Consider the following 51102-nt stretch of genomic DNA (forward strand, 5'->3'; position numbering starts at 1 on the left):
TCCTCTCCTCCCCCTCCATCTCCTCCATTTTCCTCCTCCATCTCCTCCCCCATCTCCTCCTCCATCTCCTCCATCTCCTCCTCTTCCATCTCCATCTTCTCCTCCATCTCCTCCCCATCTCCTCCCCATCTCCTCCTCCATCTCCTCCATCTTCTCCTCCATCTCCTCCCCCTCCTCCCCATCTCCTCCCCATCTCCTCCCCATCTCCTCCCCATCTCCTCCCCCATCTCCTCCCCATCTCCTCATCCATCTCCTCCATCTTCTCCTCCATCTTCTCCTCCATCTCCTCCCCATCTCCTCCCCCATCTCCTCCCCATCTCCTCCCCATCTCCTCCCCCTCCTCCCCATCTCCTCATCTCCTCCATCTTCTCCTCCATCTCCTCGTCCATCTCCTCCCCATCTCCTCCCCATCTCCTCCCATCTCCTCCCCCATCTCCTCCCCCATCTCCTCCATCTTCTCCTCCATCTCCTCGTCCATCTCCTCCCCATCTCCTCCCCATCTCCTCCTCCATCTCCTCCCCCATCTCCTCGTCCATCTCCTCCCCATCTCCTCCATCTTCTCCTCCATCTCCTCCCCCATCTCCTCCCATCTCCTCCCCCTCCTCCATCTTCTCCTCCATCTCCTCCTCCATCTCCTCCTCCATCTCCTCCCCCATCTTCTCCTCCATCTCCTCCTCCATCTCCTCCTCCATCTCCTCCCATCTCCTCGTCCATCTCCTCCCCATCTCCTCCCCATCTCCTCCCCATCTCCTCCCCATCTCCTCCATCTTCTCCTCCATCTTCTCCTCCATCTCCTCCTCCATCTCCTCCCCATCTCCTCCATCTCCTCCCCATCTCCTCCCCCATCTCCTCCCCATCTCCTCCCCATCTCCTCCCCATCTCCTCCATCTCCTCCCCCATCTCCTCCCCCATCTCCTCCCCCATCTCCTCCCCATCTCCTCCCCCATCTCCTCCCCCATCTCCTCCCCATCTCCTCCCCATCTCCTCCATCTTCTCCTCCATCTTCTCCTCCATCTCCTCCCCATCTCCTCCCCATCTCCTCGTCCATCTCCTCCCCATCTCCTCCATCTCCTCCCCATCTCCTCCATCTTCTCCTCCATCTCCTCCCCCATCTCCTCCCCATCTCCTCCCCATCTCCTCCATCTTCTCCTCCATCTCCTCCTCCATCTCCTCCTCCATCTCCTCCTCCATCTTCTCCTCCATCTCCTCCCCATCTCCTCCCCCATCTCCTCGTCCATCTCCTCCCCATCTCCTCCATCTTCCTCCTCCATCTCCTCGTCCATCTCCTCCCCATCTCCTCCATCTTCCTCCTCCATCTCCTCGTCCATCTCCTCCTCCATCTCAGTGCACTAAAACAGGATTGTGATGCTCTGGTCAAAAATAGTGCACTAAACGGGAATAGGGTGCCATTTGGGACAAGGTACAGGTTCCTTCTGTTATTGTCTTCTTTTATCAACCTGCTTATCCATTGTGTTTCCCTTCAAAGGGTTTGATTGCTGCCTCGCTGGACAGAAACAGAAATCTAACCCCCGACTGTCACCACAGAACTTCCTGTTGTTTTTTGGAACAAGCTATTATCCCTCTCTTTTCTCTGGCTTTTCTTTCTCTCCTTAAATCTCCTCTCTTTCTATATGCTCTCTCTCAGTCAGTGTGTCTGTGGAGCCCTTGTCAAGCCCTGACTGTCACCACTCAGCCTGGCTGAGCTAGGGCCCTGGTCAAACCTCGACTGTCACCACTCAGCCTGGCTGAGCTAGGGCCCTGGTTAACCCCCGACTGTCACCACTCAGCTCGGCTGAGCTAGGGCCCTGGTCAACCTCCGACTGTCACCACTCAGCCTGGCTGAGCTAGGGCCCTGGTTAACCCCCGACTGTCACCACTCAGCATGAGGCTCTCTCCTCCTTAGAAATAAATACTGGCTCTTTTTTTATGGGATGTGGTCCTGCTAAGAATGTGTCTGTGTGCTTACGTCTGTCTGCAGCCATAGTGGACGTGCTGTTGCTGTTCCTGGCCTCAGATCCCTGCCTTCGTCATAATCAGCAGATTGTCAGAGACGAGGATAGACCAACATCTGTCTCTGAGCTCAGATAGATGCATTCACATTCACACGTTTCCCTCACAAGGTACAAGATGAAGGAGTGTATTGACAACCAGCACCAGATCAACCTGCAGCTCCAGCCCAGCGAATCAGACTTCCAGCCCAGCGAATCAGACTTCCAGCTCAGGGAATCAGACTTCCAGCGCAGGAAATCAGACTTCCAGCCCAGGGAATCAGACTTCCAGCTCAGGGAATCAGACTTCCAGCCCAGGGAATCAGACTTCCAGCCCAGGGAATCAGACTTCCAGCCCAGGGAATCAGACTACCAGCTCAGGAAATCAGATTTCCAGCCCAGGGAATCAGACTTCCAGCTCAGGGAATCAGATTTCCAGCCCAGGGAATCAGACTTCCAGCTCAGGGAATCAGACTTCCAGCTCAGGGAATCAGACTTCCAGCTCAGGGAATCAGACTTCCAGACCAGGGAATCAGACTTCAAGCTCAGGGAATCAAACTTCCAGCCCAGCGAATCAGACTTCCAGCTCAGGGAATCAGACTTCCAACACAGGGAATCAGACTTCCAACCCAGGGAATCAGATTTCCAGCCCAGGGAATCAGACTTCCAGCCCAGGGAATCAGACTTCCAGCCCAGGGAATCAGACTTCCAGCTCAGGGAATCAGACTTCCAGCTCAGGGAATCAGATTTCCAGCCCAGGGAATGAGACTTCCAGCCCAGGGAATCAGATTTCCAGCTCAGGGAATCAGACTTCGAGCCCAGGGAATCAGACTTCCAGCCCAGGGAATCAGACTTCCAGCTCAGGGAATCAGATTTCCAGAACACCAGCCGATGGAATCAGATTTCCAGACCACCAGCCCAGGGAATCAGACTTCCAGCCCAGGGAATCAGACTTCCAGCCCAGGGAATCAGACTTCCAGCTCAGGGAATCAGATTTCCAGCTCAGGGAATCAGACTTCCAGCCCAGGGAATCAGACTTCCAGCCCAGGGAATCATATTTCCAGAACACCAGCCCAGGGAATCAGACTTCCAGCCCAGGGAATCAGACTTCTAGCCCAGGGAATCAGACTTCCAGCTCAGCGAATCAGACTTCCAGCCCAGGGAATCAGACTTCCAGCTCAGCGAATCAGACTTCCAGCCCAGGGAATCAGACTTCCAGCTCAGCGAATCAGACTTCCAGCCCAGGGAACCAGACTTCCAGCCCAGGGAATCAGACTTCCAGCCCAGGGAATCAGACTTCCAGCTCAGGGAATCAGATTTCCAGCCCAGGGAATCAGACTTCCAGCTCAGGGAATCAGACTTCCAGCCCAGGGAATCAGAATTCCAGCCCAGGGAATCAGACTTCCAGCCCAGGGAATCAGACTTCCAGCCCAGGGAATCAGATTTCCAGAACACCAGCCCAGGGAATCAGACTTCCAGCCGAGGGAATCAGATTTCCAGACCACCAGCCCAGGGAATCAGACTTCCAGCCCAGGGAATCAGACTTCCAGCCCAGGGAATCAGACTTCCAGCTCAGGGAATCAGACTTCCAGCTCAGGGAATCAGACTTCCAGCCCAGGGAATCAGAATTCCAGCCCAGGGAATCAGACTTCCAGCCCAGGGAATCAGATTTCCAGAACACCAGCCCAGGGAATCAGACTTCCAGCCGAGGGAATCAGATTTCCAGACCACCAGCCCAGGGAATCAGACTTCCAGCCCAGGGAATCAGACTTCCAGCCCAGGGAATCAGACTTCCAGCTCAGGGAATCAGATTTCCAGCTCAGGGAATCAGACTTCCAGCCCAGGGAATCAGACTTCCAGCCCAGGGAATCAGATTTCCAGACCACTAGCCCAGGGAATCAGACTTCCAGCCCAGGGAATCAGACTTCCAGCCCAGGGAATCAGATTTCCAGACCACCAGCCCAGGGAATCAGACTTCAAGCCCAGGGAATCAGACTTCCAGCCCAGGGAATCAGATTTCCAGACCACCAGCCCAGGGAATCAGACTTCCAGCCCAGGGAATCAGATTTCCAGACCACCAGCCCTAGGCAGGGGAAAAACTCTGATGTCACCCTGACCACTGACTCCATATTTATCATCCCAATGAACTGACCTGACATGACCCCAGCAAACAACTTCTATATCCCTCAAACACTAAAGGCAGCTGCCGTAAAGCAAACTGTCTTCCCAGTCCCACATGGGCCCTGGTCAAAATGTTGCCACTATAGTGGGAATAGGGTGCCATTTGGGACACATCCCTGTAGTCAGGCTTGTTAAACAGACATACGTCTTAGTTCACACCGGTTAGGATTCAGTGTCACGACTTCTGTCGAAGTCGATGCCCCTCCTTGTGCGGGTGGTGCTCAGCGGTCGACGTCACCGGTCTTCTAGCCATCATTGATCCATTTTTCATTTTCCATTGGTTTTTTCTTGTCTTCCTACATACCTGGTTCAAATCCCATTAATTACATGCTGTGTATTTAACCCTCTGTTTCCCCTCATGTCCTTGTCAGAGATTGTTTGTGGTTATGTGTTTGTGTATTTGTATAGGTGTGCGACGGGTATGTTTTCCCATGTTTATTTTTATGTACATTGTTTTTTTGGAGTTTGTTTTATAATAACTAAACTACTCCAGTTACACCAAGTTGGTTTCTCCTGCGCCTGACTTCCCTGCCACCTACACACACGACAATGGCAGAATCTCCGACCAAAATATGAAGTCAGCAGGAGAGGATACCCTGGACATGGAGGTGGAGGAGCGCGTCCAAGAGCAAGCGAAGAAGCTTCACCATCTGTGCATCGCCATGGATCGCGTTGTCCAGAATATGGACCGCTGGGAGAGACAGGAAGTTCTTCCAGCGCCTCCACCAGCCCAACCGGGGTCTATACTGAGCGTCCCTTCTTAACCTGAACCCGGTGGAATCCGTATATCCATGCCTCAGGGATACGACCGAAATTCTGCCGGCTGACGGGGTTTCTTCCTCCAATTAGACCATCCAGGATTTTCCCCTGGAGTTCAGGACCCTGGCAGCTGGTGCGGGATGGTTTCACGGGGCCCTGATCGACCATTACCGCTGCAGTCTGCGTGAGGACGTCCGTCGGGAGCTGGCCTGCAGAGACACCACCCTCACCTTCAACCAGCTGGTGGATCTGTCCATCCGGCTGGACAACTTGCTGGCTGCTCGCGGACGTCCAGATCAGGGTCTGCTGATTCCATCCTCCCGCACCGCCTCTCCTATACCCAGGGAACTGGGAGAGGGGGTGCACAGGGAGACCTGTGCACCCCTAACTAAGACCTGTAGGTTTAAACTCTGGGCCCTTCTAGTGTATAACTAAGACCTGTTTTTTTCTTCTTCTTGGTCTGATCACATGGTCAGGACAAACTTCTAGCCCTATTACAGGAGAAACTCCTTGCCCTATGACTGGACGAACAGATTCAAACCATTCCCAACAACTCATAGGTAATTGAACAAGATTCTGTACAATTCTTCTTGGTCTGTACATTTAGCTAGGGCCTAGTGTTCACAGCCTCAGCTCATTGTGGTATAGTAGCTAGCCTAGTACGGCCAACACTCAGTGGGTAGGTCTGTAACTTACTGTTGAGAGGCTAACAGTAGCTAGTAGCGTCAGCACTCAGTGGGTAGGTCTGTAACTTACTGTTGAGAGGCTAACAGTAGCTAGTAGCGTCAGCGCTCAGTGGGTAGGTCTGTAACTTACTGTTGAGAGGCTAACAGTAGCTAGTAGCGTCAGCGCTCAGTGGGTAGGTCTGTAACTTACTGTTGAGAGGCTAACAGTAGCTAGCCTAGTAGCGTCAGCGCTAAGTGGGTAAGTCTGTAACTTACTGTTGCGAGGCTAACAGTAGCTAGTAGCGTCAGCGCTCAGCGGGTAGGTCTGTAACTTACTGTTGAGAGGCTAACAGTAGCTAGTAGCGTCAGTGCTCAGTGGGTAGGTCTGTAACTTACTGTTGAGAGGCTAACAGTAGCTAGCCTAGTAGCGTCAGCGCTCAGTGGGTAGGTCTGTAACTTACTGTTGAGAGGCTAACAGTAGCTAGCCTAGTAGCGTCAGCACTCAGTGGGTAAGTCTGTAACTTACTGTTGAGAGGCTAACAGTAGCTAGTAGCGTCAGCGCTCAGTGGGTAGGTCTGTAACTTACTGTTGAGAGGCTAACAGTAGCTAGCCTAGTAGCATCAGCGCTCAGTGGGTAGGTCTGTAACTTACTGTTGAGAGGCTAACAGTAGCTAGTAGCGTCAGCACTCAGTGGGTAGGTCTGTAACTTATTGTTCATGGGGGGGGGGGGGGGGTTGGGAAGAGAGGGATGGAAACACAAGCGTTAGCTGTCAGAGTCTGAAGTAAGCGTTAAGTCATTGGGACAGAGGGATAAAGAGGCATTGTCTGCTGCCAGTGGCTCTCTATGCCTTCTGTCCCGCAGCTGAGAGTGTAAAAACAAACCTTCAGTTTTTCTCTTCACCTGTCGGCTACAACTGTACAACTGCTACTTAGATGTCCAAATGAGTAGAACAGTCATAACACTGTACTTGTCAAATATGTAACTTCTTTGTAATTACATTGTTATAAGATAGAATTGAATAGAATGTAATATAATATTGTGGCCAACAACAAGTTAATTTCAGTCAGATTTTTATCAACCATGAGATGTTTTTTTTTTCAATCAGGGCGGTCCATTCATAATAACTAGTCTTCTCAGGGAGGGAGGGGAGGGGGTGAGAGATAGAGGGTAGGGAGGGGGTGAGAGAGAGGGGAGGGAGGGGGTGAGAGATAGAGGGGAGGGAGGGGTGTGAGAGAGGGGAGGGAGGGGGTGAGAGATAGAGGGAGGGAGGGGGTGAGAGAGAGGGGAGGGAGGGGGTGAGAGAGAGGGGAGGGAGGGGGTGAGAGATAGAGGGGAGGGAGGGGTGTGAGAGAGGGGAGGGAGGGGGTGAGAGATAGAGGGGAGGGAGGGGGTGAGAGAGAGGGGAGGGAGGGGGTGAGAGAGAGGGGAGGGAGGGGGTGAGAGACAGAGGGGAGGGAGGGAGGGGGTGAGAGACAGAGGGGAGGGGAGGGAGGGGGTGAGAGAGAGGGGAGGGAGGGGGTGAGAGAGAGGGGAGGGAGGGAGGGGGTGAGAGATAGAGGGGAGGGAGGGGGTGAGAGAGAGGGGAGGGAGGGGGTGAGAGAGAGGGGAGGGTGAGAGATAGAGGGGAGGGAGGGTGAGAGATAGAGGGGAGGGAGGGGGTGAGAGAGAGGGGAGGGAGGGTGAGAGATAGAGGGGAGGGAAGAGAGGGGAGGGAGGGTGAGAGACAGAGAGGAGGGAAGAGAGGGAAGGTGGCAGATCTGTTAAAGAGGAACCGGCCGCCTCAATGCGTCATCTGTGTCCACCGATGGCCATTTCCCATTGTCCTTTGTTTCTAATGTCATTATTATAGGCCTATTGCAATCTGAAAGTTATGTATGTGAATGTTTAGAAGGGACAATCTTAGCTAATTGTATTGTTATGGTGTATCCTATCCAATCATGGAATAATAGTCTCTGTGCCAGAGTTTGCCCAAAAAATGTTTCTCGACGCAATTATGCAAATGATGCATTTGGAGATCCCAAGAGACTTCTCCAGTTGCCCCGGAATCCGAACAGGTTGAATTAATGATCAGTCACATATTTTAGGCCATTTTGTGTGCTATTCAAGTGGCCAGAAACATAGAGGGAACACGATGTCCGAATCTGTTCTCCGCTGTGCGCTCCGCTGTGCGCTGCGTCTTTAACTGTTCCTGAACTCCTCCTTTTCCTTCAGTGACATGCCCTCCTGTCTGCCTACTCCCTTTCGGTTCAGTCTGCCTCTCATAACGGTTACTGGAAATGACACACGGGAGGCGGTCGAAAGGCAAATGTCCCAAAAAAATAATGGGCTGTAGTTATGATTCACCTGGAAGCCACATTTTGATCAGATTTATAATAAACCAGACAACACTTAGCCTATAGAGGGATCGTTTCAGTAACGCTAAAAGAAGGCAGTATCAAATGGACTTCGTCGACGGGTATTGAATGAGTCTAGAATAATTTCTACGGTCTGAAAGAAAATATCGTTAATGTGTTGAAGCCTGGTGGTGTGTTGATTCCGTGTACCAGCCCTGGAGAGCCGCGGCTGTATGGTGGGACGACAGTGATTAGAGCGGACAGACGTGGTTCTCTCCATATCCACACGAGTACAACTTTAGCGCCGTGATTTTTTAGATTTTTTTTTTGCCCGTGTGTTAGTGCAAAGAGCCGCATCTATATTTCCCTAATGAAAATTACTCTTTGGAAGGGTTCCCGGGTCGTGACAGAGATGATGGCGAGTAAAAGTGTGGAATGGCTTCAAGAGGAACTTGAGTCCGGGCTCGGGTTGAGCTCACTACTGCTGTTGGACTGCCGATCTCACGAACTCTACGAATCATCACACATTGAGTCGGCCATCAATCTGGCGATTCCCGGTTTGATGCTGCGGAGACTGAAGAAGGGGAATCTACCGATCCGGTCCATCATCCCCAACAACGAGGATAAGGAGAAATTCGTAAAGCGATGTAAGACAGACATGGTTGTTCTCTACGACGAGGCCACTACGGACTGGCAGGAGACCGGGCTGGTGAGCTCTGTCCTCGGCATGCTGCTGCAGAAGCTCCGGGATGACGGGTGCAAGGCTTTTTACCTGGAAGGTGAGTTCGTTTCTTTGGTCTTTCATTGTGATATTTCCGTATTGTATTCTACACTCTTGGGGGGGAAAGGTGCAGTCTGGAAAACAAAATGATTTTTCGGCTTTCCCAAAGGATAACCCTTTAGAGAATCCTTTTGGTTCCAGATAAATCCCATTTGGGGTTCCATGTTGAACCCATTCCAAAGAGGGTTCTACATGGAACGAAAGAGGGTTCTCCTGTAGGGACAGCCAAATAACCCCTTTGGAACCTTTTTTTTCTAAGAGTGTATATTCTATTCTGTTCTAGACTACCTGTTAGCTTACGAATCCACTAGAGCCCAAACTATATTATATTCCTCAGCCTGGTCTCATAGGCCAGACGTAACATACTAAATTCACTGTCTGGATTTTAATGTACTATATGATATATTATGTTTGGTATGGCTACATAAGACAGGAGGTTACTAAGGTTACATAAGACAGGAGGTTACTAAGGTTACATAAGACAGGAGGTTACTAAGGTTACATAAGACAGGAGGTTACTAAGGTTACATAAGACGGGAGGTTACTAAGGTTACATAAGACGGGAGGTTACTAAGGTTACATAAGACAGGAGGTTACTAAGGTTACATAAGACAGGAGGTTACTAAGGTTACATAAGACAGGAGGTTACTAAGGTTACATAAGACAGGAGGTTACTAAGGTTACATAAGACAGGAGGTTACTAAGGTTACATAAGACGGGAGGTTACTAAGGTTACATAAAACGGGAGGTTACTAAGGTTACATAAGACGGGAGGTTACTAAGGTTACATAAGACAGGAGGTTACTAAGGTTACATAAGACAGGAGGTTACTAAGGTTACATAAGACAGGAGGTTACTAAGGTTACATAAGACAGGAGGTTACTAAGGTTACATAAGACAGGAGGTTACTAAGGTTACATAAGACAGGAGGTTACTAAGGTTACATAAGACAGGAGGTTACTAAGGTTACATAAGACAGGAGGTTACTAAGGTTATATAAGACAGGAGGTTACTAAGGTTACATAAGACAGGAGGTTACTAAAGGCAAAAATTGAAAGGAGGGTGGTTGGTCAGGCAGATAACACAAACGTCTAGCAACCCGAAGATTGTGTGTTCGAATCTCATCACATACGATTTTAGCAACTTTGCAACTACTTAGCATGTTAGCTAACCTTTCTCCTAACCTTTCTCCTTTCTCCTAACTCTAACCTAAAGGGTTACCCTTTCAGTTAACCCTAACCATATGCCTTTAACCTAATTCCTACCTTAATCTTAACCAGGGATGAAAACTAGTCACCTTTCAGTGAAATTCGCCATTTTGAATCCAAAATAGGTGAACTACGTAATTTGTGTAGATCCGATGATAAAACTTTGGGGGGGAGCAATACTGGCTGTGTCCAAGGCTCAGCCAATCGTTCACATAACAACAGAATGCAGTGCAGCACGTGACTGAAGAAAGAAGAGACAACTAACTTACTAGCTACAGCATCAGCGTTCACTCTGGAAAGGCAGCTTGTCGGTTACAGCAGCGCGTCCCCTGAAGGATAACGACGAGGTAACGTTAGGCGAGAAACCTGACCACAGAGACCGCGGTTGAGAAGGTGATGATGCATACTTCATGAGCTGTAACCGAAAAACAACTGCCATTTGGAAAGTTTGAGATGAGGGAGAAAGTGTGGTGGAACGAGTATTTTAAGTAACTTGCTAGCTGGATCGAATTCCCCGCTAGCTAGCCAGAGAAATATTGAGCAACATTAGCCAACTTATCTGATCAAATAATTTAGTTTATAGTGTGAAAATTAGCTGGCTAATAAAGTCAGAGAGCTAATGTTAGTTAGCTAACGTTACAATATCAGATGAGCTAACGTTAGTAATCTAACCAATTTGCTGTAGTATTAACTGGTAAAACGACTCCTTGCCGTTCTTCAAGTTATAACACGTTAGTTGCTTACTGGACCCTGGCAATCTGTGTGAAATGTTAGTTAGTTCGTTAGCTAACTATAACTAATTATCTGTGAACTAATGTTTTCCCTCTACAGTATGTGGTTCATTTTCAGAATGAGAGAATTAGGTGAAAATGAGGCGTTGCTTGTTAAACAAGTGGATTCAGGGATGAAGTGTAGCTGGAGTTGGTCCTGGTTTAAACTGGACGCCTCTATAGAGGTGAAGGGAAGACCACACACTTTCCCTCTGTCTCACTTCTTCAATACAGTGGATATAAAGGGTTATGCCAGGTGTACTCTCTGCCTGAAAGAGATCAGTTATACCAACTAAGGGTCTCATGCTCTGCTGGCACATTGTAGAACAGACGTCCTCAGGCAGAAAGTACAATGTAATAATGTGCAGACAAAATATATTGTTTTTGTTGTGTTGAACTTGACAGTAACACCTGTGTGAGTGAGGGGGGGATTCGATTTATTTTTTTTACTCAGTGAATATTATTTTTTGCACACATGTAGCACTTGATCGATGTCTACTATAATGGCTACTATAATAGACCAACAATAGAATGCTTGTTTGTTTTTATTCTATTTCTACTTTAAGATGGGTTTTTTTCTTCCCCAAGTTCAATATTTAGATGTGTGTGGTCACAAGCCTTCTATTATAAAGGCTGTCATGGCTAACTGCAATATTAGTGTATTGTTTTTTCCTCAAGACTTGAGTGTCATTTGGAGTAAATGTAACAGTATAGCTACCGTCCCTCTCTTCGCCCCAACCTGGGCTCGAACCAGGGACCCTTGCACACATCAACAACTGACACCCCACGAAGCATCGTTACCCAAGGGGAAACCCTACTTCAAGTCTCAGAGCGAGTGACGTCACTGATTGAAACGCTATTAGCGCGCACCACCGCTAACTAACTAGCCATTTCACATCGGTTACATAAAGTCTAGGCAACAAATAACATTGGATTGTTTTCTTTACATTTTTTTAGCTCTGAGTTCGGTTCACATTAACCACTTTTTATTTTACACACAGAGACTGATCATATAGATTATATTATTTGTTGTTTAATTAGTTAAATCCTGTATTTTCCCCTAGCAGGGATTTATTGCATGTTTCATTGCAAAAAGAAAGCATCACCATTTTGGGCCCTCAACGTTAGCAACAACAAATTGGATTTCGCAACATATCATACGTTTGGCAAATCCGTAACATTTTGTACGAGTTGCAATTCGTAACATACTGTATCATATAAATTGTAATTGGTAACATATCATACTAAATGGAGTGTTTGAATTTACGTACAGAATAATACGAAATGCTGTGAAACCAGGTTGCAGCCATTGCTAAGGGGCTACTAGGTAGCCTAGTGGTTAGAGCGTTCGAATCCCCGAGCGGACGAGGTACAAAATCTGTTGTTCTGCCATTGAACAAGGCAGTTAACCCACTGTTCCTCGGTAGGCCGTCATTGTAAATAAAAATGCGTTATTAACTGACTTGCCTAGTTAAATAAAGATACTGTAGTTACCACTGGATTATAGCCCAAAGTTATATTGTAGCTAAATCAAGGCAACAGTATCTATTTGTTTCCCTTTCAACAAGTTACACTATTCTTGTCCATTCTAGTCTGTATCATATTAAAGTTGTAAAATAATTGTTGTCTGAATGAAAAGTCAATGGAAAGCTGTCTCGGTTCCGATGTCATAATATACAGCATTAGGATATAAAACATTACAGAAAAAAATACTGCTCTTTATTTTCTCAAGTGCTTCAAGTTAAACCAATTTATATATTTTTTTCAGATTTTTTTTTGTCCCTTTATTGGAATCAATCGTGGAAAGGCAGTCGTGGAAAGGCAGTCGTGGAAAGGCAGTCGTGGAAAGGCAGTCGTGGAAAGGCAGTCGTGGAAATGATAAATTCTTCTTCTATTGTCTAATAGTCGCTTATTTCTTACTCTGTCACAGTAGTAAGAATCACAATGGTTCAAGCCCTTTAACTTTCGACTGTTAGACTAACCTAATCCAGTAAACATGTTATATGAATTATTTAAGGATTTTTGAAAGAATGTGGAATGAACCAAATATGTTTTCAATTAATGTTCTAAAATAGTTCTGCCATGTTGTACTGTGTTCCTTCAGGAAAATACTTTTCTTTCATAAATGCACAGGGCCTCGTCTCCCAGTTGGGATGTAGGTCTAACTTAAAGGATTCTGATGAGCCACACCCATTGCTGACAGGTCTAACAAATCCAGCACCCAGCCATGCAATCTCCATAGACAAACATTGGCAGTAGAATGGCCTTCCTGAAGAGCTCAGTGACTTTCAACGTGGCACCGTCAAAGGATGCCACCTTTCCAACACGCCAGCTCGTAAAATTTATGCCCTGTTAGAGCTTCCCCGGTCAACTGTAAGTGCTGTTATTGTGAAGGGGAAACTTCTAGGAGCAACAACGGCTCAACCGCAAAGTGGTAGGCCATAGAAGCTCACCCCTGAGTGCTGAAGCATGTAAAAATTGTCTGTCCTCTGTTGCAACACTCACTACTGAGTTCCAAACTGCCTCTGGAAGCAACGTCAGTAAACTAACTGTTTGTTGGGAGCTTAATGAAATGGGTTTCCATGGCCGAGCAGTCGCACACAAGCCTAAAATCACCATGGGCAATGCCAAGCGTCGGCTGGAGTGGCGTAAAGCTCGCCACCATTGGACTCTGGAGCAGTGGAAATGGGTTCTTTGGAGTGATGAATCACGCTTCACCATCTGGCAGTCCAACGGACAAATCTGGATTTGGTGGATGCCAGGAGACGCTACCTGCCCCAATGCATAGTGCCAACTGTAAAGTTTGGTGGAGGAAGAATAATTGTTTGGGGTTGTTTTTCATGGTTCGGGCTCACACTATTGCATACAATGACATTGTAGACGATTCTGTGCTTCCAACTTGGTAGCAACAGTTTGGAGAAGGCCCTTACCTGTTTCGGCATGACAATGCCCCCTGTGCACAAAGCGAGGTCCATGCAGAAGTGGTTTGTTGAGATCGGTGTGGAAGAACTTGACTGGCCTGCACAGAGTCCTGACTTCAAACCCATTGTACACCTTTGGGATGAATTGGAAGGCTGACTGCAAGCCAGGCCTAATCGCCCAACATCAGTGCCTGACCTCACTAATGTGCTTGTGGCTGAATGGAAGCAAATCCCTGCAGCAATGTTCCAACATCTAGTGGAAAGCCTTCCCAGAAGACTGGAGGTTGTTATAGCAGTAAAGGGGGGGACCAACTCCATATTAATGCCCATGATTCGATCGGCAGGTGGCCACATACTTTTGGTTATGTAGACAGTAGTAGTTCAAAATCTTGTCCCCGTTTCCCGATGGCGATGGAACTTAGGCTCATGGGTGTTTTTAACAATGCATCTTTTCGTACGACGACCGAAGATGTAACATGCGTTTCTCAAAACACCTTGCAGAAAGAAAATTCGCAAAACTGTATCGTTGAGGCACGTTGTTAATACTGATAGAATTGATAGAAAGACCGCTCTGCTCTCGGATCAGATTTCTCCATGTAAATCTTACCGTAACATTATAATTATTCACCAGTACTGACGACGGATCAGTTCCTAGAGATATTATCACGTATGACTGCAAATATTCAGGCTTTTTTAGTCTAATGCTTACCCTATATAATAGGCTAAACTTCATAAACGATATTGAGACAAATTACAGACAGTAGCCTACAAGTGCTTGCTGTTTGGGGGTTTTAGGCTGGGTTTCTGTACAGCACTTTGATATATCAGCTGATGTACGAAGAGCTATATAAATACATTTGATTTGAAGTAGCAATGTAGCAACTCAATTGATTTAACATGCAATGTAATTCAATATGATTTAAATGAATATGCCTTAAGCCAACTGTATTTACATGTTAATGCTTTCATCTCAGTTCTATTCATTTGATGCATCCTTTTTATACGTCGCTTGTTTGTATCAACTGCAAAGACATGGGCAACTTTGAATTGGTAGTCAACTTTGTTCTAAAGTTATGGCGGTCATAGCGGATAAACCATGTGATTCTACGTTTACCGGAGATGTTCTGTGTATGAAGTGACGCGGGGGGGAAAAGCATCTTTACGATGCATTTAGCTGTTCTACCAGTGGTCTGACGTTAGATTACGAGCGTTTTTCAAGTGCAACGTTAATAACCATGCTTTTTGGGAAACAGCTCGGAGATTTAACGATGCTCCTACGAAGGATCTAACGATGAATTTAACCATAAGATGCTTTTTTTTGGGGAACCGGGCCCAGATTCATTACGCATATCCATAGAAAGATAGGCCTATGAAATGTAATGTCCTTTTATGTTGAAGGAGTGGAAACATGGGATATACAGTAATCCCATTCCCAAAACATCAGTGTTTGAGATGGGTTTATTATTGTGTTATAGGGTTTAATGTGCTAACGTATCAGTATACATTTTATTTTACCATCATGTAGGAAGTAGGCCTATCTCCGTTTCCTGTCTAGCACATATACATAGTATCAGGTTTTTTTTGGAGTTTATTTCAACATTTTGAATTGATATGTGCTGTTCACACCTTTTGTTCAGTATTCTGGTAGATCTCTGTTCATGCTATCATTCATCACACACAGAGACGATATTCCAATTTACACATCGGACAATAAAGCTATAATCTAATCTAATTTCTCTGTACTGTACTTACAGAATAGCTGGAATGACATGTCACAGAATCTTTCTCATATTGTGATTCTGAGCCATCTGTGTTTCTGTTCTTTCCAGCAGTTCTCTTCTGTTTTATTTGATTCTATTCTATTTGATTCTATTCTAAAACATCTCTGTTGTTGTTTACAGCAGTTCTCTTCTGTTTTATTTGATTCTATTCTATTTGATTCTATTCTAAAACATCTCTGTTGTTGTTTACAGCAGTTCTCTTCTGTTTTATTTGATTCTATTCTATTTGATTCTATTCTAAAACGTCTCCGTTGTTGTTTCCAGGTGGTTTCAACAAGTTCCAGACAGACTACCCAGAACACTGTGAGATCAACCTTGACTGTTCTTCCCCCAGCAGCTCCCCGCCTGCGTCTGTCCTGGGGCTAGGGGGGCTGAGGATCAGCCCTGACTGTTCTGATGGGGAGTCATCGGACAGAGAGCCGGGCAGCGCTACCGAGTCCGAGGGTAGCCCTCTCCCAAACAACCAGCCTGCCTTCCCGGTCCAGATCTTACCGTACCTCTACCTGGGCTGTGCCAAAGACTCCACCAACCTGGATATCCTGGGGAAGTATAATATTAAGTATATCCTGAACGTCACGCCCAACCTGCCAAACATGTTTGAACACGACGGAGACTTCAAGTACAAACAGATCCCCATTTCCGATCACTGGAGCCAAAACCTCTCGCAGTTTTTCCCAGAGGCCATTTCTTTCATTGGTGAGTTGTGGCACTAGTCTGCTCATTTGGATGTTGTTCAATCACAGATCAGCTGGAGTTCAAAGTCTTTTCATTCTTGTCTTGTGTTGTAATGTTCGTTTGCGTAATGTTTCATGAACCCAGGTCATAGTTGATTCATTTGAAAACTGTTTCCTCAGCTCATCCCACCGACATGCAGGTTATATAACTATAAAACTAAATTAGGCATTGATAGACTCATTAAGTTGTTGGCTGAGTCAAACAAGCTGTCTTATTGCTTAAAACATAGATTTATAAGTACAATAACAAATCTTATAACTCAAAATATATATAGTATAGATGTATTAGTCAGCAACTTAAACTAACAAGACTCAGATGCTTCACCCTTCACGAAACAACTCTGATTGATCTCTTCTGAGCGGTTTGTGGTATTTCCTGCTGCACGCCTCATTTCACACCATGAACGCTATGAGTCATGACTTGATCTGAGTCGCTCTAGCGTTGGAAGGATTATATCATCAAATCACAGAGTGGGCCTTTTAATTAACTCATCAAAAGTTGGCCTTACAGGTTTCTAGCACACTCGTTATACAACAGAAGGGAATCTGTGAATGAAGTAGGCCAGGTCATTTTGAGTACCACTGTGAATGAAGTAGGCCAGGTCATCTTGAGAACCACTGTGAATGAAGTAGGCCAGGTCATCTTGAGAACCACTGTGAATGAAGTAGTCCAGGTCATCTTGAGAACCACTGTGAATGAAGTAGGCCAGGCCATCTTTAGAACCACTGTGAATGAAGTAGGCCAGGTCATCTTGAGAACCACTGTGAATGAAGTAGGCCAGGTCATCTTGAGAACCACTGTGAATGAAGTAGGCCAGGTCATCTTGAGAACCACTGTGAATGAAGTAGGCAAGGTCATCTTGAGAACCAATGTGAATGAAGTAGGCCAGGTCATCTTGAGAACCACTGTGAACGAAGTAGGCCAGGTCATCTTGAGTACCACTGTGAATGAAGTAGGCCAGGTCATCTTGAGAACCACTGTGAATGAAGTAGGCCAGGTCATCTTGAGAACCACTGTGAATGAAGTAGGCCAGGTCATCTTGAGAACCACTGTGAATGAAGTAGGCCAGGTCATCTTGAGAACCACTGTGAATGAAGTAGGCCAGGTCATCTTGAGAACCAATGTGAATGAAGTAGGCCAGGTCATCTTGAGAACCAATGTGAATGAAGTAGGCCAGGTCATCTTGAGAACCACTGTGAATGAAGTAGTCCAGGTCATCTTGAGAACCACTGTGAATGAAGTAGGCCAGGTCATCTTGAGAACCACTGTGAATGAAGTAGTCCAGGTCATCTTGAGAACCACTGTGAATGAAGTAGGCCAGGTCATCTTGAGAACCACTGTGAACGAAGTAGGCCAGGTCATCTTGAGAACCACTGTGAATGAAGTAGGCCAGGTCATCTTGAGAACCATTGTGAATGAAGTAGGCCAGGTCATCTTGAGAACCATTGTGAATGAAGTAGGCCAGGTCATCTTGAGAACCACTGTGAATGAAGTAGGCCAGGTCATCTTGAGAACCACTGTGAATGAAGTAGGCCAGGTCATCTTGAGAACCACTGTGAATGAAGTAGGCCAGGTCATCTTGAGAACCATTGTGACGACTGAAGAATGAAGGATAGACTTACATGTTGACCACACCACCCTTGCATGTGCGAGCGTTGCAAAATTTACACAAACGTTATTCTATTTGATTTTAAAAAAACATAAAAATACACCTTATGGAACAGCAGGATTGTGAAGCAACACAAACATAGACACATGCATACAAACACACGATAACATACGTACTATACAGACATGGATTTTGTGTTATAGATATGTGGTAGTAGAGTAGAGGCCTGAGGGCACACACTTAATATGTTAGGAATGTATTGTAAGGTTTTTAATCTGCCTTAATTTTGCTGGATCCCAGGAAGAGTAGCCGCTGCCTTGGCAGGAACTAATGGGGATCCATAATAAACCCCAGAAAGAGAAGCTGCTGCCTTGGCATGAACTAATGGGGATCCATAATTAATACAATTGTTGCACCCACACTGCTCGCATGCGTCAACGAGCGTCTGCTTAGCCAGGTGCAAAAATAGAACTTTGTTCTATTTGTGATGCTTGAAGTGCTGCAATTCCCGCCTCTCCCATCTCCTCATTGGTTTTTAGGAGCATATACCCACGTGGGTGATTGAAAGATGAACTGAGGTCCACACTCCTGTCCAGTTGGTGGTGGCGATGCACCTTAAAGTTGGTTGCCAACCGCCATATAAAGTCCAAAGAAGAAGCCTTAATAAGGAGGAGAGATGACTAGAAACGAACTTGGTTTACCCTGTTATCTGTAGATTAATTGTCGGAGTAGAGGACCTTGTGCATTTCATTTACATTTACGTCATTTAGCAGATGCTCTTATCCAGAGCGACTTACAAATTGGTGCATTCACCTTTTGATATCCAGTGGAACAACCACTTTACAATAGTACATCTATATCTTTTTTTTTTTGGGGGGGGGGGAGTTGGGGGTGTGTTAGAAGGAATACTTTATCCTATCCCAGGTATTCCTTAAAGAGGTGGGGTTTCAGGTGTCTCCGGAAGGTGGTGATTGACTCTGCTGTCCTGGCGTCATGAGGGTGCTTGTTCCACCATTGGGGTGCCAGAGCAGCGAACAGTTTTGACTGGGCTGAGCGGGAACTGTGCTTCCGCAGAGGTAGGGGGGCCAGCAGGCCAGAGGTGGATGAACGCAGTGCCCTTGTTTGGGTGTAGGGACTGATCAGAGCCTGAAGGTACGGAGGTGCCCTTCCCCTCACAGCTCCGTAGGCAAGCACCATGGTCTTGTAGCAGATGCGAGCTTCAACTGGAAGCCAGTGGAGTGTGCGGAGGAGCAGGGTGACGTGAGAGAACTTGGGAAGGTTGAACACCAGATGGGCTGCGGCGTTCTCGATGAGTTGTAGGGGTTTAATGGCACAGGCAGGGATCCCCGCCAGCAGCGAGTTGCAGTAATCCAGACGGGAGATGACAAGTGCCTGGATTAGGACCTGCACCGCTTCCTGTGTAAGGCAGGGTCGTACTCTGCGAATGTAGTAGAGCATGAACCTACAGGATCGGGTCACCGCCTTGATGTTAGTGGAGAACGACAGGGTGTTGTCCAGGGTCACGCCAAGGCTCTTAGCACTCTGGGAGGAGCACACAATGGAGTTGTCAACCGTGATGGCGAGATCATGGAACGGGCAGCCCTTCCCCGGGAGGAAGAGCAGCTCCATCTTGCCGAGGTTCAGCTTGAGGTGGTGAACCGTCATCCACACTGATATGTCTGCCAGACATGCAGAGATGCGATTCGCCACCTGGTTATCAGAAGGGGGAAAGGAGAAGATTAATTGTGTGTCGTCTGCATAGCAATGATAGGAGAGACCATGTGAGGATATGACAGAGCCAAGTGACTTGGTCATTTCAGGTAAAATAACAACCCAATGTTTATATCCCATTACAAATTAGCTAGCAACAGCTAGCTAGCTAAATTCCAATCAATGTTTAATACTTTTCGACCTGTCCCCAAATTAATATAGTTGGTTCAGAGTTCGTTTTGACATTTCAACCTGCGTGTCCTGATCTCGTCTGGTGTTGGTGGACAAAGTCAGCATGCGCGCGATGGCGGACGCACGCGCCCAGTCTGGTCTGCATGTTAGTTTGTAATGAATGATGGATATCTAGGGTTGTTTGGCTGATGCAATGAATGATGGATATCTAGGGTTGTTTATCTGATGTAATTATGTGTGTGTGTGTGTGTGTGTGTGTGTGTGTGTGTGTGTGTGTGTGTGTGTGTTAGAGGTCGACCGATTATGATTTTTCAACGCCGATACCGATGCCGATTATTGGATGGCCAAAAAAGGCCGGTGCCGAATAATCGGCCGATTCTTTTATTTTTTTAGCTTTTTTTATTTTTTTTACATTTATTTGTAATAATGACAATTACAACAATACTGAATGAACACTTATTTTAACTTAATATAATACATCAATAAAATCTATTTATCCTCAAATAAATAATGAAACGTTTAATTTGGTTTAAATAATGCAAAAACAAAGTGTTGGAGAAGAAAGTAAAAGTGCAATATGTGCCATGTAAGAAAGCTAACGTTTAAGTTCCTTGCTCAGAACATGAGAACATATGAAAGCTGGTGGTTCCTTTTAACATGAGTCTTCAATATTCCCAGGTAAGAAGTTTTAGGTTGTAGTTATTATAGGAATTATAGGACTATTTCTCTCTATATGATTTGTATTTCATATACCTTTGACTATTGGATGTTCTTATAGGCACTTTAGTATTGCCAGTGTAACAGTATAGCTTCCGTCCCTCTCCTTGCTCTTACCTGGGCTCGAACCAGGAACACATCGACAACAGCCACCCTCGAAGCAGCGTTACCCATGCAGAGCAAGGGGAACAACTATTCCAAGTCTCAGAGCGAGTGACGTTTGAAACGCTATTAGCGCGCACCCGCTAACTAGCTAGCCATTTCACATGGGTTACACCAGCCTAATCTTGGGAGTTGATAGGCTTGAAGTCATAGACAGCGCAATGCTTGAAGCACAGCGAAGAGCTGCTGGCAAAACACACGAAAGTGCTGTTTGAATAAATGCTTACGAGCCTGCTGCTGCCTACCACCGCTCAGTCAGACTGCTCTATCAAATCATAGATTTAATTATAATATAATAAACACACAGAAATACGAGCCTTATGTCATTAATATGGTCGAATCCGGAAACTATCATCTCGAAAACAAAACGTTTATTTTTTCAGTGAAATAGGGAACCGTTCCGTATTTGATCTAACGGGTGGCATCCCTAAGTCTAAATAATCCTGTTACATTGCACAACCTTCAATGTTATGTCATAATTACGTAAAATTCTGGCAAATTAGTTCGCAACGAGCCAGGACTCCCAAACTGTTGCATATACCCTGACTCTGCGTGCAATGAACGCAAGAGAAGTGACACAATTTCACCTGGTTAATATTGCCTGCTAACCTGGATTTATTTTAGCTAAATATGCAGGTTTAAAAATATATACTTCTGTGTATTGATTTTAAGAAAGGCATTGATGTTTATGGTTAGGTACAGTCATGCAACGATTGTACTTTTTTCGCAAATGCGCTTTTGTTAAATCATCCCCCGTTTGGCGAAATCGGCTGTCTTTGTTAGGAAGAAATAGTCTTCACAGTTCGCAACGAGCCAGGCGGCCCAAACTGCTGCACATACCCTGATTCTGTTGCAAGAGAAGTCACACATTTTGCCTAGTTAAAAGAAATTAATGTTAGCAGGCAGTATTAACTAAATATGCAGGTTTAAAAATATATACTTGTGTATTGATTTTAAGAAAGGCATTGATGTTTATGGTTAGGTACACGTTGGAGCAACGTGTACCTCAGTGATTATATGCAACGCAGGACAGGCTAGATAAACTAGTAATATCATCGACCATCTGTAGTTAACTAGTGATTATGATTGATTGATTGTTTTTTGTAAGATAAGTTTAATGCTAGCTAGCAACTTACCTTGGCTTCTTACTGCATTCGCGTAACAGGCAGGCTCCTCGTGGAGTGCAATGTAAAGCAGGTGGTTAGAGCGTTGGACTAGTTAACCGTAAGGTTGCAAGATTGAATCCCCGAGCTGACAAGGTAAAAATCTGTCGTTCTGCCCCTGAACAAGGCAGTTAACCCCCCGTTCCTAGGCCGTCATTGAAAGTAAGAATGTGTTCTTAACTGACTTGCCTAGTTAAATAAAGGTGTAAAAATACAAAAAATAAATAAATACATGCAAATCGGCGTCCAAAAATACCGATTTCCGATTGTTACCAAAACTTGAAATTGGCCCTAATTAATCGGCCATTCTGATTAATCGGTCGACCTCTAGATGTAATGAATGATGGATATCTAGGGTTGTTTGGTTGATGTAATGAATGATATCTAGGGTTGTTTGGCTGATGTAATGAATGATATCTAGGGTTGTTTGGCTGATGTAATGAATGATATCTAGGGTTGTTTGGCTGATATAATGAATGATGGATATCTGGGGTTGTTTGGCTGATATAATGAATGATGGATAACTAGGGTTGTTTGGCTGATGTAATGAATGATATCTAGGGTTGTTTGGCTGATGTAATGAATGATATCTAGGGTTGTTTGGCTGATGTAATGAATGATATCTGGGGTTGTTTGGCTGATGTAATGAATGATGGATAACTAGGGTTGTTTGGCTGATGTAATGAATGATATCTAGGGTTGTTTGGCTGATGTAATGAATGATATCTAGGGTTGTTTGGCTGATGTAATGACTGATGGATGGCTAGAGGTTCATAGTGTTGGGCCAGTAACTGAAAGGTTGCTGGTTCGAATCACTGAGGCAACTAGGTGAAAAATCTGTCGGTAGCCCTAATTGCTCCTGTAATTCGCTCTGGATAAGAGCGTCTGCTAGATAACTAAAATATAAATGCAAGATAAAAACTTCAGGGGAAACAGTGAAGAAATACAGTTTAACCTCATCCATGACTTGAAAGACATTAGCAGCAGTTATAGCAGCATTTGTGTTAGCTATCTACTTGACTTGACATCAAAATTGATGTTGAAAAGTTCATTTTTTTTTGTGATAACAGCTGTCTCTTCTCTTCATCAAAAGAGTTAAAACCACTGGGTACAGTTTGTTAGACAGTGTTAAATAAACGTGTACAACAGTGAAATAATTAGAGAAGCTGTATTGTAGCTGTCATCCTGTCAATAACGCAGGTTTATTATTAGTCCCCGAAGTCCTTCTCTGTTCATGGTCACACCTGGTTCTGAATCCTAATTGGCACCCCGTTCCTTACGGAAGTAGTGCACTATATATAGGGAATAGGGCTCTGGTCTAAAGTAGTGCACTATATAGGCAATAGGGCTCTGGTCTATAGTAGTGTACTATATAGGGAATAGGGCTCTGGTCTAAAGTAGTGCACTATATAGGGAATAGGGCTCTGGTCTATAGTAGTGCACTATATAGGGAATAGGGCTCTGGTCTATAGTAGTGCTGTATATAGGGAATAGGGCTCTGGTCTAAAGTAGTGCTGTATATAGGGAATAGGGCTCTGGTCTGGCTTCCCTGTGGCTCAGTTGGTAGAGCATGGTGTTTGCAACGCCAGCATAGTGTGTGCAATGCCAGGGTTGTGGGTTTGATTCCCACGGGGGGCCAGTTCAAAAAAAAAAAAATTGCATGAAATGTATGCATTCACTACTGTAAGTCGCTCTGGATAAGAGCGTCTGCTAAATGACTAAAAACAACCCAATTATTTTTTTTTTAAATGGTCTAAAGTAGTGCACTATATAGGGAATGGGGTTCCATTTGGGACGCAGACGCTATCTATGATAGCAACAATCCTTTCAGAAAGTTTCTCTTGACTTATTCCCTCTGCACAAGACAAACTCTCACGTCTACCAATCTGGATGCGTTTTCACCTTGGACCCGCAGTAGCAATAGAAAATAAAATAAATCTGTTTTGACTGTTGCGAATCAAACAACACGGTGTAGAACTTCATGTTAGTCACGCCAGTTGAGTCACGACTATACACAAAGAATTATAACAGAGAGGTTTCTTTTATTATAGTTACTTATTACTATTTCGAACCAGACTATTTGACAATAGTTTCAGTATTTCAGTCCAGACTATTTGACAATAGTTTCAGTATTTCAGACCAGACTATTTGACAATAGTTTCAGTATTTCAGAACCAGACTATTTGACAATAGTTTCAGTATTTCAGACCAGACTATTTGACAATAGTTTCAGTATTTCAGACCAGACTATTTGACAATAGTTTCAGTATTTCAGAACCAGACTATTTGACAATAGTTTCAGTATTTCAGACCAGACTATTTGACAATAGTTTCAGTATTTCAGAACCAGACTATTTGACAATAGTTTCAGTATTTCAGACCAGACTATTTGACAATAGTTTCAGTATTTCAGACCAGAGTATTTGACAATAGTTTCAGTATTTCAGAACCAGACTATTTGACAATAGTTTCAGTATTTCAGAACCAGACTATTTGACAATAGTTTCAGTATTTCAGAACCAGACTATTTGACAATAGTTTCAGTATTTCAGAACCAGACTATTTGACAATAGTTTCAGTATTTCAGAACCAGACTATTTGACAATAGTTTCAGTATTTCAGAACCAGACTATTTGACAATAGTTTCAGTATTTCAGACCAGACTATTTGATTATATTTTCAGTATTTCAGTTCACTGTTTAACGATTGTTTCAGTATTTCAGACCAGACTATTTGCCAATAGTTTCAGTATTTTAGATCAGACCATTTGTGGTTAGTTTCAGTATGTAATTAATCAGCCTACTACTGGACGAATACCCAGGGTTTTCCCCTCATCGGCTTCACGGGAATGTGTAGTTTTGGTTTGGCTCTGGAATATATCCAGCGCCGTGTTTGTTTTAAAAGTGCCACAGTTAAGAAACACACTATGATATGTGAAAGGGTCGAGTCAGAGTTTGAGGGTCTCGGTCAATCGCTGGAATGTGTGGTAGCAGGGATTATTGCTCCACTTTCAGGGAAATATGTAAAGCTACTGTAGGGCCTGTTAGTTAGTTAGGGCCTGTTAGTTAGGGCCTGTTAGTTAGTTAGTTAGGGCCTGTTAGTTAGTTAGGGCCTGTTAGTTAGGGCCTGTTAGTTAGTTAGTTAGGGCCTGTTAGTTAGTTAGGGCCTGTTAGTTAGGGCCTGTTAGTTAGGGCCTGTTAGTTAGTTAGGGCCTGTTAGTTAGTTAGGGCCTGTTAGTTAGGGCCTGTTAATTAGTTAGGGCCTGTTAATTAGTTAGGGCCTGTTAGTTAGTTAGTTAGGGCCTGTTAGTTAGTTAGGGTTAGTTAGGGCCTGTTAGTTAGTTAGGGCCTGTTAGTTAGGGCCTGTTAGTTAGTTAGGGCCTGTTAGTTAGGGCCTGTTAGTTAGTTAGGGACAGTTAGTTAGGGCCTGTTAGTTAGTTAGGGCCTGTTAGTTAGTTAGTTAGGGCCTGTTAGTTAGTTAGGGCCTGTTAGTTAGGGCCTGTTAATTAGTTAGGGCCTGTTAGTTAGTTAGGGCCTGTTAGTTAGTTAGGGACAGTTAGTTAGGGCCTGTTAGTTAGTTAGGGACAGTTAGTTAGGGCCTGTTAGTTAGTTAGGGCCTGTTAGTTAGTTAGGGCCTGTTAGTTAGTTAGGGCCTGTTAGTTAGGGCCTGTTAGTTAGTTAGGGACAGTTAGTTAGGGCCTGTTAGTTAGTTAGGGCCTGTTAGTTAGTTAGTTAGTTAGTTAGTTAGTTAGTTAGTTAGTTAGTTAGGGCCTGTTAGTTAGTTAGGGACAGTTAGTTAGGGCCTGTTAGTTAGTTAGGGACAGTTAGTTAGTTAGGGCCTGTTAGTTAGTTAGGGACAGTTAGTTAGGGCCTGTTAGTTAGTTAGGGCCTGTTAGTTAGTTAGGGACAGTTAGTTAGGGCCTGTTAGTTAGTTAGGGACAGTTAGTTAGGGCCTGTTAGTTAGTTAGGGCCTGTTAGTTAGTTAGGGACAGTTAGTTAGGGCCTGTTAGTTAGTTAGGGACAGTTAGTTAGTTAGTTAGGGCCTGTTAGTTAGGGACAGTTAGTTAGGGCCTGTTAGTTAGTTAGGGACAGTTAGTTAGTTAGGGCCTGTTAGTTAGTTAGGGACAGTTAGTTAGGGACAGTTAGTTAGGGACAGTTAGTTAGGGCCTGTTAGTTAGTTAGGGACAGTTAGTTAGGGCCTGTTAGTTAGTTAGGGCCTGTTAGTTAGTTAGGGACAGTTAGTTAGTTAGGGACAGTTAGTTAGGGCCTGTTAGTTAGTTAGGGACAGTTAGTTAGGGCCTGTTAGTTAGTTAGTTAGGGCCTGTTAGTTAGGGCCTGTTAGTTAGTTAGGGACAGTTAGTTAGGGCCTGTTAGTTAGTTAGGGACAGTTAGTTAGGGCCTGTTAGTTAGTTAGGGCCTGTTAGTTAGTTAGGGACAGTTAGTTAGGGCCTGTTTAGTTAGTTAGGGACAGTTAGTTAGTTAGTTAGGGCCTGTTAGTTAGGGACAGTTAGTTAGGGCCTGTTAGTTAGTTAGGGACAGTTAGTTAGTTAAGGACAGTTAGTTAGTTAGGGACAGTTAGTTAGGGCCTGTTAGTTAGTTAGGGCCTGTTAGTTAGTTAGGGACAGTTAGTTAGGACCTGTAGTTAGTTAGGGCCTGTTAGTTAGTTAGGGCCTGTTAGTTAGTTAGGGACAGTTAGTTAGGGCCTGTTAGTTAGTTAGGGACAGTTAGTTAGGGCCTGTTAGTTAGTTAGGGACAGTTAGTTAGGGCCTGTTAGTTAGGGCCTGTTAGTTAGTTAGGGACAGTTAGTTAGGGCCTGTTAGTTAGTTACGGCCTGTTGGATAGGGCCTGTTTGTTTGTTAGGGACTGTTTGTTAATGACGTAAATGTAAATGTAGTTAGGGACAGTTAGTTAGGGCCTGTTAGGCTACAAGTGACCTAGCTAACTATCTTTCAACTTTAACTTTTAATTCCATCATTTTAATTGAATCTTCAATTGATTAAAAATCTGCTAACTTTTTCCACATACGGAGGCTCTGTGACTATAGCCTATTGATGCTTTGATGACTCATGATTGGTCAACAACAACAAGCTACACGCGCCACGCTCCAATGAAAAGCAAAGAGCAGCAGCATAAATTATAAAATGTCTCTCTGTCTCTACAGCAGCAGTCAAAGTTCGGATCTGTACGGCCCTTCCGGACAAGTAAATGAAAATTTACACAATACCCGAGAACTGTGACAATAAGATCCCAGATCCATGGCATTATTTAGAGTTCTGTATACTGACCATCTCGTGTCCCGGATTGGGTCTCAGGTATTCAGGTGGATCCATGAAGACCTCTACTGATCACACAGCTTTATGGTTTAAACTCAACCTCAGGTGAGATGTAGGAGGGGAGTTTAACCCACAATCACCTCAACCTTTATTTCCTCTAAGTTATAAACTCTTGACAGAATCACTAGAGGCTCACTAGAGTCGAGATACACTGTATACACTTGAAGGGCCCAGAGTTTAAACCTCCAGGTCTTAGTTATACACTAGAAGGGCCCAGAGTTTAAACCTCTACCTCCTAGTTATACACTAGAAGGAACCAGAGTTTAAACCTCTAGGTCTTAGTTATACACTAGAAGGGCCCAGAGTTTAAACCTCCAGGTCTTAGTTATACACTAGAAGGGCCCAGAGTTTAAACCTCTAGGTCTAGTTATACACTAGAAGGGCCCAGAGTTTAAACCTCTAGCTCCTAGTTTTACACTAGAAGGGCCCAGAGTTTAAACCTCCAGGTCTTAGTTTTACACTAGAAGGAACCAGAGTTTTTCCTGAGCAGACTCCATTAGTTCTACTGTCTGTATTTGTCTAGACACACTAGAGTTTATGAATATACATTAAATATACAAAAGTATCGGGACACCCCTTCAAATTAGTGGATTCGGCTATTTCAGTCACATCCGTTGCTGATAGGTGTATAAAATTTAGCACACAGCCATGCAATCTCCATAGACAAACACTGGCAGTAGAATGACCTTACGGAAGAGCTCAGTGACTTTCAACATTGCCCTGTTATAGGATGCCACCTTTCCAACAAGTCAATTCGTCATATGTCTTCCCTGCTAGAGCTGCCCCCGGTCAACTGTAAGTGCTGTTATTGTGAAGTGGAAACGTCTCGGAGCAACAACGGCTCAGCCACGAAGTGGTAGGCCGCACAAATTCACAGAATGGGGCCGCCGAGTGCTGAAACGTGTAGTGTGTAACAAATGTCTGTCCTCGGTTGTAACACTCACTACCGAGTTCCAAACTGCCTCTGGAAGCAATGTCAGCACAATAATTGTTCGTTGGGAGCTTCATGAAATGGGTTTCAATGGCCGAGCTGCCACACACAAGCCTAAAATCACCATGGGCAATGCCAAGCATCGGCTGGAGTGGTGTAAATCCCGCCACCATTGGACTCTGGATCAGTGGAAACGCGTTCTCTGGAATGATGAATCACGCTTCACCAACTGGCAGTCCGACGGACGAATCTGAGTTTGGTGGATGAGGATTAATGGTCTGGGGAGGGAGGGAGGAGAGGGAGGGAGGGAGGGAAGGAGTAGGGGTTGGGAGAGAGTGGGACTGATTTACTTTGCAGTATCCTTTGAAGCACTAATGGCTTGATAGTGCAGAGTGTTGCACCAGATAAAACCCAGGAACATCATCTAGGTTGTGAATAATGGATCATCTCTATCAATGACTTTGTCCCAAATGACACCTTGTACCCTGTATAGTGCACTACTTTTTAAAATGGGCCCTGGTCAAAATTTGTCTGCAAATTTTTAGTATGGGCCTGATATCTTGAGATGTTGCTTCAATATATCGACATAATTTTCCTGCCTCATGATGCCATCTATTTTGTGAAGTGCATCAGTCCCTCCTGCAGCAAAGCACCCCCACAACATGATGCTGCTACCCCCGTGCTTCATGGTTGGGATGGTGTTCTTCGGCTTGCAAGCCTCCCCCTTTTTCCTCCAAACATAACGATGGTCATTATGGCCAAACAGTTCTAGTTTTGTTTCATCAGACCAGAGGACATTTCTCTAAAATGTACAATCTTTGTCCCCATGTGCAGTTGCAAACTGTAGTCTGTTTTTTTTATGGCTGTTTTGGAGCAGAGGCTTCTTCCTTTCTGAGTGGCCTTTCAGGTTATGCCGATATAGGACTCGTTCTACTGTGGATATAGATACTTTGTACCTGTTTCCTCCAGCATCTTCACAAGGTCCTTTGCTGTTGTTCTGGGATTGATTTGCACTTTTTGCACCAAAGTACGTTCATCTCCTTCCTGAGCGGTATGATGGCTGCGTGGTCCCATGGTGTTTATGCTTGCATACTATTGTTTGCACAGATGAACGTGGTACCTTCAGGCATTTGAAAATTGCTCCCAAGGATGAACCAGACTTGTGGAGGTCTACAAATTTTTTTCTGAGGTCTTGGCTGATTTCTTCAGATTTTCCCATGATGTCAAGCAAAGAGGCACTGAGTTTGAAGGTAGGCCTTGAAATACATCCACAGGTACACCTCCAATTGACTCAAATGATGTCAATTAGTCTATCAGAAGCTTCTAAAGCCATGACATCATTTTCTGGAATTTTCCAAGCTGTTTAAAGGCACAGTCAACTTAGTGTATGTAAACTTTTGACCCACTGGAATTGTGATACAGTGAACTATAAGTGAAATAATCTGTCTGTAAACAATTGTTGGAAAGATTACTTGTGTCATGCACAAAGTAGATGTCCTAAATGACTTGCCAAAACTATAGTTTGTTTACAAGAAATTTGTGAAGTGGTTGAAAAACAAGTTTTAATGACTCCAACCTAAGTGTATGTAAACTTCCCACTTCAACTTTGAATATAGGCCATTTAGTTCTGAACGTGGGTCATTTAGTTCTGAACGTGGGTCAATTAGTTCTGAACGTGGGTCAATTAGTTCTGAACGTGGGTCATTTAGTTCTGAACGTGGGTCATTTAGTTCTGAACGTGGGTCAATTAGTTCTGAACGTGGGTCAATTAGTTCTGAACGTGGGTCAATTAGTTCTGAACGTGGGTCATTTAGTTCTGAACGTGGGTCAATTAGTTCTGAACGTGGGTCATTTAGTTCTGAATGTGGGTCATTTAGTTCTGATTGTGGTTCATTTAGTTCTGAATATAGGCCATTTAGTTCTGAACGTGGGTCAATTAGTTCTGAACGTGGGTCATTTAGTTCTGAATGTGGGTCATTTAGTTCTGATTGTGGTTCATTTAGTTCTGAATATAGGCCATTTAGTTCTGAACGTGGGTCAATTAGTTCTGAACGTGGGTCATTTAGTTCTGAACGTGGGTCATTTAGTTCTGAACATGGGTCATTTAGTTCCTTCAGAAAATATTCACATCCTTTGACTTTTTCCACATGTTGTTGTGTTACAGCCTGAATTTAAAATAGATGAAATAGAGATGTTGTATCACTGGCCTACGCACAATACTCGATAATGACAAAGTGGAATAATTGTTTTTCGAAATCTTTACAAATAAATAAAAATGAAAAGCCGAAATGTCTTGAGTCAATAAGTATTCAACCCCTTTGTGGCTAGTAAAACCTCCAGTGTTTAACATGAGTTTTGAATGACTACCTCATCTCTGTACTCCACACATACAATTATATGTAAGGTCCTTCAGTTGAGAAGTGAATTTCAAACACAGATTCAACCACAAAGACCAGGTAGGCTTTCCAATTCCTTGCCAAGAAGGGCACCTACAGTGGCTTGCGAAAGTATTCACCCCCTTGGCATTTTTCCTATTTTGTTGCCTTACAATCTGGAATAAAAATTATTTTTGGGGGGTTTGTATCATTTGATTTACGCAACATGCCTACCACTTTGAAGAGGCAGAATATGTTTTATTGTAAAGCAAACAAGAAATAAGTCAAAAAACTGAAAACTTGAGCGTGCATAACTATTCACCCCCCCCAAAGTCAATACTTTGTAGAGCCGCGTTTCACAGCAATTACAGCTGCAAGTCTCTTGGGACATGTCTCTATAAGCTTGGCACATCTAGCCACTGGAATTTTTGCCCATTCTTCAAGGCAAAACTGCTCCAGCTCCTTCAAGTTGGATAGGTTCTGCTGGTGTACAGCAATCTTTAAGTCATACCACAGATTCTCAATTGGATTTAGGTCTGGGCTTTGACTAGGCCCTTCCAAGACATTTAAATGTTTCCCCTTAAACCACTCAAGTGTTGCTTTAGCAGTATGCTTAGAGTCATTGTCCTGCTGGAAGGTGAACCTCCGTCCCAGTCTCAAATCTCTGGAAAGACTGAAACAGGTTTCCCTCAAGAATTTCCCTGTATTTAGCACCATCCATCATTCCGTAATTTCTGACCAGTTTCCCAGTCAGCTGCCGATAAAAACATGGTGGTATGGTGTTCTCGGGGTGATGAAAGGTGTTGGGTTTGCGCCAGACATAGCGTTTTCCTTGATGGCCAAAAAGCTCAATTTTAGGCTCATCTGACCAGAGTACCTACTTCCATATGTTTGGGGAATCTCCCATATGCCTTTTGGCGAACACCAAACGTGTTTGCTTATTTTTTTCTTTAAGAAATGGCGTTTTTCTGGCCACTCTTCCGTAAAGCCCATCTCTGGAGTGTACAGCTTAAAGTGGTCCTATGGACAGATACTCCAATCGCCGCTGTGGAGCTTTGCAGCTCCTTCAGAGTTATCTTTGGTCTCTTTGTTGCCTCTCTGATTAATGCCCTCCTTGCCTGGTTTGTGAGTTTTGGTGGACGGCCCTCTCTTGGCAGGTTTGTTGTGCTGCCATATTCTTTCAATTTTTTAATGGTGGACTTTATTTAACTAATTCTGTGACTTCTGAAGGTAATTGGTTGCACCAGATTTTATTTAGAGGCTTCATAGCAAGGGTGTGAATACATATGCACGCACCACTTTTCCATTTTTTAAAATTTCTTTAAACAAGTTCTTTTTTTCATTTCACTTCACCAATTTGGACTATTTTCTGTATGTCCATTACATGAAATCCAAATAAAAATCCATATAAATTACAGATTGTAATGCAACAAAATAGGAAAAACGCCAAGGGGGATGAATACTTTTCAAGGCACTGTATTGGTGGATAGGTAAACAAAACAGACATTGAATATCCCTTTGAGCATGGTGCAATAATTTATTGCACTTTGGATGGCGTATCAATACAACCAGTCACTACAAAGATACAGGCGTCCTTCCGAACTCAGTTGCTGGAGAGGAAGAAACCGCTCAGGGATTTCACCATGTGGCCAATGGTGACTTTAAAACAGTTACAGAGTTTAATGTCTGTTATAGGAGAAAACTGAGGATGGATCAACAACATTGTAGTTACTCCACAATACTAACCTAATTGACAGAGTGAAAAGAAGGACGCCTGTACTGTATAAACATACTCCAAAACATGCATCCTGTTTGCACAAATGTAATACTGCAAAAAAATGTGGCAAAGCAATTCAGTTTTGGTCCTGAGGACAAAGTTTTATATTTGAGGCAAATCCAATACAACAAATTACTGAGTACTACTCTCCATATCGTTAACGACTGGGGAGTTTTTCAGGATAAAAAAGAAACGGAATGGAGCAAAGCACAGGCAAAATCATAGATGAAAACCTGGTTCAGTCTGCTTTCAACCTGACACTGGGAGATTAATTCACCTTTCAGCAGGACAATAACCTAAAAAGTTGGTGTAGCTGTTCTCTCATTATAAACTCCTGAAACCAGAGAGGTGGAGTTGGTATAGCTGTTCTCTTTTAAATATTTCTGAACGCTCAAATGCTTCACACAAGTTCAATAAAGTAAGTAAAACTAATTTATGTTGCATTAAAAAAACACCTCCAACTGATCTTTACCTTCTCTCTTCCAGATGAAGCTCGTTCCAAGAAGTGTGGTATCCTGGTGCACTGCCTGGCAGGGATCAGTCGCTCGGTAACGGTCACCGTGGCCTACCTGATGCAGAAGCTTAACCTGTCGCTCAACGACGCCTACGACTTCGTCAAACGCAAGAAATCCAACATCTCGCCCAACTTCAACTTCATGGGTCAGCTTCTGGACTTTGAGAGAACGTTAGGGCTCAATAGCCCATGTGACAACCACACCTCCACCAATGACCAGCTGTTCTTCACCACGCCAACCAATCATAACGTGTTCCAGCTCGACACGCTGGAATCTACATGAAAGGGCGGAGGGGCGAAACTTGAGCGGCCAACTTGGATGTGAATGTTTATCTTCTGATCGTCAGAGGCTGGCTGGCTTTGACAGCGGATAGTCTGGGATGGTGGATGGACATGGGAAGAGGACAGGGGCAGAACAGATGCCAAATGGAAGTCTGTTTTGGCTTGTTGAAACATTGGTCTCTCAGAGAGGAAGAGGAGGAAGCCTGTTCTGCTGTTTAATCTCCACAGTGGTTTGGGAAGCGCCTTATCTTGTCATCTTTTTGACCAGCCTGTTATTTTATGTCTAAGGAAGGAAGAAGTCCTAGATGTAGACAGAACCGTACAGAGAATTGTACAAAGATGGGTAACACAGATAGATGGATCTGCTGCAGTCATTCATTGATTCATTGTCATCCTTTTGGACAAGCTCCTCATCAACAACGTCTTGATGATGATGGTGATGATGATGGTGCCAATGTGTTGGAGGGTCTTGGATTCACCCGTATGGAGCTGGTCTCCCTCTATTGAATGTTGGTCAATTTTTTTTAACAAGCTTAAGTTATTATTAAAACAAAACACAAGTCTGTTCAAGTGATGCTAATAACAATGTAATTACAAGTACGTATTATCAGTATGAATGTATGTATGTATGTATGCATTTGTATATCTGAATACATTTACACCTAAATGTATTTCTACTACTACTACTACTACTACTACTACTACTACTACTACTACTATACTCTTACCTGTATAAAAACACACTAACAGCTGAAGGAGATAGTATAACTAAAGAGAAAACAGACCAACAGAAAATAACTTTTTGATAATATTCTGGTTGTTTTTGTAATTTCTTTTCTATATTTGTAAAGATGACCTAATGCAGTTTGCACAGTGGTGAAGCCTATTGTTTCTTTGTACTTGAGAGAGAGAGGCATTGAGAGAGAGAGAGAGAGAGAGAGGCATTGAGAGAGAGGCATTGAGAGAGAGAGAGGCATTGAGAGAGAGCGAGAGAGAGGCATTGAGAGAGAGAGAGAGAGACATAAAGAGAGAGAGAGAGACATTGAGAGAGAGACATTGAGAGAGAGAGAAATTGAGAGAGAGAGAGAGAGAGAGAGAGACATTGAAAGAGAGAGGCATTGAGAGAGAGAGAGGCATTGAGAGGAACATTCAGAGATTGAGAGATTTAGAAAGGGACATTCACTGATTGAGAGAAGAAGAGGGACATTCAGAGGTTGAGAGAAGAAGAGAGGGACATTCAGAGATTGAGCTGGGTGAAGCACTTAATTTAAAGCTTATTGTTCCTTAATTGTATATGAAAGATAGCATGCATCCCAAATGTCCCCCCTACTCCCTACATCAGGGATATTCAACTCCTACCCTACGAGGTCCAGAGCCTGCTAGTTTTCTGTTCTATCTGATAACGAATTGCACACCTGGTGTCCCAGGACTAAATCATTCCCTGATTAGAGGGAAACAATGAATAAAATGCAGTAGAACTGTCTTCCAGAGTTGAGTTGGAGAGCCCTACGTAGTGCACTACAGAGGGAATAGGGTGCCATTTGGGACGTAGGTTCATTTATTTTGGTTAAGCAAAGATCCCAACATCCTCCGAAAGAGTTTTAATCGTGGGAACAATCACCCTGCAAGCCATGGCTATATTATACATATTAAATTACTCTAAACGATTATATTATATTAGGAATAAAAGATTAGCTCAATTCTCTACATGAGCATGCTACTGTGTGCTCTCTCCCAGTGGGGTGGTGGGTGACTACACAGGGAAAGGGTTGGTTGTGAATAGGTTTGAAAATGTTTCTACATTTCCAAGTTTTCCAAAATAATTGAGATTTCCACATTGAGGAAATCCTTCTTCCAGGATTTATGGAAAACCTGGGAATTGTAGAAAATGACTGTAATTTTGCAACCCTTAGTTGGGAGGTTGTTGGTGGTTTATTTACGGGTTGGAAGACGGACGATGACATCAGTTTCTTTACTACTATTACTGCTGTCTGCCTGCCTGCCTGCCTGCCTGCCTGCCTGCCTGCCTGTCTGGTATAGACCCCGTTCACACCTAGGACTCTATTAAATCTGTAATCTGTATTGCTGAAGGTAGTGCGACCTAAATGAAAGGTAATTTCCCACTGAGCCGACATGCGTTGACCGTGAATGAAGTCTCTGCTGACACGGAAACATTGCCTTTACATTTCAATCACGCTGAACTTCAGCCATACAGATTGAACTCAGACCTTTAGGTTGCACAACTGATGTACAACGCATTTGACACAACGTTTGCGATACAATTTATATATTTTTCTAATACTTCATGCTGAAATATCCTCTGTTGTATCGCAACCGTTGTACCAAATGTGTTGTGCACCAGTTGTAGAGTGTGGGGTCGTATAGAGGAGAGGAAGGTTGTTAGCATTAGCTATTATAAGTGGTTATAAGCTATAGCTGTTGTAAGAGGTTATAAGCTCTAGCTGTTGGAAGAGGTTATAAGCTCTAGCTGTTGGAAGAGGTTATAAGCTCTAGCTGTTGGAAGAGGTTATAAGCTCTGGCTGTTGGAAGAGGTTATAAGCTCTAGCTGTTGGAAGAGGTTATAAGCTCTAGCTGTTGGAAGAGGTTATAAGCTCTAGCTGTTGGAAGAAGTTATAAGCTCTAGCTCATCACATACAGCAGTATACAGTATATGGCCAGGAGGGTTTCTAAAGCCTAATTCATACCGTACACAAAAACACAACGCAAGAACACAATTAGTTACTCAAAATCGCGATCCTGCGTAGTTGCGTTGAGTTACAAACTCCGGAGCTGCGCACATTTGCGTATTTTTGCTATGCAAGTACACAGAACAGCCATTTTGCAAATATGATGGCATTATTGTGTATGGTCCACATCAGACTCAACGCAGAGACATGTGACTGGTCCAAAGGAAGAAGAACAGGTAGCATGCTAGCAGATACCCATAGACTTCCAGGCATTGCGCTAATGCTAGTTAGCATCGGCTCACGAAACTACCTCTTAACTTCCTTCATACTAGACACAGAGACATTAAAATGGTATCCATGAGTTCATCTGACTCTGGGGAAGTAGATACAGGGCCTCATTGCCAAAATCCCCAAGTATCCCTATAATAATAATAATATAAATCAAAACAAACATGGTAATGACAAGCAACTAATTGTCTGCAATAGCACCCTGTTCCTAATAAAGTGCACTACCGCTTCTTTAGTGCTCTATTGTGGTCCAAAATAGTGCGCTTTATAAGGGAACAGGGTGCCATTCGGGGACGAATTAATTGTTTCTTAACTGGTTTTCAGACGAGGTGGTTTTTCTTACTGTTCTTACAATATATCAACAAACAACTTTTGCAGTGTTTTCAACATCTATCTATCTATCATGTCCTATTGCTCATCTGTTCAAGACCTCTCCTTTATGGCACTATGTTTTCAGAGAACAATTCTGGACATCAATACAGAATACAGATATAGAATTCTAGTCATCAATACAGAATACAGCTATAGAATTCTAGTCATCAATACAGAATACAGCTATAGAATGCTAGACATCAATACAGAATACAGCTATAGAATTCTAGTCATCAATACAGAATACAGCTATAGAATTCTAGACATCAATACAGAATACAGATATAGAATGCTAGACATCAATACAGAATACAGCTATAGAATTCTAGACATCAATACAGAATACAGCTATAGAATTCTAGTCATCAATACAGAATACAGCTATAGAATTCTAGTCATCAATACAGAATACAGCTATAGAATTCTAGACATCAATACAGAATACAGCTATAGAATTCTAGACATCAATACAGAATACAGCTATAGCTCTGACTGCTCTCCTTATTTGTTGGGCTAAGTTGCCCCTAAACACTGATCTTGGGAAGTTTTGCTAGCCTGGGTCCCACATCTCCCGTGTTATCTTGCCAATGTAACAGAGTGAGCTTCCTATCCTAACTCCCAGCAGTGTGAGGAAGGAAGCTATACTGTTAAGCAAGCCCAGTGAAACCTGTTACACCTACTCCATGGGTAACTCTCATTGTCAAGCCATTTGTGTGGGATGGCAATTCCATAATGAGTTGGCAAGAGAGCACAAACAGACTGGCACCCAGGCTAATACTTAGTATTATCACCTAGCCTGGGCATCAGTCTGGTTGTGCTAACATTCCACACCTTGTAGTGTGTTGTCATATGGCAAGGAGTGGTATGATGGCACAAACTGATCTGGGACCAGGCTTACTAAACACTTAAGAAGTGGGTGACAACCTGCACCTATATTTTAGCATGTTTCTGTTTTGCATCTGTCACAGATTGTTACTCCTTACATTGAAATGTCTTTTCTTCAGGGATTTTTTTTTTTTTTTGTTGATAGTTTGCTCTATGCTATCGGTCTAGTCATGTGGCTTTTCTCAATATATTAAGCTGATATGCAAAGTTGTTTCTCCTAAATATAACATAGCATTTTTGTTTTTAGATGATGGTGGGTATTTTACATCCTTGAAAGGACTTTAATAGTAAGGAGTTTGAACCCAGTCACAACAATAAGGAAATATGAGGCTCCAGTCAGAAGTAGTGTAATATATATATAGGGAATAGGGGAAGATTTGGGACGCACATTAGGGTTACACCCTTAGGGTTGAAATGTATTTAAGTACTTTTTTATTTGTATTTTATTACGAGAAAATCCTTGATTTCAAGCTGCTTCATGTGTTTGTGTCTTTGTAACGATGAAAGATAAAACCTTGCATTTTTCTCTGTATATTTGACGGAATACAGGAACAATGTAACTTGAGTTTGCATCCAAAATAGCAACCTATTCCCTATGCCCTACTTATGACCGGCTCTGGTCTAAAGTAGGGCACTAATATAGAGAATAGGGTGCCGTTTGGGACACAGAGAGAAAGTGACCGATCATCATCTTTACCTCGGCTGAGGGAATTTTCAGGGACTGTTTTTGACAATGCATCTTCATACCCGTTCAATACCTGTTTAATACTCGTTCAATACCTGTTTAATACTCGTTCAATACCTGTTTAACGTGTGCATACATGTAGAACACGCTGCCATCTATATACGATGAGTAGAAAACCGTCAACAGGGGATATGATACGTCCTGCTGTTGAAGGACGTTGGCCGTATGTATTGTATAGTTAAATGGAAACATGTTTATACCGCAAATAAATATTGAATAATCATTTTCTTTAACATGTGTAATCTGCTCTTATGTGGGGAAATGTATGGTGACAACAGGGTAATGTAATAACAGGGTAATGTAATAACAGGGTAATGTAATAACAGGGTAATGTGATAACAGGGTAATGTGATAACAGGGTAATGTGATAACAGGGTCATGTGATAACAGGGTCATATAATAACAGGGTCATGTGATAACAGGGTAATGTAATAACAGGGTAATGTGATAACAGGGTCATGTGATAACAGGGTCATGTGATAACAGGGTCATGTGCTTCAACAGGGTTATGTGCTTCAACAGGGTTATGTGATAACAGGGTCATGTGATAACAGGGTCATGTGCTTCAAAGAGGTAATGTGATAACAGGGTTATGTGATAACAGGGTCATGTGATAACAGGGTCATGTGCTTCAACAAGGTAATGTGATAACAGGGTTATGTGATAACAGGGTCATGTGATAACAGGGTCATGTGCTTCAACAAGGTAATGTGATAACAGGGTTATGTGATAACAGGGTTATGTGCTTCAACAGGGTTATGTGATAACAGGGTTATGTGGGTTACTGTAAGTGAGACCACATCAGGACTGTGGTTCCCATTTCACATGGTCACATGGTTTCAGAGTCATGTGATGGTGTTACGTCCAATGGCTCTTTCCATGTACCCCATCTAGTTCTAGACATGCTGATATACCCCATCTAGTTCTAGACATGCTGATATACCCCATCTAGTTATAGACATGCTGATATACCCCATCTAGTTCATGTTATAGACATGCTGATATACCCCATCTAGTTATAGACATGCTGATATACCCCATCTAGTTATAGACATGCTGATATACCCCATCTAGTTATAGACATGCTGATATACCCCATCTAGTTATAGACATGCTGATATACCCCATCTAGTTATAGACATGCTGATATACCCCATCTAGTTATAGACATCTGATATACCCATCTAGTTATAGACATGCTGATATACCTATCTAGTTTCTAGACATGCTGATATACCCCATCTAGTTCTAGACATGCTGATATACCCCATCTAGTTATAGACATGCTGATATACCCCATCTAGTTATAGACATGCTGATATACCCCATCTAGTTCTAGACATGCTGATATACCCCTCTAGTTCTAGACAGTGCTGATATACCATCTAGTTATAGACATGCTGAATACCCCATCTAGTTATAGACATGCTGTATACCCATCTAGTATAGACATGCTGATATACCCCATCTAGTTATAGACATGCTGATATACCCCATCTAGTTATAGACATGCTGATATACCCCATCTAGTTATAGACATGCTGATATACCCCATCTAGTTCTAGACATGCTGATATACCCCATCTAGTTCATGTTATAGACATGCTGATATACCCCATCTAGTTCTAGACAGCTGATATACCCCATAGTTGACATGCTGATATACCCCATCTAGTTCTAGACATGCTGATATACCCCATCTAGTTCTAGACATGCTGATATACCCCATCTAGTTCTAGACATGCTGATATACCCCATCTAGTTATAGACATGCTGATATACCCCATCTAGTTATAGACATGCTGATATACCCCATCTAGTTATAGACATGCTGATATACCCCATCTAGTTCTAGACATGCTGATATACCCCATCTAGTTCTAGACATGCTGATATACCCCATCTAGTTATAGACATGCTGATATACCCCATCTAGTTCATGTTATAGACATGCTGATATACCCCATCTAGTTCTAGACATGCTGATATACCCCATCTAGTTCTAGACATGCTGATATATCCCATCTAGTTCTAGACATGCTGATATAACCCATCTAGTTATAGACATGCTGATATACCCCATCTAGTTCTAGACATGCTGATATACCCCATCTAGTTATAGACATGCTGATATACCCCATAGTTCTAGACATGCTGATTACCCCATCTAGTTATAGACATGCTGATATACCCCATCTAGTTCTAGACATGCGATATACCCCATCTAGTTAGACATGCGATATACCCCATCTAGTTCTAGACATGCTGATATACCCCATCTAGTTCTAGACATGCTGATATACCCCATCTAGTTATGACATGCTGATATACCCCATCTAGTTCTAGACATGCTGATATACCCCATCTAGTTCTAGACATGCTGATATAACCCATCTAGTTATAGACATGCTGATATACCCCATCTAGTTCTAGACATGCTGATATACCCCATCTAGTTCTAGACATGCTGATATAACCCATCTAGTTCTAGACATGCTGATATACCCCATCTAGTTCTAGACATGCTGATATACCCCCTCTAGTTCTAGACATGCTGATATACCCCATCTAGTTCTAGACATGCTGATATACCCCATCTAGTTATAGACATGCTGATATACCCCATCTAGTTAAGACATGCTGATATACCCCATCTAGTTCTAGACATGCTGATATACCCATCTAGTTATAGACATGCTGATATACCCCATCTAGTTATAGACATGCTGATATACCCCATCTAGTTATAGACATGCTGATATACCCCATCTAGTTCTAGACATGCTGATATACCCCATCTAGTTATAGACATGCTGATATACCCCATCTAGTTATAGACATGCTGATATACCCCATCTAGTTATAGACATGCTGATATACCCCATCTAGTTATAGACATGCTGATATACCCCATCTAGTTCTAGACATGCTGATATACCCCATCTAGTTATAGACATGCTGATATACCCCATCTAGTTATAGACATGCTGATATACCCCATCTAGTTATAGACATGCTGATATACCCCATCTAGTTATAGACATGCTGATATACCCCATCTAGTTATAGACATGCTGATATACCCCATCTAGTTACAGACATGCTGATATACCCATCTAGTTCTAGACATGCTGATATACCCCATCTAGTTCTAGACATGCTGATATACCCCATCTAGTTATAGACATGCTGATATACCCCATCTAGTTCTAGACATGCTGATATACCCCATCTAGTTCTAGACATGCTGATATAACCCATCTAGTTATAGACATGCTGATATACCCCATCTAGTTATAGACATGCTGATATACCCCATCTAGTTCTAGACATGCTGATATAACCCATCTAGTTCTAGACATGCTGATATACCCCATCTAGTTCTAGACATGCTGATATACCCCATCTAGTTCTAGACATGCTGATATACCCCATCTAGTTCTAGACATGCTATATACCCCATCTAGTTCTAGACATGCTGATATACCCCATCTAGTTCTAGACATGCTGATATACCCCATCTAGTTCTAGACATGCTGATATACCCCATCTAGTTATAGACATGCTGATATACCCCATCTAGTTACAGACATGCTGATATACCCCATCTAGTTCTAGACATGCTGATATACCCCATCTAGTTTCTAGACATGCTGATATACCCCATCTAGTTTATAGACAATGCTGATATACCCCATCTAGTTCAGAGCTGCCTGATATACCGCCATCTAGTTCTAGACATGCGTGATATACCCCCATCTAGTTATAGACAATGCTGATAGACCCTCATCTAGTTATAAGTACAATGCTGATATACCCAATCTAGTATTAGACATGCTGATATACCCATCTAGTTCTAGAGAAATGCTGATATAAACCACCATCTAGTTCTAGACATTCTGGATATACCCCATCGAGTGTCTAGACCATGCTGATAGACCCCATCTAGTGATAGACATGCTGATATAACCCCATCTAGTTATAGACAGTGCTCGTGACTATACCACCCATCTAGTTATAAGACATGCTGATATACCACCATCTAGTTCTAGACATGGCTGATATACCCCATCTAGTTATAGACATGCTGATATATACCCATCTAGTTTATAATTACCATCTAGTATGAGACATGAGGATATACCCCCCATTAGTTCTAGACATGCTGATAGAAACCCATCTAGTTCTAGACATGCTGATATACCCCATCTAGTTCTAGACATGCTGATATACCCCATCTAGTTCTAGACATGCTGATATACCCCATCTAGTTCTAGACATGCTGATATACCCCATCTAGTTCTAGACATGCTGATATACCCCATCTAGTTCTAGACATGCTGATATACCCCATCTAGTTATAGACATGCTGATATACCCCATCTAGTTACAGACATGCTGATATACCCCATCTAGTTCTAGACATGCTGATATACCCCATCTAGTTCTAGACATGCTGATATACCCCATCTAGTTATAGACATGCTGATATACCCCATCTAGTTATAGACATGCTGATACCCCATCTAGTTATATAGACATGCTGATATACCCCATCTAGTTATAGACATGCTGATATACCCCATCTAGTTCTAGACATGCTGATATACCCCATCTAGTTCTAGACATGCTGATATACCCCATCTAGTTATACATGCTGATACCCCATCTAGTTATAGACATGCTGATATACCCCATCTAGTATAGACATGCTGATTACCCCATCTAGTTCTAGACATGCTGATATACCCCATCTAGTTCTAGACATGCTGATATACCCCATCTAGTTCTAGACATGCTGATATACCCCATCTAGTTATAGACATGCTGATATACCCCATCTAGTTTAGACATGCTGATATACCCCATCTAGTTATAGACATGCTGATATACCCCATCTAGTTATAGACATGCTGATATACCCCATCTAGTTAGACATGCTGATATACCCCATCTAGTTATAGACATGCTGATATACCCCATCTAGTTCTAGACATGCTGATATACCCCATCTAGTTCTAGACATGCTGATATACCCCATCTAGTTATAGACATGCTGATATACCCCATCTAGTTATAGACATGCTGATATATACATCTAGTTCTAGACATGCTGATATACCCCATCTAGTTCTAGAGTTGCTGATATACCCCATCTAGTTATAGACATTGGTATACCCCATCTAGTTCATGTTATAGACATGCTGATATACCCCATCTAGTTCTAGACATGCTGATATACCCCATCTAGTTCTAGACATGCTGATATACCCCATCTAGTTCTAGACATGCTGATATACCCCATCTAGTTCTAGACATGCTGATATACCCCATCTAGTTCTAGACATGCTGATATACCCCATCTAGTTATAGACATGCTGATATACCCCATCTAGTTATAGACATGCTGATATACCCCATCTAGTTATAGACATGCTGATATACCCCATCTAGTTACAGACATGCTGATATACCCCATCTAGTTCTAGACATGCTGATATACCCCATCTAGTTCTAGACATGCTGATATACCCCATCTAGTTATAGACATGCTGATATACCCCATCTAGTTATAGACATGCTGATATACCCCATCTAGTTATAGACATGCTGATATACCCCATCTAGTTCTAGACATGCTGATATACCCCATCTAGTTCTAGACATGCTGATATACCCCATCTAGTTCTAGACATGCTGATATACCCCATCTAGTTAGACATGTGATATACCCCATCTAGTTCTAGAACATGCTGATATACCCCATCTAGTTCTAGACATGCTGATATACCCCATCTAGTATAGACATGCTGATATACCCCATCTAGTTATAGACATGCTGATATACCCCATCTAGTTCTAGACATGCTGATATACCCCATCTAGTTCTAGACATGCTGATATACCCCATCTAGTTATAGACATGCTGATATACCCCATCTAGTTCTAGACATGCTGATATACCCCATCTAGTTCTAGACATGCTGATATAACCCATCTAGTTATAGACATGCTGATATACCCCATCTAGTTATAGACATGCTGATATACCCCATCTAGTTCTAGACATGCTGATATAACCCATCTAGTTCTAGACATGCTGATATACCCCATCTAGTTCTAGACATGCTGATATACCCCATCTAGTTCTAGACATGCTGATATACCCCATCTAGTTCTAGACATGCTGATATACCCCATCTAGTTCTAGACATGCTGATATACCCCATCTAGTTATAGACATGCTGATATACCCCATCTAGTTCTAGACATGCTGATATACCCCATCTAGTTATAGACATGCTGATATACCCCATCTAGTTACAGACATGCTGATATACCCCATCTAGTTCTAGACATGCTGATATACCCCATCTAGTTCTAGACATGCTGATATACCCCATCTAGTTATAGACATGCTGATATACCCCATCTAGTTATAGACATGCTGATATACCCCAGTGTTATAGACATGCTGATATACCCCATCTAGTTATAGACATGCTGATATACCCCATCTAGTTCTAGACATGCTGATATACCCATCTAGTTCTAGACATGCTGATATACCCCATCTAGTTATAGACATGCTGATATACCCCATCTAGTTATAGACATGCTGATATACCCATCTAGTTATAGACATGCTGATATACCCCATCTAGTTATAGACATGCTGATATACCCCATCTAGTTCTAGACATGCTGATATACCCCATCTAGTTATAGACATGCTGATATACCCCATCTAGTTATAGACATGCTGATATACCCCATCTAGTTATAGACATGCTGATATACCCCATCTAGTTATAGACATGCTGATATACCCCATAGTTATAGACATACTGATATACCCCATCTAGTTATAGACATGCTGATATACCCCATCTAGTTATAGACATGCTGATATACCCCATCTAGTTATAGACATGCTGATATACCCCATCTAGTTCTAGACATGCTGATTAACCCCATCTAGTTCTAGACATGCTGATATACCCCATCTAGTTAGACATGCTGATATACCCCACTAGTTATAGACATGCTGATATACCCCATCTAGTTCTAGACATGCTGATATACCCCATCTAGTTCTAGACATGCTGATATACCCATCTAGTTATAGACATGCTGATATACCCCATCTAGTTCATGTTATAGACATGCTGATATACCCCATCTAGTTCTAGACATGCTGATATACCCCATCTAGTTATAGACATGCTGATATACCCCATCTAGTTATAGACATGCTGATATACCCCATCTAGTTCTAGACATGCTGATATACCCCATCTAGTTCTAGACATGCTGATATACCCCATCTAGTTATAGACATGCTGATATACCCCATCTAGTTCATGTTATAGACATGCTGATATACCCCATCTAGTTCTAAACATGCTGATATACCCCATCTAGTTCTAGACATGCTGATATACCCCATCTAGTTCTAGACATGCTGATATCCCCATCTAGTTATAGACATGCTGATATACCATCTAGTTATAGACATGCTGATATACCCCATCTAGTTCTAGACATGCTGATATAACCCATCTAGTTATAGACATGCTGATATACCCCATCTAGTTTAGACATGCTGATATACCCCATCTAGTTCTAGACATGCTGATATAACCCATCTAGTTCTAGACATGCTGATATACCCCATCTAGTTCTAGACATGCTGATATACCCCATCTAGTTCTAGACATGCTGATATACCCCATCTAGTTCTAGACATGCTGATATACCCCATCTAGTTCTAGACATGCTGATATACCCCATCTAGTTATAGACATGCTGATATATACCCCATCTAGTTATAGACATGCTGATATACCCCATCTAGTTATAACATGCTGATATACCCCATCTAGTTACACATGCTGATATACCCCATCTAGTTCTAGACATGCTGATATACCCATCTAGTTCTAGACATGCTGATATACCCCATCTAGTTATAGACATGCTGATATACCCCATCTAGTATAGACATGCTGATATACCCCATCTAGTTATAGACATGCTGATATACCCCATCTAGTTATAGACATGCTGATATACCCCATCTAGTTCTAGACATGCTGATATACCCCATCTAGTTCTAGACATGCTGATTACCCCATCTAGTTCTAGACATGCTGATATACCCCATCTAGTTATAGACATGCTGATATACCCCATCTAGTTCTAGACATGCTGATATACCCCTAGTTATAGACATGCTGATATACCCCATCTAGTTATAGACATGCTGATTACCCCATCTAGTTCTAGACATGCTGATATACCCCATCTAGTTCTAGACATGCTGATATACCCCATCTAGTTAGAACATGCTGATATACCCCATCTAGTTCTAGACATGCTGATACCCCATCTAGTTCTAGACATGCTGATATAACCCATCTAGTTATAGACATGTCTGATAACCCCATCTAGTTATAGACATGCTGATATACCCCTCTAGTTCTAGACATGCTGATATAACCCAACTAGTTCTAGACATGCTGATATCCCCATCTAGTTCTAGACATGCTGATATACCCCATCTAGTTCTAGACATGCTGATATACCCCATCTATTCTAGACATGCTGATATACCCCATCTAGTTCTAGACATGCTGATATACCCATCTAGTTCTAGACATGCTGATATACCCCATCTAGTTATAGACATGCTGATATACCCCATCTAGTTATAGACATGCTGATATACCCCATCTAGTTATAGACATGCTGATATACCCCATCTAGTTACAGACATGCTGATATACCCCATCTAGTTCTAGACATGCTGATATACCCCATCTAGTTCGACATGCTGATATACCCCATCTAGTTATAAGACATGCTGATATACCCCATCTAGTTTTAGACATGCTGATATACCCCATCTAGTTATAGACATGCTGATATACCCCATCTAGTTCTAGACATGCTGATATACCCCATCTAGTTCTAGACATGCTGATATACCCCATCTAGTTCTAGACATGCTGATATACCCATCTAGTTCTAGACATGCTGATATACCCCATCTAGTTCTAGACATGCTGATATACCCCATCTAGTTCTAGACATGCTGATATACCCCATCTAGTTATAGACATGCTGATATACCCCATCTAGTTATAGACATGCTGATATACCCCATCTAGTTCTAGACATGCTGATATACCCCATCTAGTTAGACATGCTGATATACCCATCTAGTTATAGACATGCTGATATACCCCATCTAGTTCTAGACATGCTGAATATACCCCATCTAGTTCTAGACATGCTGATATAACCCATCTAGTTATAGACATGCTGATATACCCATCTATTTATAGACATGCTGATATACCCCATCTAGTTCTAGACATGCTGATATAACCCATCTAGTTCTAGACATGCTGATATACCCCATCTAGTTCTAGACATGCTGATATACCCATCTAGTTCTAGACATGCTGATATACCCATCTAGTTCTAGACATGCTGATATACCCCATCTAGTTCTAGACATGCTGATATACCCCATCTAGTTATAGACTGCTGATATACCCCATCTAGTTATAGACATGCTGATATACCCCATCTAGTTATAGACATGCTGATATACCCCATCTAGTTACAGACATGCTGATATACCCCATCTAGTTCTAGACATGCTGATATACCCCATCTAGTTCTAGACATGCTGATATACCCCATCTAGTTATAGACATGCTGATATACCCCATCTAGTTATAGACATGGATATACCCCATCTAGTTATAGACATGCTGATATACCCATCTAGTTATAGACATGCTGATATACCCCATCTAGTCTAGACATGCTGATTACCCCATCTAGTTCTAGACATGCTGATATACCCCATCTAGTTATAGACATGCTGATATACCCCATCTAGTTATAGACATGCTGATATACCATCTAGTTATAGACATGCTGATATACCCCATATAGTTATAGACATGCTGATATACCCCATCTAGTTATAGACATGCTGATAGTACCCCATAGTTATAGACATGCTGATATACCCCATCTAGTTATAGACATGCTGATATACCCCATCTAGTTATAGACATGCGATTATCCCCATCTAGTTATAGACATGCTGATATACCCCATCTAGTTATAGACATACTGATACCCATCTAGTTATAGACATGCTGATATACCCCATCTAGTTATAGACATGCTGATATACCCATCTAGTTATAGACATGCTGATATACCCCATCTAGTTCTAGACATGCTGATATACCCCATCTAGTTCTAGACATGCTGATATACCCCATCTAGTTATAGACATGCTGATATACCCCATCTAGTTATAGACATGCTGATATACCCCATCTAGTTCTAGACATGCTGATATACCCCATCTAGTTCTAGACATGCTGATATACCCCATCTAGTTATAGACATGCTGATATACCCCATCTAGTTCATGTTATAGACATGCTGATATACCCCATCTAGTTCTAGACATGCTGATATACCCCATCTAGTTATAGACATGCTGATATACCCCATCTAGTATAGACATGCTGATATACCCCATAGTTCTAGACATGCTGATATACCCATCATCTAGTTCTAGACATGCTGATATACCCATCTAGTTATAGACATGCTGATATACCCCATCTAGTCATGTTATAGACATGCTGATATACCCCATCTAGTTCTAAAACATGCTGATATACCCCATCTAGTTCTAGACATGCTGATATACCCCATTCTAGTTCTAGACAGCTGATATACCCATCTAGTTATAGACATGCTGATATACCCCATCTAGTTATAGACATGCTGATATACCCCATCTAGTTCTAGACAGCTGATATAACCCATCTAGTTATAGACATGCTGATATACCCCATCTAGTTATGACATGCTGATATACCCCATATAGTTATAGACATGCTGATATAAACCCATCTAGTTCTAGACATGCTGATATACCCCATCTAGTTCTAGACATGCTGATATACCCCATCTAGTTCTAGACATGCTGATATACCCCATCTAGTTCTAGACATGCTGATATGATATACCCCATCTAGTTCTAGACATGCTGATATACCCCATCTAGTTATAGACATGCTGATATACCCCATCTAGTTATAGACATGCTGATATACCCCATCTAGTTATAGACATGCTGATATACCCATCTAGTTACAGACATGCTGATATACCCCATCTAGTTCATGTTATAGACATGCTGATATACCCCATCTAGTTCTAGACATGCTGATATACCCCATCTAGTTATAGACATGCTGATACCCCATCTAGTTATAGACATGCTGATATACCCATCTAGTTATAGACATGATGATATACCCCATCTAGTTATAGACATGATGATATACCCCATCTAGTTCTAGACATGCTGATATACCCCATCTAGTTCTAGACATGCTGATATACCCATCTATCTAAGACATGCTGATATACCCATCTAGTTATAGACATGCTGATAACCCCATCTAGTTCTAGACATGCTGATATACCCCATCTAGTTATAGACATTGCTGATATACCCATCTAGTTATAGACATGCTGATATTACCCCATCTAGTTCTAGACATGCTGATAACCCCATCTAGTTCTAGACATGCTGATATACCCCATCTAGTTATAGACATGCGATATACCCCATCTAGTTCTAGACATGCTGATATACCCATCTAGTTCTAGACATGCTGATATAAACCCATCTAGTTATAGACATGCTGATAGACCCCATCTAGTTATAGACATGCTGATATACCCCATCTAGTTCTAGACAGCTGATATAACCCAACTAGTTCTAGAATGCTGATATACCCCATCTAGTTCTAGACATGCTGATATACCCCATCTAGTTCTAGACATGCTGATATACCCCATCTAGTTCTAGACATGCTGATATACCCCATCTAGTTATAGACATGCTGATATACCCCATCTAGTTATAGACATGCTGATATACCCCATCTAGTTCTAGACATGCTGATATACCCCATCTAGTAGTATAGACATGCTGATATACCCCATCTAGTACAGACATGCTGATATACCCCATCTAGTTCTAGACATGCTGATTAACCCCATCTAGTTTCTAGAAATGCTGATATACCCATCTAGTTATAGACATGCTGATATACCCCATCTAGTTATAGACATGCTGATATACCCCATCTAGTTATAGACATGCTGATACACCATCTAGTTATAGACATGGATATACCCCATCTGTTCTAGACATGCTGATATACCCCATCTAGTTCTAGACATGCTGATATACCCATCTAGTTATAGACATGCTGATATACCCCATCTAGTTATAGACATGCTGATATACCCATCTAGTTATAGACATGCTGATACCCCATCTAGTTATAGACATGCTGATATACCCCATCTAGTTCTAGACATGCTGATATACCCCATCAGTTCTAGACATGCTGATATACCCCATTAGTTATAGACATGCTGATATACCCCATCTAGTTATAGACATGCTGATATACCCCATCTAGTTATAGACATGCTGATATACCCCATCTAGTTCTAGACATGCTGATATACCCCATCTAGTTCTAGACATGCTGATATACCCCATCTAGTTCTAGACATGCTGATATACCCCATCTAGTTATAGACATGCTGATATACATCATCTAGTTATAGACATGCTGATATACCCCATCTAGTTATAGACATGCTGATATACCCCATCTAGTTATAGACATGCTGATATACCCCATCTAGTTCTAGACATGCGATATACCCATCTAGTTCATGTTATAGACATGCTGATATACCCCATCTAGTTATAGACATGCTGATATACCCCATCTAGTTTAGACATGCTGATATACCCCATCTAGTTATGACATGCTGATATACCCCATCTAGTTATAGACATGCTGATATACCCCATCTAGTTATAGACATGCTGATATACCCCATCTAGTTATAGACATGCTGATATACCCATCTAGTTCTAGACATGCTGAGATACCCCATCTAGTTCTAGACATGCTGATATACCCCATCTAGTTATAGACATGCTGATATACCCCATCTAGTTCATGTTATAGACATGCTGATATACCCATCTAGTTCTAGACATGCTGATATACCCCATCTAGTTCTAGACATGCTGAATACCCCATCTAGTTATAGACATGCTGATATACCCCATCTAGTTATAGACATGCTGATATTAC

At 42.6% G+C, this 51102-nt stretch overlaps 1 protein-coding gene across 1 annotated transcript; it reads left to right on the forward strand.

The window, feature by feature from the left end:
- Positions 1–7806: 7806 nt before the first annotated feature.
- LOC115189765 (dual specificity protein phosphatase 7) lies at positions 7807–33809 on the forward strand. Its single transcript, XM_029748289.1, has 3 exons — positions 7807–8706; positions 15653–16084; positions 32578–33809. The coding sequence occupies exons 1-3, from the start codon at positions 8298–8300 to the stop codon at positions 32886–32888; spliced, it is 1152 nt and encodes a 383-aa protein (XP_029604149.1). The 5' UTR covers positions 7807–8297; the 3' UTR covers positions 32889–33809.
- Positions 33810–51102: the final 17293 nt, after the last annotated feature.

The sequence above is a fragment of the Salmo trutta genome, unplaced genomic scaffold, assembly GCF_901001165.1.
Source record: "Salmo trutta unplaced genomic scaffold, fSalTru1.1, whole genome shotgun sequence".
Classification (NCBI taxonomy): domain Eukaryota; kingdom Metazoa; phylum Chordata; class Actinopteri; order Salmoniformes; family Salmonidae; genus Salmo; species Salmo trutta.

Bases quoted from the DNA above. Each gene is read 5' to 3' on its own strand.
- LOC115189765 (XM_029748289.1), top strand. From the start codon at position 8,298: ATGAAAATTACTCTTTGGAAGGGTTCCCGGGTCGTGACAGAGATGATG. The intron at 8,707-15,652 runs GTGAGTTCGTTT...TGTTGTTTCCAG, and splicing joins CAAGGCTTTTTACCTGGAAG to GTGGTTTCAACAAGTTCCAG. The intron at 16,085-32,577 runs GTGAGTTGTGGC...TCTCTCTTCCAG, and splicing joins AGAGGCCATTTCTTTCATTG to ATGAAGCTCGTTCCAAGAAG.